Source organism: Equus asinus, unplaced genomic scaffold (assembly GCF_041296235.1).
Source record: "Equus asinus isolate D_3611 breed Donkey unplaced genomic scaffold, EquAss-T2T_v2 contig_193, whole genome shotgun sequence".
In the NCBI taxonomy this organism is placed as follows: Eukaryota; Metazoa; Chordata; class Mammalia; order Perissodactyla; family Equidae; genus Equus; species Equus asinus.
Window position 1 is genome coordinate 1,401,260 of NW_027224842.1, and position 72,089 is coordinate 1,473,348.

Below are 72,089 nucleotides of genomic sequence, written 5' to 3' on the forward strand. Positions count from 1 at the left end.
CTTTATGGCCTAGCATAGTGCCTGGCACATATTAGGCACTTAAATATGTGTTGAATTAGATTTTCCCTTATCTTACATAATTTTTCCTTTGGTCCTACCTAGGTTTGTAGTTTGTACCTCTACTATAATATTCATCATACATGTTGCATTAGGAATAACTTTGGTTACTAGTAAAAAGAAAACTTGACTAATAGTGGTTTAAACCATTACCTCAAAGCTTGGCAGCCCAAGACTGATGCAGCAACTCAAGGATGTCATCAGGGAACCCACTCCACTTCTGTACTCTCTTTGGTATAAGGCTTTTTATTCTCTTGGTGGAAAGAGGGCTGCTGTCCCCCAGGTAGTGTATCTACATCCAAGGAAGGAGAAAGGGAAATGTTAGAGGTGAAAAGTAAACAGTATGATTCTCAAAAGTCCTTCCCTTATTATTTGGGAATGAAAGCCCTTCCCAGGGACTCCCACTTATGTCTCATTACATAGAGCTGGGACACATGGCTACCTCTAGCTGCAAACATGGCTAAGAATTGGATTATGTGGCTTTTCAGCCTCTATAGCCTGGGCAGCCAGGGGAGAAAAGGTTGAAGTGGGTGTTTACGAAGCCAACCTTGTAGGTCTGCCCTACAAGTTTTTAGTTACTTGGTATAAGTTTATGTTTCCTGGCATACCATAAGCCTATGGAAAACAAAGAATGTGTTTTGGCAATCTTTGAGTTACCCATAATAACCAGCAGGAGACTACCATAGCACTTATAGTGTCTAAGACATTGTGGCTACTCAATCAATGTTGTATTTTTTTACTTTAATTCAGAAATAAGAGCCGGGCAGGAATTAGTGACTCTGGTTTCTCTGAAAATGATGGAGTCCATAGATTTCTCTTTGGTGACTCATTTCCTCTATCAACATTGGAAAATTACCTGGAGCTTTCCTGCTTCATCAAGTTGGCCCATTACAGAGGACAATTTAACAGTAATATTGCCTGGAATGTGTAAAGTATAACTCAAAAAACAGGATGGGAGAGAAATCATGAACATATGATGGTCAACAAGGGCTTTTTTAAGAGAGATAAAAAGGTAGATAAGCAATAGGATAATATATTGTAATCAAAGAAAAGATTAGCAATTGAAAGTTAAGAATAATCTAAAATATCTTAGCCATTCAGAGTTCTAAGGGGAAAAATAAGTACAATTCATTCCTTTAAATGGCTCAAATTGCTGTCTGATTCATTTATTTAAATCCCAAATTGCTATTCTATATCTATACTGTTTCTCCTTCAGAACAGATCTTGTTCCTTTTCCCTCTATCATCTTACTCTTAATTATCAATCATGGAGAATGAAGATAAGACAATTGAACATGAAGATTTGGCACCATCCACAGAGATGAATAACATAGCCTCTACGGATCAAGAAACCCAGGTAAATCTGTGATCAAGTGTAGACCGTCTCAACCATTTCCTTAAGGAAGGGACTTCCAAATCTATGATAGCAACGTGTCCTCTTTGTTCTCTGTCACTCAGTTAACAATTCTCCCATTCTTAATCCCCAAGCTTGTACAGTAGGTGTGACTACCAATTTTCCCAGTCATTTTAGCAGCTAGCCCTACATAAAACTGCAGAAATAGAGAGCCTGTGAAATGCTTTGTGTTCGCAGCCTAAACCCTAGAATGCTTCTGGTTTCTTCCCTCTCTGTTTTTATTGCTTAAATTTAAGTAGATGAATGAATGTGAATTGTTTTTCATCACAGATAGTTATTTTTTTTCTGAACCACTTTGATATATTTACCAACTATTGCTTTGAATCATATCTTAAATAGGCTAATTTTTAAACAGTATTGCAAATGTAATGACATTGTATGTGACTCAGGCATTTATAATGCTACAATAGTGGCTCAGTGGTAAACACCCCTAAGAGAGTTCTTGTTCCAAGCAGTAGCTGATTAGCTAGAAATGAAGCTGTATATTTCCCCTATGAACTGTTACCCTTAATTCTAATAATGGAAATTTTATTCGTGATGTGGTGGCTCAGTGAGTATAAAAATGGACAGCAAATATACAGTTTTAAGTATTTTTTTAATTGCTTTAAACACAGGAGGAGACAGTTATGAACCTCAAAGGTACAGAGGGAAATGAACCAACAGAAGGAAGTAACCTATTGAGTAGCAGTGAAAAAAGGCTGCAGGAAACACCAACTGAATCAACTCATTTGCAAAGACTGAGACAAACATTTGCTTGCCTCCACATGGTTTACTGGATAGAGTGATAACAAATGGTATGTAAATGGTACGGGTGAATTCAGAAAGATGGTAAAAGATGAAGTTGTCATATAATGAAAGATTTCAAATAATATGGTTTAAAGGACAAAAAGAAGTTTATTTCTCTCACACATAAAAACTACTAGGTGGGGTCAGCCAGGTGGTGTACTGGTTAAGTTCACATGCTCCCTTTCAGCAGCCCAGGGTTTCACCATTCGGATCGTGGGTGCAGACGTAGCACCCCTCATCCAGCCATGCTGAGGCAGCGTCCCACACAGCAGAACTAGAAAGATCTTCAACTAGGATATACAACTACGTACTGGGGCTTTGAGGAGGAAAAAAACAAGAAAAAAGAGGAAGATTGGCAACAGATGGTAGCTCAGGGCCAATCTTTCTCACCAAAAAAAGGATACCTTAAAACCATATTTAAAAAAAAAAGAGGGGTCGGCCCCATGGCCGAGAGGTTAAGTTGGCAAGCCCCACTTTGGTGGCCCAGGGTTTCACCAGTTCAGATCCTGGGCGCAGACATGGCACCACTCATCAAGCCACACTGAGCGGCGTCCCACATGCCACAATTAGAAGGACCTACAACTAAAAATACACAACTATGTACCAGGAGGCTTTGGGGAGAAAAAGGAAAAATAAAATCTTAAAGAAAAAAAGGGGAGAGTAGAAACGGGTGGGCTTCCCTTCTGAAAAGAAAAAAAAAAGTTACTGGGTGAACAATTCACAATGGTATGTGTCTTTATTCCACACAGTCACTAGGGGCCCAGGCTGAAAAGCTCCACCATCTTCAACATGGAGGGCTTCCAAGAGCACTGTGGTCACCACCATTCCAGCTGTCAGAAAGAGGAAAAGAGCAGAGATCAAGGACCTTTTCCTCTTCTGCGTCAGAGTAATCTCACAGGATTATGTTAGACCTCCAATGAGAAAAGTGATTGAGAAATCAGTTGTAAACAGAAAAGCATTACATAAATGTTGGTTGTTATTACTGTTAAGTAATGCAACTAAGGTTTAAGCCAACACAGCTACACTTCCAAATGTCACATCATTTTATAAGGAAGAATCCTCGTTTGCAATTCAATTTATTCCCATAGAGCTGCTATTACTTAAAACATTTGGGAGGAGTGACGTCAGCAATATGGCTGAGTGAGCTAGTCCCTTCCTCGCTCTCCCTTTTGAGTTATAACTAAATGGACACTTACTGACCAACAGAGGAAACCCACACAGCACAACAGGATGCCTGAGAGACACACGCAGCTATAAATCTGAGGGTGGGTGGACTGGCCCCCCAGGAAGTGATGGAGACAGGTGAGCACACCCTGTTCTCCCCGCTAACCCTGTGCATGCAACACGAACACTCCAACCTGGTGCAAGCACCTGGAAAGTGGGAACACGCAGCAGGGCAACCATAAGAGGAGGCGGCGGTAACCCTTAGCCTGCACTCGTGGTTGATCTCCCAGCGGAGAGAGGGAGCCCACCACACCCCTGTGCGGTAAAGGAGCAGCCATAGCCCAGGTCCCAGCAGGGAAGCCCTGACCACCAAGCTCAGCAGCCCCACGGACTGCAGATCGTAAACAGGGACCTCAGCAGATTTCCAAGCTGGGGCAAATACTTCGCAGGTGTGCATGAATGCTCACAGTGCAGCTGTGCTCCCAAAGAGGTAACCAGTCCAGGCAACGGTGGGAATAGGTGTGGCAGCTTTGAACCCACATGCACTTACTTTCCTGGCGGGGAGGGGGAGCCCACCATGCCCCAGGGCTGTCAAGGAGCAGCCATAGCTCAGGTCTCTGCCTGGAAGCCCTGCCCACCAAGCTCAGTAGCACCATGGACTGTGGATCATAAGGGACCTCAGCAGATTTTTGTGCTGGGACAAACACTTCCAGGCACACATGAGTGCTCCCAAAGAGGGAACATGTCCCAGGCAGCTGTGGGAATAGGTGAGGTAGCTTTGAGCCCACTGGTGATCACTTTCCGGTGGAGAGGGGGAGCTCAGAGTGCCCCTGAGGCACCAAAGAGTGGCCCTAGCCTAGTGAGGAAGCCCCGCCTGACAAGGACAGTCCACACAAGTGCCTGAATGCATCCCAGGCTGGGGCAAGCACCCATAATACCCCCACAGCTTCCAGCAGATGGGGTACGGCCAGAAACACTACTCCTGCTCCCCGCTAGCGGTAACAGGGGGAATCTGCATCCTAAGAATACCACAAATGCCACAACAAAAGATTAGTTCATCAAACACCATGAGAAACTGCAGCAACAATTCAGACCAGGAGGAAAATGACAATTCTCCAGAAACCAACATGGAAGATACAGAAATATACAAGCTAAATGACCGAGAATTCAAAATAGCCATCATAAGGAAACTCAACGATTTACAAGAAAACACAGAAAGACAGTTCAAGGAGCCCAGCAACAAAATGGATCTCTTCACCAAAGAGATTAAAACTATAAAAAAAATCAAGCAGAAATTCTGGATATGAAAAACACAAATAATAATCTAGAATCATTAAGAAATAGAATTGATCTTATGGAGGAAAGAATTAGTCTTCTTGAGGATAAAAATGTAAAAATTCTACAGGTGGAGGAGGAGACAGAACTAAGATTTTTTCAAAATGAAGGAATTCTTCAAGAAATATCTGACTCAATTAGGAAAAGCAACATAAGGATTATAGGTATCCCAGAGGGAGAAGGGAGGGAGAAAGAAGCAGAGAGCTTATTCAAAGAAATAATTGCTGAGAACTTCCCAAACATGGGGATGGTTTCAGATTTACAGATAAACGAAGTTAATCGTATGCGCAACTTTATCAATGTGAAAAGACCCTCTCCAAGGCATATAATAGTAAAAACGGCAAAAGTTTGGGATAAACAAAGAATATTAGGAGCAGCAAGGTACAAGAAGATAACCTACAGAGGAAACCCCGTCAGGCTTTCAGCAGATTTCTCAGCAGAAACCTCACAGGCTAGGAGAGAATGGAATAATATATTCAAAATACTGAAAGACAAAAACTTTCAGCCAAGAATACTCTATCCAGCAAAACTTTTCCTCAGATACAATAGAGAAGTGAAAGCTTTCCCGGATGAACAAAAGCTGAGGGAGTTCACTGCCACCAGACCTCCCCTACAAGAAATAATTAAAGATGCCCTCACACTGGCAACAAAAAGGCGAAGGTCTACAAAGCTCTGAGCAAGAAGGTAAATAGACAGACATGATCAGAAACCTGCAGCTCTCTACCAGAATAGGAAGGTAAAAACTCAATTACAACTTAAAAGAGAAAGGGAAAGAAAGCATCAGAAGCAATGATAAACACTTCAACTTAGCCACAAACTCAGGAAATTAAAAACAGAACATTGTGTAACAGCAATTACCCAGAAGGGGAGAGGAAATGGAAGGAACTTGCTTAGGTTAATGGCGATAAGAGGCTATGAGAAAATGGACTGTCTCATCTCCAATATCTTTCATACAATCCTCACGGTAACCACTAAACAAAAAAATCAGAGCAAAACCACAATTCACAAAGAGAGAGAACTGAGAAATCCCTCTTGGAAAACCAACAAAATGAAATGGCAGTCAGAAATGCAAAGGAAGAGAAACAGTGGAATCATAGAACAACTAGAAAACGAGATAAAATGGCAGCATTAAGCCCTCATATAACAATAATCTCTCTAAATGTAAATAGACTGAACTCTCCAATCAAAAGACATAGAGCAGCTGGATGGATTAAAAAACAAGACCCAACAATATGCTCCCTCCAGGAAACGCACCTCAGCTACAAAGACAAACATAGGCTTAGAGTGAAGGGATGGAAGACAATACTTCAAGCTAATGGCCAACAAAAGAAAGCAGGGGTTGCCATACTTTTTATCAGACAAGGCAGACTTCAAGTTAGAAAAGACAATGAGAGACAAGGAGGGGCAGTATTTAACGATAAAAGGGAAATTCCATCGAGAGGACATAACACTTATTAATATATATGCACCTAGCACAGGGTCACCAAAGTACATAAAGCGATTATTAACAGACCTACAGGGAGAAATTAAGAGCAACACAATCACAGTAGGGGACCGCAGCACCACACTTACTTCAAGGGACAGATCATCCAGACAGAAATTCAACAAGGAAATTGCAGATTTAAATGAAACACTTGACCAGATGGAGTTAATGGACATATATAGAGCATTCCATCCAAAAACAGCGGAATATACGTTCTTCTCAAGTGCCCATGGAACATTCTCAAAGATAGACCATATGTTGGATAGCAAGGCAGCCTCAATAAATTCAAGAAGATTGAAATCATCCCAACCATCTTTTCTGACCACAATGCTAGGAAGCTAGAAATCAACCACAAGAACAAAACTGGGAAAGTCGGAAATATGTGGACATGCTATTGAACAACCATTGGATCATTGAAGAAATCAAAGAGGAAATTAAAAAATAACTGGAGACAAATGAAAATGAAAATACAACATACCAATTCTTATGGGATGCAGCAAAAGCAGTCATGAGAGGGAAATTCATAGCAACACAGGCCCACTTCAACAAGCAAGAAAAATCTCAAATAAGTAATCTTAACATACAGCTAACAGAGCTAGAAAAAGAAGAACAGATAAAGCCCAAAGTCGGCAGAAGGAGGGAAATAATAAACATCAAAGCAGAAATAAATGAAATATAGACTAAAAAAGCAGTAAAAAGGATTGATGAATCTAACAGCTGGTTCTTTGAGCAGATAAACAAAATTGACAGAACCTTAGCCAGACTCAACAAGAAAAAAAGAGAGAAGGCTCAAATAAATAAAATTAGAAATGAAAGAGAAATTACAACAGATATGGCAGAAATACAAAGGATTATAAGAGACTATTGTGAAAAACTGTATGCCCACAAATTTGATAACCTAGAAGAAATGGATGGATTCCTATACTCATATAACCTCCCAAAACTGAATCAATAAGGAACAGAATCTGAACAGACCAATCACAAGTACAGAGCTTGAAAGAGTAATCATAAACTTCCCAAAAAACAAAAGTCCAAGACCAGATGGCTTCTCTGGAGAATTGTACCAAACATTCAAAGAAGATTTAGTACCTATTCTCCTCAAACTATTCTGAAAAATTGAAGAAGAGGGAACATTTCCTAACACATTCTGTGAGGCCAACATTACCCTGATACCAAAACCAGACAAAGACAACACGAAGAAGGAAAACTACATGCCAATATCACTGATGAACTTAGATGCAAAAATCCTCAACAAAATATTGGCAAACTGAATACAGCAATACATTAAAAGAATCATACACCATGATCAAGTGGGATTCATTCCAGGGACGCAGGGATGCTTCAACATCCATGAATCAATCAGTGTGATACACCACATTAACAAAATGAGGAATAAAAATCACATGATCATCTCAATAGATGCAGAGAAAGCATTTCACAAGAGCCAACATCCATTTATGATAAAAACTCTCAATAAAATGGGTATTAAAGGAAAGTACCTCAACATAATAAAGGCCATATATGACAAACCCACAGCCAACATCATACTCAATGGGGAAAAACTGAAAGACATTCCTCTGAGAACAGGAACGAGACAATGGTGCCCACTCTCACCAATCTTATTCCACATATTACTGGAGGTTTTGGCCAGAGCAGTTAGGCAAGAAAAAGAAAAGGAATCCAAATTGGAAAGGAAGAAGTGAAACTTTCACTATTTGTAGATGATGTGATTCTATATATAGAAAACCCTAAAGAATCCACCAGAAAACTCCTAGAAATAATCAACAACTACAGCAAAGTTGCAGGGTACAAAATCAATTTTAAAAAATCAGTTGCATTCCTATACGCTAACAATGAACTAGCAGGAAAAGAAATCAAGAATACAATCCCATTTACAGCTGCAAGAAAAAGAATAAAATACCTAGAAATAAACTTAACCAAGTAGGTGAAAGATGTGTACACTGAAAACTATAAGTCATTACTGAAAGAAATTGAGGAAGATGTAAAGAAATGGAAAGATTTTCCATGCACATGGGTTGGAAGAAGAAACATAGTCAAAATGTCCATACTACCTAAAGCAATCTACAGATTCAGTGCAATCCCAATCAGAATCCCAATGACATTCTTCACAAAAATAGAACAAAGAATTCAAAAATTTATATGAAACAACAAAAGACCCCAAATAGCCAAAGCAATCCTGAGAAAAAAGAACAAAGCTGGAGGTATCACAACCCTGACTTTAAAACATACTACAAAGCTACAGTAATCAAAACAGCGTGGTAGTGGCACCAAAACAAACAGATCAATGGATCAAAATTGAAAGCCCAGAAATAAAACCACACATCTATGGACAGTTAATCTTTGACAAAGGAGCAAAGAATGGAGAAAGGAAAGTCTCTTCAATAAATGGTGTTGGGAAAACTGGACAGCTACATGCAAGAGAATGAAAGTAGACCATTATCTTTCACCACACACAAAAATTAACTCCAAATGGATTAAAGATTTGAATGTAAGAACTGAAACCGTAAAACCCCTACAAGAAAAAACAGGCAGTACACTCTTTGACTTTGGTCTTAGCCACATCTTTTTGAATACCGTGTCTACTCGGGTAAGGGGAACAAAAGAAAAAGGTAACAAATGGGACTACATCAGACTAAAAAGCTTCTACAAAGCAAAGGAAACCATCAACAAAATGAAAAGACAACCCACCAACTAGGAGAAAATATTTGCAAATCATTTATCAAACAAGGGGTTGATATCCAAAGTACATAAAGAACTCACACACCTCAACAAAAAAAAAAAAACAACCCGATCAAAAAGTGGGCAGAGGATATGAACAGACATTTTCAAAGGTAGATATACAGATGGCCAACAGGCACGTGAAAAGACGCTCAACATCACTAATTGTTAGGGAAATACAAATCAAAACTACAATGAGATATCTCCTTACACCAGTCAGAATGGCTGTAATTGCCAAGACCAAAAACAACAAATGTTGGACAGGATGTAGAGAAAAGGGAACCCTCATCCACTGCTGGCGGGAATGCAAACTGGTGCAGCCACTATGCAAGACAGTATGGAGATTCCTCAAAAAACTAAAAATAGAACTACCATGTGACCCAGCTATGCCACTACTGGGTATCTACCCAAACAACTTGAAATCAACAATCCAAAGTAACATATGCACCCCTGTGTTCATTGCAGCGCTATGCACAATAGCCAAACATGGAAACAATCCAAGTGCCCAACGACCAATGACTGGATAAAGAAGATGTGGTACATATATACAATGGAATACTACTAAGCCATAAAAAGACAAAATCTTCCCATTTGCAACAACATGGATGGACCTGCAGGGTATTATTTGCTAAGCGAAATAAGCCAGACTAAGAAAGACAAACACCATATGATTTCACTTATATGCAGAACATAAACAAACACATGGACAAAGAAAATAGTTCAGTGGTTACCAGGGGAAGGGGGCTGGAGGGTGGGCACGAGATGAAGGGAAGCACTTATGTGGTGACAGACAAGAAATAATGTACAACTGAAATTTCACAATGATGCAAACTATTATGAATCTCAATTTAAAAAAAAAAATATTTGGAAGATTTTTCCTTGAGAATTTATCTCAGCACAATTTTGGATATTGTTAGAGTTGGGGTATATTTGTCTTTTAGGAATGGATTTGGTCTTTGGAGGCAGCCAAACATTAAGCTGATATCAATTTGATTAATAAATGGATGTTCAGATTCAGTAATGCTGTTTTTTGTTCAAAAAAGAAGTGTGTGAATGTACCTGTGTGTGTATGTACGCTCTGAAGCTCACGAAATGAAAATGAAAGACATTTTACCATTCTCAACTGGAACAATGGTATGTTATACTTTAGACTCTGGATATGTTTTTACTGAAATTAGTTAATTTTCTAAACTAGCATGAGAAAAAAATCTCAAACTTTATTTAAAACACATGGAGAAAACCAGGTTCCAAAATGTACACTAGTTCATAAGGCAACAGATAATTTAATACCTTTTCTGTCCTTTTTATTATTTTTTTAAACTTTTACCCTTCAAATTATGGCACATTTCTAGTTAAAACATTTACAGGAAAACTGATACAGATTGACATAGGAAAGGTGTAAATGAACGATGTGGTCTGGAGACTCACTGTTTTGAGTTCTGTAATCGTTGTCCATCAGCTGCCTGAGAAGTGGACTCACGTGTGTGAGCACCTCTTCTCTTGTTTTCTGTACTTCTGTTCCTGAGGCTCACAAGAGGGCTTTCTCCTATACTCCTTCCTGTGCCCATTCAGAATACATAAGTATTTGTCTTAAGAAGTCAATCTTACATGTGAAAAAATGATTTTCCAAAATCATAAATGAGAAGTAAATTATTAACTAAATTAAAGATGATTTAGAGAAACCTTATACACATATATTTACTGTGTATTTAGAACTGAATTTTGAGTATGGGAGAGGAAAGGAAAATTAGAGATTTTTTTTAAAAGTGGTCTTGAAGTAGAAAACTACCTTGCTGAATTTAGTATAAAATCAGGTTCATGCTGTGATACAGTAAAATTTAGTAGCTGGTAATTCCTACTTTCCCATTATACCTTCAATACTGTATAGAAATTTCAGCCCCTATAGCCAACTGGAAAATACTGAAGGCCTTAAGTTATTTATTTCATTGTAACATCATCATAAGCCTAGAAAATCAGGAAGAATTCTGTGAGGATGTAAAAACTGGGGCATTAGATTCAGTCTCTAGCAGTATGGTAGACAAGATTCAGTGAACAATTCTCTCACTTATGCCAAGATGAAAACAGTATTTTAAGTCTTTTTAAATGTACCTTTTTTCTGTGAAGAAAACAGGAAGTCATTGGACACCAAAACCAAACTGAGCAGAGGAGATAAATATGCACTCAAGCTGGCCTTCACCCTGGAGGCTTCTGCAAAACACCTGTGAGCTTGAGAGTCATTCTGAGGCCCTGAGAGCATAGGGGGCTGCGCTGGAGCTGGTCCAGGTGGGCAGAAGTCTCAGGAGCATTCATCCTCCCTCACCCACACAAAGCTGGAGCCCAGCGTGGCAGCTGCAGATGGGGCCTGCACCCACACCTATCTCAACTATGGTGCTGGCTGGGGGAGAGGAGCGTCCCACTAAAAATGTGTAACTCCATGCTGATCTGTGCTCCAAATTCACATAAAAAACACAAGCTGAAAATATATCTAAAAGTGATCCCAGATTGGAAGCTTCTAAGCACATGGTAGAAGCAAATGCAGATCCGATCCAGGAAAACTCACATTCAACCTAAGGCTCCAACAATCCCCAAAGGTAAAGTTCCAAGGAAGAGGTCACTGTCACAACAAATTTTAAAAGATCACAACATGCACAAGGAAACAGAGATTTCAAAAATTTGCATTATCAGAAAATAGAAAATATTTTTGGTATCTGTAAAGAAATTAAAGAGGAGATAGCAAATATAAGTACAAAACAAGGAACTATTTTTAAAAAATAAACAAACATTTTGCTAACGACCAAGTCGAATTTCTAGAAATGAAAGATATAGTACAGTAATTGAAATGTAAAACTCAGTGGATAGATGAAGCAGTGGGTTAAGTGACAAGAGAATTGGTGAACTAGTAAGAGATCTGAAGAGATTATCTAGAATGCAGTTCACACAAAGATGGAAAATGTGAAAATGAGGGCTAGCAACATGGAGAAGAGTATGACTGTCTGATCTTAGTTCCAGAAAAAGAGAATAGAGAATGGAGAAGAGGAAATATTTGAAGAAATGAAGACTGAGAATTTTCCAGAATTAGTGAAAAACTTAAATCCCAAGCAAACCGAAAGGAAGTCATACCTAAATACATCAAACTGAAATTGCAGAAAACCAAAGAAAAGGAAAAAATCTTAAAAACAGCCAAAGAAAAAGAATTCCCTAAAAAAGCAGAAATTAGACGTAAAAGCAGCAATGAAAGCCAGAAAGCCAAAGAGTAATATTTTCAAGGACCTGAGAGAAAGTAACTCTCAACCTAGAATTGTATATGCAGAAAAACTCTGTCTTAAGAATGAAAATGAAGATAATTTCAGACAAAACTAAGACTTTACTACCAACAGAGCCTTAAGAGAAACATAACATGCTTTGCTACAGAGAGTTTCTGTACCATCAATTAGCTCTTATGCGATGGTAAATAGGGAATTGTGTGAGTGCCAGATGGAATTTGCATTTTTGTACATAATTTTTCCTGTCACCTTAGTATTTTTCATCATCAAGCAATAGCAAGTGAATACAAAGTGAATTGAAAACAAAAATCAGATAGATGTTTTCTTACAATTAAAGATAAAGCCTTATCAACTTGAGGACCTTTTAAAAAGCTGAAATCTCTGTGAAAGTGCGTTCTTTTTGGGCAGTTAGTTGCTGGTTTAGGGGCTTCAAAGACTTTTTAAACTTCCCACAATGTTAAGCTATCTAATGAAACCACACGTGGATGAAGAAGCTGACAGTACAGGTGAAGAAGCTGCCAACACTTTTCCCTCAGTTAAAAACAAACAAACCTTTGTTTGATGAATAAGCTACAATCTGCATAAGATTTTGATGGAGCTGCTCTCTATTTAAAGCAAATGCCCTCAAGATTCTACATCTCGGGAAAAAGGAAGTGTGGTTCCAGGGTTTAAGTCTGCAAAGAAGAGACTGACTTTAGATGCGATGTCAGTAGAGATTTAACTGTGCTGATACTGTATTAGAATTGTTACTGTTTTTTAGTGCTTTGGTCACAAGTTTTGAGTTTTGAGTTTTGGGTCGTCTGCTCCAACTCTGTTTTTCCCATAAGTCTTTTTGTTTTCAGTGTCTGATTTTGTAGAACACAAGGTTTTTGAAACAGGGAAACATATTTTGCATTCTAACAGAAATGCCTCTACTAAAGCAAATACTTCAGGTAACCAGATGATTGTCCCAGAGGAAAGGTTTGAGGTGCCACAATGAATGATGGCCCCCCCAAAAAGGTAAGTATCTGAGTAATTCTAAACAAACGTCAACATAGAAGAGAAACAATGATAATGTTTAATTCAAGGCAGAGCTAAAATAGGGGAGTGTGGTTGTTCAAGTATTCTCATGCTCCTGTGAAGAGGTTAAAGATAGTGATTGTTTCTCTTTTTATTAACTACTGATATATTTATAGTAAAATTAAAAAGAATAATAAGGGAATGGTAAAAAGAAAAAAGTTCAAGGTAGTAGTTGTAGCAGTGTGGAAGGCGATGGGGGATGGGATTAAGAGGAACACAGAGGTGCCTTCAAGGCACTGGTAGTATCCTATTTCTTCAGATGGTTGGTAATTACCCAGTTGTTCATATCACTGGTGTTCTTCAAAACTTACACATGGTTGTAAATATTTGTATGTGTATTCAGTATTTATTTTTAAAAACTTTTAGATTATATCAAAACCGACATATGACAACTTATTGATAGAAGTTTTCCTGGTTTATTTCAGTTACCATCCTTGTTCTTCTGTGGGCTGTAGTGTGGTCAATTACTGGCAGTGAATGTCATCCTGGAGGAAACCTATTTGGAATTATAATCCTGTTCTATTGTGCCATCTTTGGAGGGAAACTTTTGGGGCTCATTAAGTTACCTACGTTGCCTCCACTGCCTCCTCTTCTTGGTAAGTACCAAACACTTCCTGTGTCCTTCAGAGTAAATCATATTTTTAAAATAGTAGTTTGGGAAATAAAGGAATAAACTATTTCTGTATTTGCTGTGCTGGCCCTTAAAGCTGATTGTTAAATTGTGATGAGTTTTATGAGCCAGTTGGTAAACAGCAATTTGAAAATTAAATTATATATACTTACAATTAAATAACTTGCATTAAACACAAGAGCAATACTCAAAACCAATCACTTCTTAATTATTTTACTACATTTTCCTCTTATCTCTCCTCTTGAGATTATGGAAATACTATATCACGGTGTGTCACTGCCCATCTGTTCCCAGCTCCACGTTCAATGACGTCAGGTTGGTAGGTTAACATCAGCCCTGGTAGAAGTATCTGTAATACAGAAATCAGCAAATGCTGCAGCCCAGGGCTTAATATGTTGTCAGTCACTCACATCATTGACAAACGAGTGAAGTTCCAACATGTATTACAAAACTATTCTTCCAGAGGCCATGAGAACTGTGCAGATACGACACGTAAAAATTAGTCTTAAAACTAGGTATTATATCTTTAATGTTTCTTTTAAAAATTCCATATTACAAAATTTCAGTGTACTACTTTCAGTATACCACAAAAGACATTTTGTGTCCCTTTCTCACAGATTTATAAATCATTAAGTTTTATTTAAAAACCATGTACCTTTTACACATGCATATTTGCACACATCTCCTTTTTTTATTTCAAAAGATTGGCCCTCGGCTAACATCTGTTGCCAATCTTCTTTTTATTTTTATTTCTTCTTCTCCTCAAGGCCCCCCAGTACATAGTTGTATATTCCAGTTGTCGGTTCTTCCAGTTCCTCTATGTGGGACACCACCTCAGCATGGCCTGATGAGCGGTGCTAGGTCAGTGCACAGGATGCGAACCAGTGAGACCCTGGGCTGCCAAAGCAGAGTGCATGAACTTAACCACTCAGCCACAGGGCCAGACCCCCCCCCCACACACATTTCCTAAGTAAAAATTTTTTTCTATTAGTGAGGACCTCAGGATTGGTTAACATAGACCAAAATTATTTTCTTGTGAATTTGTGGTGAGCAATTGAAACTAAATGTAAAAAGAAGTAGAATTATTTACATCTTACTCTACACTGTTTCTCAATATATTTTTCAATTTAGGTAAAATTCAAGTTATTTCACTTAATTCATATTGTTTATCATGGGTGCTTTTTGTTAAAGTTTTTAATTGAATTATTATGACAATGGGTTGTTTCTAGGCCAGCCCGGTGGTGTAGTGGTTGAGTTCCGTGCACTCTGCTTCAGTGGCCCAGGTTCGTGGGTTCCGGTCCTGGCTGTGGACTACACCCTTGTCAGCTATGCTGTGGTGGCGTCCCACATACAAAATAGGGGAAGCTTGGCACAGATGTTAGCTCAGGGCAAATCTTCCTCACCAAAAAACAAAAGGGGGGCTGTTTCTAAATATGCCTGTGTGCTATGATAAAGGGTTGGCAAACCATCTCTTCTTGTAAATAAGATCTTATTGGAGCACACTCATGCTCATTCATTTACATATTGTCTGTGGCTGCTTTTATACTACAGTGGCAGGGCTGAGAACTTATAACAGACACCATGTGGCCCACAAAGCCTGCAGTGTTTCTTGTATGGCCCTTTACAGAAAATGTTTACTAACCCCTGCATCTAAGTCAGAGCTTCTCACACTTTATTATCCAGAGAATGACCTTGGATCTTGTTAAAATGCAGACTCTAATTCAGTAGGTCTGGGGTGAGGCCTGAGATTCTGCCTTTCTAATAAGCTCAAAGACCACACTTTCCACAGAAAAATCATAAGTTTTCAAACCTGGCTGCACGTAGGAATCATCTGGGAAATTTTTTAAAAAGCTGATGCCTGGGACCCACCCCAGAGATTCTGAACTAATTGAATGGAGTAGCCCTGGGTATCAGAATTTTTAAAAGCTCCCCAGGTGATTCTAATATGCAACCTAAGTTGAGGACTACTGTTCTAGACGCCATGAAAAGGCCCTTTACACCTCATCCTTCTCTTTTCCACTCCATGCCTGTTATTGCAACAAGCAAAATACACATGTTGCAAAATGATAAATCCTTGGGCTTTGTGATTACATGAAATCTCCTGAGGTCACTGAAATCATTCTTAAAAGTCACGTACGTAATGTGTCTTACCATCCCTTTCTATAGTGGTACGCTTGTGACAGAAGTTTACTGGCTCTTAGTGTATTAGGGCCAGTATCTAAAACTGAAACATTATCTGAATCCATAAAGAAGACTTGTTAAGGCAGACATGTGTGGTGATTGCCTATTCCATATTTTTAAAAATTCATTGAAATAATTGCCAGAGATGGAGGATGAAGGAGCATTTTTTATTCCAAAAATGAATGTGAAAACAACTTTCCTAGGACACTGTTTCCTTTGCTGATGGTCTGGGTTGCTGGAAATTTTTTTCAATAATGATTTGCTTCAAAATAACTTGAGAGTAGATGAAATAAGATTGGCCATGTATTGATAATTTTTGCATGTTTTAAAAAATTTCCGTAATAGAAATTAAGGAGGAAAGAAGAATACTCCTTATCAAAGAAGGTATTCTTTTCTCCACACCCAAGGGAAAGGCCCCCCCAGGGGCTCAGAGGCCAGAGGGGGCGCCTTCCTAATCACAGTCAGGTGGCCACATCAACGGAGGCCATCGGCAAACAGAACTGTCTCAGGGAAATTGTTTGTACATTCATCTCAGAAATGAAAAATGCTCCTTCATCCCCTCCAAAACTCCAAAAGAAACTCCTACATATTTGTGAGTTCTTATTAGACTATTATTCCTTTTGATTTCAGGTAGTTGTATGCTATAATCAATTTAGGGCTGGTTTAGATTCACATTTTAAGTTTCAGTAAAGAACTGTTGACAAATTAATGAAATGTAAGGTTAGTGCAGCATTTTTGGCTGGTAATTCATTAATATCTATAAAAATGATATACACTGTACCCTGGAGCCTAACATTTCCACTGCTAAGAATTATCCTATGGATATACTTGCACAAACCTACAAATATGTAAGCTCTATGTGGACAAGGCCCATGTTGGTGTAGCTCGCCTCTGCATTACCAGGGTAGAGTAAGGGTCTGGCATGCAGTTAATAAATACTGTGCTCATTTCAGCACTGTTTGTAATGAAAAGTCTGGAAAGTTCCTTCAAGTCCCTTACTTAGTCCAAAAATTATGGTACTTCCACACAACGAGAAACTATTCCAACTATTAAAAAAAACAAGGCAAATATATATGTGCATCATTGGGAATATGTCCACGATATATTGTTAAGTGGAAAAGAAACAGATTATACAATGGTATTTAAACATGCTCTCATTTGTGTCCAGTGCAAAAGAGCACACGTACACACACACAGAGAAGCATGCTTTAATAGGTAGAGAAACTTTCTGGAAGGGCACAGAAAACTCTGGACAGTGGAAACCTTTGGGGAATGAAGCTGGAAAGTTGCACTTGGGGTAGGACATGTACTGGTCACTTTACATTGTCTGTCATGGTTTAATTTTATCATGAGCAAATATATTATTATTCTTTTAAAAACAGCTATTGTAGGCTGGTTCTTACTTTCAAAAATTCTAGAAAGATCATGACTGCAGAATTCATAACTTCTTCTAGATTAAATGGCAGCAATGAGAAATGCCTGGAAGAGATGCTTCCTTGCCTAATGGTGTCTGGAACAAGTCACAAAAAGCTATACTTGTAATTCATCTCTATTCTCATAGCTTACATATAAAACAACCCAAAGTTAGTAAATTTATTTAGTCCTTTGAAGTGTGGTCCATATAAGGACGTGGTAAGAAAAGAGTCCTGCTGGAGAAGAACGGAGTGTGGACGGCTTGCAGTCTCTGAGGAGAAATCCTTCCCCTATCTGGGCATGTGGTATCAGGGAGGGCAGGATTCTCTGACAAACTACCCGGCTTCCTCAGGCACACTCAACTACTTGCAGTTCCCAGAATGTGTCACACTTTCCCTTCATACCTTGGAAGAAACTGTTATTTCTCCCAGAAACTTCTCAACTTCTCCAGCCCCTTCTTCATTCCCCTTCCCCTTCTTTGGCCCCTGCTGACTCACCCTTCCTTGTCTCAGCTTGTATAAGGCCTCCTCATGCTTCCATAAAATTGAGGTTGCCCCCATAGACTGAAAGCTTGTTGAGGGATAGTACTGAGCCTTTGTTCATTGCAATATCTCTAATACCTACTATAGTGTCGAAAGTACCGAAGGCATTTGATAAATGTTGAATGGCTGAAGGAAAGAAGAGTCACCAGCTGACATGACAGAACAATGTCTATTTCATGATAACTCACTTCTAAGCCTTTGCAAAGCAGGTTATATGTTTTTTATTAAATTATCTGGTTTGAAAATAGGTAAAATAGAGCCCATATAGGTATTGATATTTCAAGTAATCTGGCATGGTAAATAATTTTAGAATCTTTCTGCTGTTTGCATACAAAGAGATGACTGAATTGGGCCTTGTATTAAAACATTTTATATTCAGAATTTGATCATACTTTCTACCCAAATACTACATCCTGTTTCTCTCTTTCAGGTTCAATTATTAATGAATTATTAATTATTCTAATCTTTCATTTTTATCTGCATATTAAAGCCTTTTCTTAGCTCCTGTAATTTTTTTTTTCATTAAAAGTTTGACATAATTTCATCTAAGGACTAAGCATAAAAGAAGTGGTTCCTGGGATTATAATCCTGGGATAGTCTCTTCTACATCTAAAGTACTGAAAATATTTTCTGTATTTGAAAACTAAAGATTTGTTTGATTTCTCCATCCCAGGCATGCTGCTTGCTGGGTTTCTCATCAGAAATATCCCTGTCATCAATGATAACGTACAGATCAAGCAGAAGTGGTCTTCCGCTTTGAGAAGCATAGCACTATCTGTCATATTGGTTCGTGCTGGCCTTGGGCTTGATCCACAGGTGTTGAAGTATAAATTTCTAATTATTGACTTGGAATTTTGTTCTTCCAATATTGCAAGTATTTAGAATGACTGAGCTTTAGGAAATGGATGTGGACACTTTGCACAGCATTCAGAACGACAGAATGAAATTTATTTCATACAGGACTGTCCCCAAAAGATGTTCCCATACTCTCTCTTGGAGAAAGGTGGAGTTACTGTCTATCTAGGGACAGCACCAAGAATAAAGGCTCCCCTTTTCTCTGACAGAGATACAGGCCATAGTTATAAATAAGGGTTGTGAGAGAGAAGACATCATATTTTTGGTGTGGAAAGCCCTATACGAGTGTTTAGGACTAACTATGCTGGCTCAGAAAACTGCCTAGCATACAGAATGAGTCTCAAAGTGTGCTTTTTTCGTGTTTGCTTTTGAAAGCAGGAATGAATGTTCTTGAGGATTGCCTTTACATCAGGTTCATTCTGGGGCCACAAATTATACATATGGCCAACACTGAGACGGTTAGATCAGCTAGTGTGGAGGTTATGAGCACAGACTCTGAAAGCAGCCTGGCCGAGCTCAAACCAAGCTCCACCACTCACTAATTTCATGATCTTGGAGAACAGCTTTAACTTGTGCCTTTTTGGATGAGAAAATCTAAACAATGATGATAATATTATCCCCTGTGTCATAGGTTGCTATGAGGACTAATAAGCCAACTCTAAAACACTTAGAACACTGAAATGTTTGTTAAATAAAACTCATTACCTGGAAAATTCATGATGGATGATCCAGACAGTCTGAACACTGAAGAAAAAGCATTTAATGTCATTCTCTCTGTGTGTCTTTAGAGGGTTATTTTGTATGTCTATTTTTATATTTCAGGCCCTGAGGAAGCTGAAGGGTGTCTGTGTAAGATTAGCCATGGGTCCCTGTCTTGTGGAGGCATGCTCATCTGCTCTTCTTGCCCACTTCCTAATGGGTTTGCCGTGGCAATGGGGATTTATACTGGGGTAATGATTTTTCTTTGTCGTATGAAAATACACACGGACATTTAGGACTTTCTCTGACGCTATACAAGTGAATGCATAATATTTTCATAAGGACATCAGAAAATACAATACAGATATTCCAGCATAATATTATGACTATTAATATACCAGCATATAAACATTATAACTTCAAAATATAGTGTATGTCTTTGTAGGTGCTAACTTTGACAGTTTTATAATAATTTAAACTATTGAGGAAGTAATAGACTTTTATTATGCCTGATTCCATGCCAGTGAGAGATGCCAGATCTCTCCTCAAAGTCCATACAAAGGATAACGAATGCTCAACGGTGATCCACACCTAGCACAGGCCTCCTCCTCCTTTCACCAGGCTCTTATGATTATCTGTTCTGCTGTATTTTCCTCCTGCTGTTAGTTCTTTCTTCTTCTTCTTCTTCTTCTTTTTTTTTTTGGTGAGGAAGATTGGCCCTGAGCTAACATCTGTTCCCAAGCTTCCTCTTTTCTTTTTTTTTCTCCCCAAAGGCCCAGTATATAGTTGTATATCCTAGTTGTAAATCCTTCTAGTTCTTCTATGTGGGATGCCACCACAGCATGGCTTGATGAGCAGTATATAGGTCCACACCAGGATCTGAACCAGCAAACTCTGGGCCGCCGAAGCAGAGCACATGAACTTAACCACTATGCCACTGGGACAGGCCCCGGTTCCTACTTCTAAGATTTAAGAGCCATAAGAAGTAAATAAATATGAAAGTACTTGGTAAGAATTTGGTGTTGGGGCCAGCCCCACGGCTCATGTTGAGGTGGCATTGGCGTCCCATATAGCACAGCCTGAGGCACTCACAACTACAGTCTACAACTATGTACTGGGGGGTTTTGGGGAGAAAAAAGAAAAGATTGGCAACAGATGTTAGCACAGGTGCCAATCTTTAAAAAAAATAATAATAATTTGGTGCTGATAAGTAGGCAAGAAGTAAGAACTACTTACTTCTCATGGTTAACACTCTCGAGCTATACTGCCTAGATTCAAATCTCGGCTCTGACTTTCCAGTATGTGATCTTCGGCAAATTACCTAATCTCTTTGTGCCTCCATTTCCTCATTTGCAAAACAAAGATAATGATTGTAGCTACCTCATAGGGTGGTTGTGAGGATTAAATTAGTTAATATATGTGAAGTGCTTAAAATGGTGTTAGGTACATAGTGAGCTTCATAAATGCTTTCTGCTATCCTACTGCTGCCGTTATCAGTGTCACTGTTACTGTCACTATGGCCTTCCTCTTCTAATCTGTTGTCTGATTTTTACATGCCAGGTCCTGATAGAAGGCCTCGCATCACTGGATTCCAATCCAAAAAGTCCATGGCCGTGTTTTTCAAACCTCATGCCGTGGATGTTTTGTTTAGATAGAAGGCAGATTCCTGGGGCCTCACCCCATTAGGTCTCCCAGACCAGCCGTAAACACAGATTTCAGACAGGCTGCGTAGTCCCAACGCAAGTTGTCCATGGCCACGCTCAGAAGAAGTGTTCTGTAGAACTTGTAGCTGTGCGTGTGTTTCTGTTTGGGACTTCACTGCCTTTGAAAGACTGTAATTGTCTAAAGTGTAACCTCTGAAAGAGTGGAGGTTATTATAATTTCACTAATAATAGTAATAATGAAGAAGATGCTATCATAAATATTTAAAGTGCTGCCTGCTTAGTTTTGTCTTAGGTGCTGTGTCTCCAGCTGTGGTGGTGCCTTCAATGCTCCTTTTGCAGGAAGGGGGCTATGGTGTTGAAAAAGGTGTCCCGACCTTACTCATGGCTGCTGGCAGCTTTGATGACATTCTGGCCACCACTGGCTTCAACACGTGCTTGGGCATGGCCTTTTCCACAGGTAAACTGATCAGTTCATGTGTGCTGTTCTCTTATGCTCTAGCGACATAGATATGATGTTGTGAGTGTGGCATATTTCCTTGATAATTGATTAAGGCAAATTAAAACAGAAAAAGCAACTCCAAGAGTTAGTTCTATACCTAAGGAGAAACCAGTGGCTTCTTGTCTTTACTCCCTTCACCCTCTAAATATAAAATGCTCAAGTACTGTGGTAGGTGCGTGAGGGGGCTTCAAAAGAGCAAAGTCGAAAGAAGGAGAACAGCTTCTGCATGCAGCCACCCGGGAGGGTCAGCCTTCGAGACTGCGCACAGAGGGTGAGCAGGTGTTTCAGTGAGCACAAAGGACAAAGTAGTCCAAGTGGGAGGGACAGTTTCTGTTCTCTCGTCTTTAACATTTTAGGGGAAATAATTATTTTAATGTGTATCTTATTAATACTTAATAACTGTCTGATACAGACATATTTTGTTTTAAGTAGTAATAAAACAGGAACTTAAGGCATTTTTTCCCTACTGTTATTCAACACCTTTATTATCCTTTGGGACAGCACACATTTAAGTTCACTTTTTAATCTGTTTCCAAGACTGGAAGATAAGATTTGCAATTTCATATTATTGACAAAATGTAATTGTGGGCTAAGTTTAGCTTCAGATTATTTAGTGGGAACACACCTTAGAAAGTCTTGTGTTCTCAGTCTCTCTGCCCCATGGTTATCCTCCCATTTTATGACTATATTTGACGTATGCCAATTACCTAGTACTTCACCTCTTCCCACACCCTGAAGTTGCCTTATGTCTAGTCCCCACCGTGTATCACTGGTGAATTAATCTTCTCAAAGCATTGTTTTGATAGTCTTACTTTCTTGTTCAAGCACCAGCAAGGATTCTCTATTACCAATTAGGTCGAATCTACACCCTTGTCTCTATTTTAACTCTACTGTACCTGTCCAATCGTACATTCTCCCTGCTTCCTGGTATACACCTTTAAAACAATAGTTCTCAGCCTCAGCTGCACACTATAATTACCTGGGAACTTTTTAAAAATACTCATATGTGGGCCCTACCTTAGGCCACTTAAATCATAATCTTTGGGAATGGAAACCACAGCTTTAGAGCAACAGAGTTTGCATTAAAATCACACAGGAGCAGGGTAGGGAGGGCCGTGGGGAGCGGCTGCTGGGGTTTTCATAATCTGAGGGGTGGGGGTGGGGGTGGGGCTAGCCTGAAGAACCTTCCTACTTGACAATACTCTGTACCCTCTGCCCTGCCCTACTAAATGCAGTCCTTAGACCATCTGGATAGGAGCTACCTGGAGCCTCTTTAAAATGTGGATCCCAGGCCCGGCCAGACTTACTGCATCAGAATTTTCAGAGGTGGGGCCCAAGAAGTCTTTTTTTCTTTTAAACAATCTTACTATACGGGAGACTGAAAGTGGTTAGTTACTTTCTACACATTTATAGTAAATTATTTACTGTAATATCTTGCAACGTATACTATTATCACAGATAAATGTTTTTGACAGTCACACTATTACCTAATAGAGAGCTGTCCTAGCTAAATAAAACTACTACAGAGGTAATCATTTTTTTAAATACAAAAGATAATTGAAACTGTAGGGGAGGAAAAACCGTTTCCCACACCAGGTTCGTTGACTGGGGCCCTGTAATCAGACTGACAAGAGACAGACTAACAAGAGAAAAACAGTTTATTAACGTGTGCATTGTGCTTACACAAGACCTCAAAGATGAGTAAGTCAAAGGAGCGGTCAGAATTTGGGCTTGTTCAGCATTTTAGCAAAGAACAATAATTATGTGGAGAAGCACAAGATAAAGGAGCTTTGAGCTTCTAGAGGCAGCAAATTGTGGGAAAAGAAACATATGGGGACCTAACGGTAGATAAGGGCTTGTTTTAGCAAAGTTTGTGATGTGAATTCCTCTGGTGCTGTCTTGGGGCTGATAAGGGCCCATAAGTGTCCCAAGTTGTCTCAGTGATTAACTTCTGTCCTTCCTGGTAAAAAGGAGAGGGGACACCTTTATGAATGTATGTCCTGCTTTTGGGCAAATAGTGAGAGGGCAGAGAGCTTTTCTTATATCTGCTTCTTCTCAATTGCCTTCAACTCAGAATAATCCTTATGCCCCAGTGGCATATTTGGGGTGACATATTGTGTACTCTAAACCACAATGACAAAAACCCACAATAACTAGTTAGTACATTTTTTCTTAGAATAGTGTGTGAAGAAGGGCTTTATGTGTTGAACAACTTTTTTTTTTTTTTTGAGGAAGATTAGCCCTGAGCTAACATCTGCTGCCAATCCCCTTTTTTGCTGAGGAAGGCTGGCCCTGAGCTAACATCCTTGCCCATCTTCCTCTACTTTATATGTGGGACGCCTACCACAGCATGGCTTGCCAAGTGGTGCCATGTCTGCACCCGGGATCCAAACTGCCAAACCCTAGCCGCCAAAGCGTAATGTGTGAACTTAACCATTGCACCACTGGGCCGGCCCCTTTGAGCAACTTTAATATAATTTTCTGCACAATGTGTTCACAAAGTTTTTTTAATTAAAGTTTCCTAAGTTCTGTATGATATGGGGGAAAATATTGGTTCTACTTACCTCTCTATTATTTCAAAGAAGCTGAGTAAGAAATAAAGATTCTTCTAAGAGCAATTTCAAAAATAATTTGTTTTCAGTTTGCTTTTAGAATAAACATTCAAGAAGGAATGAGTCCTTTACACTCATCATAGTAAGAAAAGATTCTTGATTTTAATTCTCAAATTAAGTTCCTGTATTCTATACATATCAAACCTACTAAAATCAGTGTACATTTGTTATTTTAAAATCAGGCTCGTAGGGCCAGCCCTGTGGGGTAATGGTTTAAGTTTGTGTGCTCTGCCTTAGTGGCCCAGGATTCGTGGGTTCAGATCCCAGGCACGGACATAGCGCTGCTCTTCAAGCCATGCTGTGGCGGTGTCCCACATAAAATAGAGGAAGACTGGCACAGATGTTAGCTCGGCGACAATCTTCCTCAAGTAAAAAGAGGAAGATTGGCAACGGATGTTAGGTCAGGGTCAACCTTCCTCACACAAAAAAAAATCAGGCTATTAAATGGCTGTTTGAAAACTAGATCAGTCTACTCACCCAGCCTATGCATATCATACCAATTAGCTCTGAATCATGAATTTTATCTTTCATATTTTCTTAGGCCCTTTAGGTAAAGTTTTTTGAAGTAAATGTACAAAAAAGTGCACAAATCATAGTTTATGCCTATTTTGAAGTTTATCTCTAATAATGCATACCTTTCTTATAAGATAGGCCCATTTTATTAGACACTTTAAGTCACATATATTTAAGACTGTGGAGAGCAGGAAATATCTGTAAACTTTTCCTTCTGTGTAATCAGATGCTTTGTGTGATGATTGAAGTAAAGTCTTTGTATTTATGGATTTAGAGTTCTGACTGAAGATTTTTTTTTATGTGTGTCTAAGGTTCCACGGTTTTTAATGTCCTCAGAGGCATTTTGGAGGTAGTAATTGGTGTGGCAGCTGGGGCTCTTCTTGGATTTTTTATTCAGTACTTCCCAAGCAGTGACCAGGTAAAGGAAACCATCTGTGGGAAAGTCGTGCTCTAAAATGTCACGGGAAAACATTCTGGAACACTCCCTCAGAGCCATGTGAAGGACGTGATTTAGCAAATGACCCCCATTTTAAAACTGCTTGCTGCTCTGTCAGTGCTGTCTGTGAGGCTTAGGAAGACAGCTAAACCTTGAAGATGTTAATGCAGTCCTGGGATTTTCTTCTCCTATTTATATTCTGTACACTTCAGCTTGCACTGTAAAACAAATAACATGAATTCCAAACTAATAGGATATGCAAGTCTTATTTTTATTTTCATTTTTTTGAGGAAAGATTAGCCCTGAGCTAACATCTGCTGCCAATCCTCCTCTTTTTGCTGAGGAACACTGGCCCTGAGCTAACATCCGTACCCATCTTCCTCTACTTTATATGTGGGACGCCTGCCACAGCATGGCTGGACAAGCAGTGCATAGGTTGCACCTGGGATCCGAACTGGCCAACCATGGGCCGCCGAAGTGGAACGTGCGAGCTTAACCACTGCGCCACCCAGCCAGCCCCGCAAGTCTTATTTTTTTAATTAATTTATTTTTTATTTTTATTATTATTCATAATACTCAACTAAATCAAGATATAAAATGGTTCTTTGGGCCCACGGTTTTAGTGTCAAAATACCTTAGATTCTAATACTATCAAATAGATAGACCTTAACATTTCATTAAAATATAGTCTCTTTCTCACCGAGTAGATTGAAGTTCTTTACTGTACATAGTGATTCTTAATGAGAAACAAAGGCTTGTTTGTTTTCCTTTACCCTCTTTAGTCTCTTCTGATAGGTAAACATATAAAAATCTTTTCTTTTCTAAAAGAATTGGTGTTATTTTGAGATTTCAGAGCATTTTGAATGGAATTCAAATCTTAACTGAAGTAAAACTTTAATTAAGAAAATTAATGTTTGCATTATCAGAATGTATGTTGATTTGAATTTTTATTGTGCTGCAAAAAAACTCCAAGTAAAATAGTCTGTAAAAGATTTTATGAATGCATAAAAGAAAATTCAAGGATTTTCTAATTATGCAACAAAGTGCAAAGAAAAATGATGGCTTACATTTTGTTGCTTACTGTGTATAAAATGACAGGTGAGTTGAGTAAAGTCCCGCTGTGCTCATCAGGGCAGCGACTATCTACATGCAGCTCCAGCAGACACAGGACATTTCCAGAGACAGTACAGACATAGAAATTTCCAGCATCACTGATCGTTCTGTTGGGAAGCGCTGATCTAGTGCAATCCACACAATAACCCATGAAGAGAATACCTTTAATATGACCATTTCACTGCTGAGGCTCAGGGAGAGATGACTTAAACAAGGTCACGTAGCTAGAACGCCGTAGAGCTGGGTATGAACTCAGTTCATCCACTGCCAGGGCCTGTGCGCTTCCAGTCGAACCCTTCTAAGGACCTGCTGCCTTCTAAAGCAATCAAGAAGTTTAAAGGCTGAACAGGGACAAGTAACGAAAGAGAGGAGCACATTGCTTAGATTTTAAAAATCAACACCACAGACTCCTCTCAGTCTACAGCCACCTAGAGTTTCTTGGTATTCAAAGATTTAGAAAGAAGAACTGGAGAGCATCACATTAAAGAGTAAATAGAGAACCTAAAAATAATAGAGATATCATATCTTTAAGCTTCACAAAAACCCCATGATGTAACTGCTTTCAAGGAGGAGGAAACAAAGCTTGGAGAGGCTAAGTAATATGGCCACTGCATAGCCAATGGTGGGAAAGAGCTTGCATTTTAACCCTAATTTGTCCACTTCCAAAGCCCACACACTCTTTTCTGCTGCTCCGTTCAGCCCTGCGGACTTCTGCGTCAATGACTTCAGAGGAGGCTCACTGAGGTTCCTGAACGGGGAAGCTGCGTTTGTACACATGCTAACTCTACTTTTGTTAAGGAAAAGAAAGTAAATGTTATGTCATGCATTTATGTGCACAGATACAGACATTTTTATTTTCTACTAAGTCCTGAATATGGAAAAATCAATAATTAAAAATCAGTTCTATGAAATAATTGAGCTAACCCACGTTTTTTCTCCTCAAGGACAAACTTGTATGGAAGCGGGCGTGCCTTGTTTTGGGGCTGTCTGTGCTGTCGGTGTTCAGCAGTGTGTATCTTGGTTTCCCTGGGTCAGGAGGACTGTGTACGTTGCTCATGGCTTTCCTTGCAGGCATGGGATGGAGCAGTGAAAAGGTGAATTTCATTTTAAGTTCTTCTTCTCATGACTACTTTCTGATTAGATTAGTTTTTTTCCAGATACTTTCATAATATCAAGTTAATAAAATTAATCATAAGAGCTATTTTCTGTACATATACAAACGTATGCCCAAATGCACACATACACTTCCTTTTTTCCTGTTACATACCAATCTATAACTTGATGTTTTTACTTAAAATGTATCATGGTCATATTTCCATGATGCCTCCCTTATTCTTTGTAAGGGTTGCAGAGTATTGCATTGTATAGCTGTACTGTACTTTATTTAACCAGTTTCCTGCCTAAATTTAATTTAACAGACATTTAAATTGTTTCTAATTTTCTGCCAAGACAAAAAGTGCATCAATAAAATATCCTTGCATATACCACTAAGACACTATCAAGTCTAAGAAGCACCATTATTTTACATGCCACCAAGAGAGAAAAAGAATGCTGCCAATTAAACTATGACATCACTTCCTAATTTCAGAAATGAAAAAGTGTGTTTCTTAAAATCAACAAAATATAGCATATCTTTGAGTGTATCTATAGGATTAATTTCTAGAAATAGGATTTCTCTATGAAAGAGTATGCACATTGATACTTTTGATAGTATCAATTTGCCCTTTTTTTAACGTATGCTTTTTAAAAATTTTTTGGTGAGGAAGATTGGCCCTGAGCTAACAGCTATTGCCAATCTTCCTCTTTTTTTCCTCCCCAAAGCCCCAGTACGTAGTTGTATATCCTAGTTGTAGGTCATTCTAGTTCTTCTATGTGGGACGCCGCCACAACATGGCCTGACAAGCGGTGTGTAGTAGGTCTGTGCCCAGGATCCAAACTGGTGAACCCAGGCCGCCAAAGCAGAGTGCACGAACTTAACCACTCAGCCGTGCAGCCAGCCCCTTGAGTTGCCCTCTTAAACAGCAGTACCAATTTATATTCCCACCAACAGTTTGTGAAAGGATCTGTTTTTCTGATCTGTGTACTTTCAATCTTTAGATATTTTGCTAATCTGACAGGTGAAAAATGTTTCTCATTATTGATCTGATTTGTATTTCTTTACAAGTGGAGCTAATCATCTTGTCATATATTTACTAGCCAGTTTATTCAAAAGCCTGTGCCCATTTTTTATGATTGTCTGTTTTTCTTACTGACTTTCAAGATCATTAAAATTATTCATTTCCTTTATGTGTATTATGGAAATTAGCTGGTTGCCATTTATTTAATTTCAAGGTACATTTTTATGGATTTGAACTTGAGAGGATCATATACTATTCTGCTTCATGAAGAAATTAGATGTGGGTGACCTAAACTAAATACACATATATCATTTGGGAAAACCAAAGACAACTGTTGAAAATAATTCAGCTTAAAATAATACTACATGAAAAATATATGTTGATTATCAGTCCTGAGGTTGGGTGTGCAGTGCCCTGCAGGTGAGCGGTCTCTGCAGAGGTCTGTAGAGGCAGGGCTTCACTGTGGGCACATGGCACTCCGTTGGAGGCTTTCACTCTCGGGAGGCAAGACATGTGCAGTTGGGCATCCCTTTGCTGTAGAGGAGGGTGAATTGGTGGGGCTGCCTGGAGCCTTGTGTAGATAAGGGACTGAGGCCCCAGGAAAGCAGGCCGCAGTGGATTGGGCTTTGCAGGCAAGGAGCAAGGCTCTGCAGAGCCCTGCTGCAGGCACTGCATGGGCCCAGGGCTGCTGCGTCCTCCTGGGGAGGCTTGGCTGTAAGGCTTATTTCAGGTCTACTTTTTTTTCCTTAGCAGCACCCGTATTATTAAATTCTCCTTTGTGATTTCACGTAACTTAACATCTGACAAGAGGAAAGCTAAAACATAAACTTCCCAGTATAAATTGGGTCCTCTTATCATCCCTCATCTCTTGTAAACATTTGCTCTTGTCAAAATTTGCTTTTCCGTGGCTTCACTTTCCTTGCAGGCCGAGGCAGGTGATCACACATTGCTGTTCAGTCTCGGGTCTGATCTCAGCTCCCTGGCTCCTCGCTGAGCGCTCACTGCTGAGTGCCTTCCATCCTGCCTGGGCTGCTGACCAGCGCACTACTCTCGGAGCACTCTGGCCCCCTTGTCCGGGACAGAGCTCGCAGTCTTCACTCCGTGAAGGCATGCCACTGTGTGTGCACTGTGACCCTTGTCGAGCATCTGGGAGCTTGCCTGACATTAGCATTTTACAAACTGTCCCTTCACTTTTGAATGGTAACCTTTTTTAGCATTTAAAAAAATAAATTACCAAAGAGAATATTGTTTAGAATAAAGTTTATTTGATTTCTGAGTATGAAAGCGGTATATGCTTATTGTAGAACTTTGAAAAATTTTTTAAAAGTCAGATAAAAGGAAAGAAAAAATGATTTGTAATTTCTCCACCTAAAGCCAACAGCTCTGTAAACTATTTTGGTTTATTTCCTTTCATTTATTCAACAGGAAAATTCTCAAATATGTTTGTAGTAAGTTTCTTCAAATTGAATTTTATAGGTAAATGCTTTCTGTTGTCACTTGTTTAAAAGTCTTCAAAAATTACAACCAACTCATTATATTATACTGTCATGGGTGAAAAGAGGGAAGAGAATTAATCAATTTTTATTGCCACTCCGTATGGCCCTGTGCTAGCCAGTGAGGGGATATTCTCATTTATTCTCATCAAAAAAACCTTTGAAAAAATATTACCATTTACATTTTATAGAGACTGTAAGTCAGAAGGACTTAAATAACATGTCCAAGGTCACAAAATTAGAAAGTGGCACTGGGATTTAACTCAGGTTTATCGACTCCAAAGTGACCAGAATATACCATCATTGTGCAGGGCACGTTTTTATGTTTCGACATCTATTCGAATAACATATAGCAAGTGTATTAAAAACATTATACTTCCAAACTTTGCAATTTCAGATTGTTTGTAAATTAATAAATGATAGGATAAAAAATAAACAGTGAAAAGGAACCATATCATTTGGAATAGAACATAAAAGAGTAGTTTTAGCAACAGACGTCGAGGGGAAGACGGGTGCCCACCGCAAGTGGACGTGAGCCACTCGCGCAGAAGACAAGGGAGGGGGCCCGGCCAGTTCCGGTTACACGATTCTTCAGAAAACGAGGATGTGAGTCATGTAGAAAAGACCGTTATAAACCAAACAAATCATCTGTTTTTCTGCATTTGCCATAACTTTGCCTGAATTGCCAGCAGCCTGGCTGATTACATAGAAGATCAATGTAATCCCAAAACCCGGAGAGAGAACTGACAGCTTTTTTTTTCATATTTACCTCTGGTTAATCTCCTATGTATGTCTCTTTACACACACACACACACACACACACACACACACACACGTGGATGCACCATAAGCTTTTTAAAACCAGTCTCTGCTATTTTAAATTATGCTGAAATCCAATATCGTTTCCTTAGGGCAGATTCTTAATGCTAAATTTTTTGGGTCAAATAACATGAACATTTTTAGGTTTTTGACACGTATTACCAAACTGGTTGCTTTCTAGAGTTGTATCCATTTACTTTTCCACCAGTAATATGTGAGGTACCTATATCATTACATCGTCATCAGCTTAGAATAATGTTTATCCAACTTTAGCACCACCTGGAAGTCTTGTTAAATTGGACTTGTGGACCCCACTCCCGAATTTCTGATTTAGTTAGACTACGGTGGGGCCTGAGAATGTGTACTTCTGATCAGTTACCAGGTGATGCTGATGCTGCTTCCCTGGGGACCACACTTTGTGAAACACTGCCTTAGAATATTATTGTTTTTAATTTTTATCCTTACTGATAGTCAAAAGTGGTATCTTTTTTTGTTTTATGCCTCCTTGCTTAACAATAAAATTGAATGCTTTTTCATATATTTAGCTATTTGTATTTTTTCTTTTTCTTTGATAGGTTTTTTGTCCATTATCTCCTAAAGTTGAATGTACTGATTATATATATGATATTAGCCCTTTGTGCCTTTTTTTATTGTTCATTTTTAACACACAAATATCTTATAGTTTCACGTGGTCCGATCTATCAATCTCTTATTATGACCTTTCCTCAGTTTATTTTTTCTTAAAGATTCCTTTCCTAGTGAAATCTTACCTATGTTATCTCATTTATTCTTTGCAATAACCTTGAGAGGTAGATACGAGACCCATTTTACAAATGAGGATACCAAGGCCTAGAGATAGTAGATAGAGTGCCTAAGGTCACCAAGCTAATAAGTGGCAGAGCCAGGATGAAAACACACTGTTTGAGTATATGAAAATGATTTCCTAAAGACAGGGTAAAAAAACCTTCATTGAATCACTTATGTGGCAGACACTCTCCATATCTTTTCTAATTTAGTACTCAGGCAAGTCCCTACTTCTGGAGGCACCAAACCAATGAGTCCAGGTTTTGGACTGCTTTTCCTCCTTGTTCCATGGTGTAGCATAGGGTCTGAGCACTCAGACTTCCTGGGTTAAGCTCAGCCCTACACCTGAGTAGCTGTATGCCCATGTACAAAGTATCTGACTTCTCAGTCTTCGATTTCCATATCTCTCAAGTGGGGAATGATAATAGCAACAACTTCATAGAGTGGAGGATTAAGTGAAATAATCTATATAAGGCAAAGTGCTTAGAACACACTAATAATTTTTATGACTATCTCTGAGCAGCACAATGTAATAAAAAGAGCATAAAATTTAATCTATGGAAATTGGGATTCCAGTCCCAGAGATTCTACTGTCTAGATGTGTAATCCCAAGCAAGTCACTTACCTTCTCTAATACTCAGTTTCCTCAACTGTACACTGAGAAAAATAATAATAATCACTAAAGAATTATTGTGGCTATTATGTGGGAAAATGGAAATAAAACACTTGTAAACTCACTGCTGTAGCTATATTGTTGTTGAATTATGCTTTGACAAGCTACAATATTTTATAAAATTTTGTTTGCGCCTGTAGTTTTCTGACATTATCTCATACTTTCCTGCTTGGTTTTCCTTGTAATCTTGCCATTATTGTATTCAAATGCACTCACTTTTTTAAGGCCTTTTTCATCTATATTTTTCATCTGTTTTCAAATGCAGTGCTTCTTCTGATGACTTTAACAGCTACAGGATGTTTTTCTTGATATATTTTCAATCTTCTGAATCTTGAAATCTTCTCTCTAAGAAGAGAAGTGTCAGCTTAAGTAGATATTTAACTCATGATGAAACTTCTGTTTCTCTTAACTTTCTCTTTTTGTCCATAATGGAAAGTGATTTCCATTGTTGAAGATTCTTACTAATGGTGCATACAGATAGGTAAAGTGGCCTTAACTTTCAGTGGACACCACAGTCTTCATTCCTCTGAACTCATGTCTTCTTTTGTACTTAGCCTATTTGATGACTCCTTTTTCTTTCTTTTTTTTTTCCTGAGGAAGATTCACCCTGAGCTAATATCCATTGCCAATCTTCTTCTTTTTATTTTTGCTTGGGGAAGATTGTCACTGAGCTAACATCTGCACCAGTCTTCCTCTACTTTGTATGTGGGTCACCACCACAGCATGGCTGATGAATGGTGTAGGTCCACGCCTGGGATCTGAACCTGCAAACCTGGGCCACCAAAGTGGAGTGTGCCAAACTTAACTACCACACCACGGGGCCAGCCCCTCTATTTTCTTTATAAACAGATTCATTTTAGTTTTGAAGTTACAAAAAAACCCACAAGAAGGTACATTGTGGCTTCTCTCTCATCTTTAAGTTTTACAATATATAGGGCCATGTCTGATATTAAATTAGTCTACAGTATTACAATCAAAAACCAAATCGTGGGGCCAGCCCTGGTGGTCTAGTGATTAAGTTCAGCATGCTCCGCTTTGGTGGTCTGGGTTCAGTTCCCAGGCGCAGATGTACACCACTTGTCTATCAGTGGCCATGCTGTGACAGCAGCTCACATACAAAATAGAGGAAGACTGGCAACTGATGTTGGCTCAGGGCGAATCTTCCTCAGCGAGAAAAAAAAAAAAAACCAAATTGTGGCCTTTGTCCAAGTTTAGAAATAAAAACAATTTGATAGAGAAAACTCAATATGCCTCTGCTTTCATTGGAGTTCTCAGTACATGAAATACTTTCGAGGACTTCTGTTAAGCCATTAGTCATGGCAACAGAAGGCTAAGTAACCTAAAATTAATAGAGTTGATTTTTGTTCTTTACAACTATGGATATCAGCTAAAGTCTGAACTTTAGCTATGATATACTCTAAAAACTAAATTAAAAAGTAAAATTTAAAGATATGTAGAAGGGTGGCATCTGGACCTTAGTTTGGCAGACGATTCACTGTCATTAAGTGATAAAGGATCTTGGACGTTATCTAATGTAAACCTCTCATTTTACAAATGAGGAAAATTAGGTGCTGAGAGGCGAGTGGCTTGCAGTTGGTGTGTGGCAGAATTTGAACCTCAGTCATGATCTGATTCCTTACGATGTGAAAACATAACTTTATAATGATATAGGAATAGAACTATATAAATAAATCAACCAACCCCTCATATACGGTGTCTTTAAACATTTATAAACTAAGAGGAAATAGAATCTTCACCTTAATAAACATACCAGAAATAACAAAAATTAAGAAAATAGGGAAACGAGGTAATCCTCCTTTGTCAAACTGCTGAGTACGTAAATGAAAGTATAGATCCTTAGATGTGTAAAAATGGTAAAAAAATGTTAAAATGTCGTTCAAAAACATAGATTCTTATTAGTTGATTGAAAAAATCTGTTAAATGTAAATTCTTAGACACTGTTAAGGGTACTGCTAAATTGCCCTACAAAAAAAGCATTATCAATTTGCTCTCCTACCAATTGCTGAGTTTCCTTACAGTCTTATAAATACTAGACATTATTAAAACTTTTTAGTGTTTTTTTCCAATATGATGGCTTCCCCCCCCAAAAAAATATATGGTATATCATTTTAATTTGTGTTTCTCTGATTACTGAGTTTTAGTATCTCATGTTTTTTGGCCCTTGTGTTTCTTCTGGTACAAATTACTTGTGCGTATGCCTTGCCCATTTTTCGATTAGGTTCTATGTCTGTTTCTTATTGATTGGATATTGCTCCTTATTCTGTTACACATAGTACAGATATTTTCCCCTGGTTTGTCACCTATCCTTTTTTATGGTTTCTTTTGCCACAAAATATTTTCGTTTTATTCTAGTCAATTATGTCAATCTTTTCCAAGGGTTTTTGTATTGTGTGTTATAAAGTTAGTACTTATATCAATTAGGGTCTTAGAAGGAATAAGAAACCATATAGTAACTGGAATAGGGAAAGCTTATTATTAACCATACTGGGGATTGTCTTGTAAGATGTAAAGAGGCCCCTAAAGAATATAGGAATAGCAGCTATAAACCCCTAGGGCTGAGATGCAGCATCCGCTTCCACCTCCCCACCCCACCCCACCTACTTTGGCACCCAGGGCTGAGAACCCAAGCCTTGTTAGAGCCTTGGTTCACTGGATGGCAGAGAAGTCACCATGGTACCCTGCCTGCAGAAGTTGCTGGAAATCTACCCTCTAAAGGTGTATGGGGTGGTATGTTGCCCAGGGCAGTTGGCTATGAAATCACCCGAGGAGGAGGCTGGGGGCAGCTGCTGACCGCTGAGTGTTGCTGGCCGCCATACACCCTAGGAGCCTGGCTCTGGAGAAGCCACCCGGGCCGCAGGACCCGGTGCGGAAGCATCCTGCTAGGAGGAGCCACCGAACCAGACGAGCGCCTTCCTCTTGGAGTAGCTCTTGGGCGCCCTCTAGTGGCAAAATTTAATATGGTCCAGCTAGCAAAGGGGAAAGACTTAAAAGGGTCCAGCTCCATTTTTTGAGATTTTATTTTTCCCAAGCCCCCCGGTACATAGTTGTGTGTTTTTAGTTGTGGGTCCTTCCAGTTGTGGCATGCGGGATGCCACCCCAGCATGGCTTGTTGAGCAGCGCCACGTCCACATCCAGAAATCGAACTGGCGAAACCCGCGGCCGCCAAAGCAGAGCGCGCGAACTTAACTACTCGGCCACTGGGCCAGCCCCTGGCTCCATCTTCTGCAGAGCAACAATTGAAAGGAGGATTTGGAGCCGAGGGGCAGTAAGTTAATAACTGGCACAGCACTTCACTATACCGGAATTTTATTTTTGTGCATGATTTGAGATAGTCATAAACAGTATTCTTTTATAATAAAATAAAATTGGAAACAACTTAAAGGTCTATTAATAAAGAAATGGTTGAATAAACTATGGTACTTCCATATCATACATTATTATGCAGCAATAAGGTGCATTTCTAGATATATGTATAAATATTACAAGATCTTTTAATCATATTGTTGAGTGAAAATTAACTATAAAGTAATACTAAGTATTATGGACACACACATCATGTATTCAGAAGTCGAAGTCCTCCTGAGATGACTTGATGAGATTCTTTATAGTTAACATCCTTTTGCAAACCAACACCAACGCACCTTATGTAATACCTTAACTGTTAGAAGTATCTTTATGCAATTTTTTGCTGTATTCTAGCTACCTTCTTATTTATAGATGCCACATAGATAAAGCCTATCTCAGGTCAAATTGACTCAGATTTCAAATTAGTAAAATTCTTAGATCTTCTAACTTCACATAATAAAAATCCCTGTATGTGTATGTGTGTTTCTTTTAGGCAGAGGTTGAAAAGATTATTGCAGTGGCCTGGGATATCTTCCAGCCCCTTCTCTTTGGACTGATTGGAGCAGAGGTATCTATTGCATCTCTCAGACCAGAAACTGTGGGTGAGAATTTCAAAGTAGTGTTTTTGCTAAAATCAACTTTTTATATTCAGTTGTAGTATCTGTAGTAGGTTTATATTTGGTGGTTCCCATTGTCACAATTATATAAAAAGTTAATACTGATCTTTTAAGCAGTTGGTTAGAAAAGAATGTTTGTCAATCTAAGACAGTAAATTTTATGCCTTAAATATTGTTGCTTGTAAAGAAAAGTGTCGCTCTTAACTACTATCAAGAAAATGCAGGCCTTAAAATTTTTTTCCAACGATAAGAATGTTCATCTAGGCTTGTCCTGATCAAGGGCCAGAATTTTAAAGATAATTAGGCAGTTCTATAATATGTATCCATGGGATAGAAATGTTTGTTCATTCATTCTTTTATTCATTCATACATTCAAAAGCCATCATATTAAAACTGTTGACTTTTAGTACCATACTCAAAAATTAATTTGTACACGTATACAGATGGTCCCCGACTGACGATGGTTTGACTTAGGATTTTTTGACTTTACCATGGTATGAAAGTGATATGCAGTCATTAGAAACCATACTTCGAATTTTGAATTTTGATCTTTTCCCCGGCTAGCGATATGCCATATGATCCTTTCTCGAGATGCTGGGCAGCCGCCAGTGAGCTGCAGCTCTAATCACCACAGGATCATGAGGGCAAACGACCCATACACTTCTACCCTTTCTGTTTCTCAGTTTCAGTAAGTAGTCAAGAAATTACATAAGATAGTGAACATTTTATTATCAAATAGGCTTTGTATTGGATGATTGCCTAACTGTAGGCTAATGTAAGTGTTCCTAGTACATTTAAGGTAGGCTAGGCTAAGGTATGATATTTGGTAGGTTAGGTGTATTAAATGCATTTTTTTCTTTTTCTTTCTTTCTTTCTTTCTTTTGGTGAGGAAGATTGGCCCTGAGCTAACATCTGTTGCCAATCTTCCTCTTTTTGCTTGAGGAAGATTGTTGCTGAGCTAACACCTGTGCCAGTCTTCTTCTAATTTGTATGTGGGATACCGCCACGGCATGACTTGAGAGCGGTGCTAGGTCCACACCTGGGATCCAAGCCTGGGAACCCTGGGCTGCTGAAGCGGCAGGTGCGAACTTAACCACTATGCCACCAGGCCAGCCCAAAGTGTATTTTTGACTTACAATATTTTGACTTAAAGTTGACTTTCAACTTATGATTGGTTTATCAGGATGTAACCCCATCGTACATCAAGAAAGACCTGTACTCATTATTTCCTTCTTTTCTTGCATCACAGTATTATTCCGTCCATACTAGGGATCCCATCCCTGCCACCTCCTTCTAGATCTCACACAGAGTCTCCCCTTTTTCTGACACATCTTCAGATATCCTTGTCACAGCTTTCTCTTCTGCAGAATTGAAACAGATTTTAATCTCTCCTATCTTAAAATAGTATCTTTCTATTCTGACGCATGTGACAACATAGATGAACCTGAGGACATTACACTGGGTAAGATAAGCCAGTTACAGAAAGACAAATCCCGCATGATCCCACTCCTGTGAGGCATCCAGAGGAGTCAAATTCATAAGGACAGAAAGGAGAGCGGTGGCTGCCAGGGTTTAGGCGGGGAAATGGGGACTTGCTGTTTAATGGGTGTAGAGTTTCAGCTTTGCAAGATGAAAATGTTCTGGAGATTGGTTGCACAAAAATGTGAGTGTTTAACTTAATGCTGCTGAACTGTACACTTAAAAATTGTTAAGATGGTAAATTTTACGTGTATTTTACCACAGTCAAAATTTGAATAAATATATATACATATATATATATATCCCTTCTTCATTTCACTTCCCCCCTCACCTACCACTCTCTCTCTCTCTTCCTCTTTTCAAACTTTTCTAAAGAGGTAACTGTGTCCCCCTTTTCCATTTCAACTCTCATGCCCTCCCTCAGAACATTTCAGCCCAGCTTCTGCCCCATTCCACAACCAGCCCCGCCCTCACCACGGTCGTATTGCTGGATACACGAAATACGTGTTAGTCTTGACTTGACTTGATCTCTCAGCAGCATTGGACGCTATTGACCTCTTTACAACACTTTTTACGTTGAATTTTTACATTTTCCAGTGCCCTCTGAGTCTTCCTTTACACTATATATGGCTTAAGTGCTGCTCTTCCTCCAAGTTCTTTCAAAAGATTTCTACACTTCACGCTGGGTATCATTTCTCTGAGCTCAGCTACACTCAGTGGCTTCGATTATAAACTATGTAATTGCAAAATCTTTATCTCGAATTCAACATAGCCAGTTGCTGCTTGGACATCACCACTTGTAAATCCCACAAAACTTGAGGCTCAGTGTGTCCAAGGCTTCCTCATCATCCTCCCCAGACTGCTCCCTCCTGGGAATGGGATCGTCCCTTTTGTATCTTGTACTTAAGGCAACAAATACTTTTGAAAATCTACCACGCTGGGAAAAATACCCTCCAATAAAGAGCCACAGAACCTTTTCATAAAGAAACCATGTTGCAGATTCACAATAGAGCATCAAGCAATGTCTGTCTGGTGTTTTACCAGCCTCTTGAACTTGAGAAAGTTATTTATCCTTTCTGATCTTCATTTTTTTTCAACTGTAAAGTGAGAATAATTACTCCACAGGTTGTAAAGATTAAGTAAAGAGATGCATTTAAAGCTTAATACAGAACCTAGCACAGAGCAAGAACTCAACAAATGTTACTTTTTCAAAAACCACCCTATTACCTAGTACTCACCTTAGCTTTGCCTTTCTCAGGTCCGGTAGCTTGCCTTGCCCTAGTCACAATCTCTTATTTTGCAAATCAGAATGAACTTACCTTTATCAGCAAAGGATTCTGAAGGACTGAACGAAGTAGCTGTACACATCAGCCAGGGTGATGGGCAGTCAGTGCACACACCAGTATGGGGAAACAGGTGTAGAAGCCAGTGTCTATTCTGACTGGTCAGTGCCCAGCCAGCTCTCTTCTGACTGCCTGATTGCCTCCATACTTGCTGATAAATATTTTGAATATCACCTCTGGTCTTATCGTCTGTAAAGAATTCTCAACCACTTTGATGAAAATATTAAGTTTTTTCTCTTCTGCGCCCTCTTACCGGTATATTTACACTGCACTCACCTTTTGGTTCTTTATGTTTCTGTCTTCCTCTGACTTTGGAGTTCATGGAGGCAAAGTCTGTACGTTATGCGTGTTTGGGTATCAGAACCTAGTCCAAATTCTGTTATGCGTAGTTATAGTTTAATAAATTCTTGTTAAATAAACACATGGGAAAAAGTGTGGTTCTTGCTATAAAGCATAAGATAAATAACATTCAAATCTCCTTTGTGGAAATTCAAATATATTTAGTTAATTTCTGGCTTTAATTTAGGGCAAATACCTTCTTTTAAACAAATGGTCTGATTGATCCTTAATATTGATGTTTTGACAAATTATGCCTAATCATTTTTGTCTTTTTAATTTTTTAATGTTTTTAGATTATTTCTGTTGATAGAATTTTGAATCAATAATCAGGAGATTCCATTTCTTCCCCAGTATTTCGTTATGTCTAAAAATTGAGTATTTCTTACAGGCCTTTGTGTTGCCACCCTGGGTATTGCAGTACTGATACGAATTTTGACTACATTTCTGATGGTGTGTTTTGCTGGTTTTAACATAAAGGAAAAGATATTTATTTCATTTGCATGGCTTCCAAAGGCCACAGTCCAGGTAATGATGGATCTTAACTCCTATTTCAATATGATCCCTTAAAATTTTGAATAAGAGGGCTTGTCCAAATTTGGTGAACAAAAGTAACTAAAGTTTGATTTATGAAAAGAATTTTTACTAATCTACTCTAAAAGTTTTATTTTTGGTATGCTGATTCCTTTAATATGATGGCTCATTTAAATTTCTTTAGATCTCCAGGGTACAACTGAAAATCCAATAAATCCCTATGTTACTAGAAAGCAGTAGTAGAGGGAGGGAAGAGTTTGAATTTTCATCAGTCAGAGCTCTCTGAATCACCTAGAGATTTTTCGTTTTGATGTCTTCTAAGAAGAGAGTGAAACAGAAATAGCGCGGCCCATGTTAGTGTTTGGAAATACTTCACTGTCAATATGATTGATGATCAGTTATGCTCAACCTCGGTCTTTATATATAATGGAGAAAGATTTATTGAGAAACAACTCAGAAAATGCTTTATTGATTTCCTAGATTATTAGTTAATATTAAATTTTTCAAACTAGCTGTACTTCCTGTCAGTTGTCTCAATCACATGACCCAAAATTTGTGCACTCTAACAAGGCACTAACAGGTGCTTGAAATTATTGACCATGCATTTGGTAGAATACCTATAATTGCTAATTAAATTAGAACTGTATAGATTATCATTTGTTGCAAATAGCCCTGATTGTATTGTATATTTTCAGACTAATTATAGCAAACAAGATTTAACTGTTGCATCCTTGATTATTTTGCAATTATTTAAATATGTAAATTTCTATTTCATGAGATGAAAATCAGATATTTTTAATTTAGGAAACTTTGAGGGTTGTGTATGCTCTGTAACTATATGCCAGATTTGGTGTGGCTATAGGTTTGGGCATTATCCCAGAGAAGTTTTTTTTTCATCAGACTTTGAAAGATGTCTGGGACATAATGGCTAAGAATACTGTGAGGTTTATATGGTACAATAAGTGGAATAGTTTCTCCCTCAGTGTCTCCAGCTTCTACACTACTTCTGGTAACTTTATTAGGTAACTATCAAAATAATTACTCTAGTAGCTTTGGTTTGAAAGATTTGTTTCTAAAGGTTAAAATTTGAAAGACAGCACTTTCCTGCTGTCAAAGCAAATTTATAATAAGGAGAAATTATCTTGGATGTGGTGAATAATGTATGTACTGTGAAGCAAGTATTGTATGGAATTTTCTTTTTTCTTCTTTTGCCACTGCCTAAGAAACAAGACTTTCTTGTATGTTTTTTTCCATATTAGTGTTCTTCAAACTTTTTGGTCCATGACCTGCTGTAAGAAATATATTTTAAATCACAATATATTTTAAATCAGCATACCTACAAACCTCAAAACATACACACACAACGGAGAACTGAAAGAGAAATATACATTGTAATGAGTGCAGTTCTTGCCAAGAATTCTTGAAATGTTGAATTAGTTATGGTACAAGGAACCTGAAATAACAAAGAGCCCTCACATACAGGGACTAAGTGAGATAGATTTTTCCTTCTCTCCCACCAGCAGTCCAGCATGGACACTCCAGAGCTGGCAGGGTGACACTGTCCTCAGCATGTGCCTTCCATCAGTTCACCATTTCTCATCAGGGGGAAGGGGAAAAAGAATGATGTGCAAGTGTCCATTTCTCTTCAGGGAACAATCCAAAAGTAGCATTTATCACTTCTGCTCACCTCTCAGTGGCCAGAACTTAGATATATAGCTTCATCTAGTTGCAAAGAAGGATGAAAAAAAGTCTTGGTTTGGACAGCAATGTGACCAGCTAACACTCAGGAGTTCTAGTTTAGAAGGGAAAAGGGGCATTCAGATATTTGTGGGCAATTAGTAGTCTCTGCCATTGTGTCTCATCCACACCAGCATTCTCTCTTCTGATTCATTGTCCTAGAGGACAACATTGTTGTGTTTTGTGGAATAAGGGAATAACCAGATTGATTAATATATTATTTTCCCAAGTGCACTAATATGGCATTTTGCCTCTAAAAGAAAATGAAGGTTTTCATAATACTTCCCAGTAGACAAATTTTAAATAAAACATTTCACCAAGACCTAAGGCAAAGAGTTCACCAAATACCTAATAAGATTACCTTCAAGTTTTGACAGTGCCTACCACTTTCAGGTTTCTTTATGTTTAACAATTAGTTTAGCTCTATAGCAATACATATTCTTATGTTTTTTCATTTAAAACTTTGCCATCTTCCAGTAAGTATCACTACACTTTTTTTAAAAGATTGGTATCTGAGCTAACATCTGCTGCCAATCTTCTTTTTTCTTCTTCTTCTTCTCCCCAAAGCCCCTCAGTACACAGTTGTGCATTCTAGTTGTGAGTGCCACTGGTTGCGCTATGTGGGACGCCGCCTCAGCATGGCCTGATGAGCGGTACCATGTCCACCCCCAAACTAGCAAAACTCTCAGCCGCTGAAGTGGAATATGCAAACTTAACCACTCGGCCACAGGGCTCACTGCACTTTTTCATCTTGTTCTTTTTTAATTCCAGATTCCTGAAGATAAAAGAGTGAGATGACCAGTGACTTTCTTTACTCATAAGGAATTTAGTATACAGAATCGTCTTATAGTCAATTATATCATGAGGCTGTATTTACCTTGTGTTTTGAAATATATTTGCCTGATATTTTTGTAACCCTGCCTTCTGCAACTAAGTACATATGAATCACCATCCCTTCCCCATGCCAGGGCAGGAGAATTTTCAGAATACCAAAACCAATTGCAGTACACTTTGAAAGAAAGAACTTTCTTAGTTGAACAAAAGAACAAGCAGTTTGTTTTTGCAAATGATAAAATAATTCACCTTTTTTCTATGTGCCTGTCTTATATGCCTGTGTCCAACTTTACCATTAAACTTTTACAGGCTGCAATAGGATCCGTGGCCTTGGACACAGCAAGGTCACATGGAGAGAAACAATTAGAAGAATATGGAATGGATGTGTTGACAGTGGCATTTTTGTCCATCCTCATCACAGCCCCAATTGGAAGTCTCCTCATTGGTTTGCTGGGCCCCAGGCTTCTCCAGAAAGCTGCACATCAAAATAATGATGGAGAAGTTCGAGGAGAGCCCTCTGAAGAAGTTTAGAGGTGAAAAGAGAGAATGCTAAATATATGATTAGAAAGCTGTACCAGAGGCTGCTTTTATCAAGATAGATATTGAAATATATAATATTTAAGCTTAAAATGTAACAGAACTTAAAGTGTGGTTATTTCTTTAAACAGCATTTTCAGCCATTACCCTTTCCATGTAGGTGGTAATGTTCTACATTTCTAGCCTGATTTCTCTATCTTCTTCTTTTTGCTTCAAACACTCCATCATTATCTTAATCTGTGTGGGGAGAAATACTCTTTAATGTACTACCACGATATCAGATTAACAGGGGAAAGACCGAGTTCGGTGTGGCGTTCTGCTGGCCAACAGCTCGCTCTGAGTGACTGTTGCCGCCACAGTTTTATGATGCGTGGCCACCTAGCCTCTCATGCCTTGAGTTGTTTTTGGATCCTCTTTTCTTTTTAAATACATTGTAATCTCTCATCAGTTTCTCCCCTCGCTTTCCCTGTTAATCTGCCTCTTCTCCATTTCTGCCCCTCTTACTACCTTTCTGTGAAGTATTGTAACTGATTGGCCCCACCAAAATTTTTATGTACACAAAGTATCTTCATTGGCTCTTCCTCTTGCACCTATTTGGATGACAAAAGCCCTCATTCAACTTCCTGCCTGGCTCCACAGAGTCCCCCACTTCAGTGGCCCCTCTGAGTTTGCCTCCCGCTAAGACGTGCCCTGGTCTAGCCCTTTCTTAGTTGTTTCTTGTGACCCACGTCTTCAGGCTCTTCCTGTTCTCTAGGTGACAGAGAGCCAATTTTCAAATCTATGCCACTCTCAAGAATATCATATTAATCAGGGTAAGTTAAGCTGCTATAATGAAGAAACAAGAAATACAGTACTTAAAAGAAAATGGAAATTTATTTACCTCTCATGAAACTGGCTGCCTGGTCGATGCTGACAGGGTTACTCTGCTCATGAGGTCTACTGAGATTTGTGTCCTTTTTTTTTTCGGAGGAAGATTAGCTAACATCTGCTGCCAATCCTACTCTTTTTGCTGAGGAAGGCTGGCCCTGAGCTAACATCTGTGCCCATCTTCCTCTACTTTATATGTGGGACGCCTGCCACAGCATGGCTTGCCAAGTGGTGCCATGTCCGCACCCAGGATCCGAACCAGCGAACCCTGGGGCCGCCAAAGTGGAATGTGCGAACTTAACCGCTGCGTCACCAGGCCAGCCCCGATTTGTGTCCTTCTGTCTTGATGTTCCGCCACGCCCTAGCTTAGGACACAGGTTGGAAGTAGATCTCTCCCATGTCTCTTTTCTAGCCTTCAGGAAGAAGGAAAAAAGAAAGTCCAAGGCAAGCAATTTATTTTTAAGAAAGTTGTGAGGAAGTTAGACACATCTCTTCTCTTACCTTCTATTGGTGATAACCACACCCAGCTATGAGGAAGCTGAGAAGTGTCTGTCAATAAACATTCACATTCCTATGAAGATGGAAAGATCAGATTTGGGAGTCAGAGGTACCATTGTATTGGGTGTTACCATCACTTAGTAGCATGTTCTTGCATGTTAACAAGGGCTTTCTAAAGATAGTACCTTTGACCAAAAAACTGACTTCTGTGGCAGGAATTTCAGACGTTGTGACATGACAACAGAGATGATATTAGAAGAAAGGCTTATCTGCATAGGTCGTATTTTATCCCACTTATTCAACAGACCATCTTGGCTTTTGTGTATCACCCGTAAGTTTCTCTTTAGTCTAGGTCAACTCCTGCCTAGTTGCTAGAATAATCATGTTTAAATACAGTTTACACCTTTTATCATGCTGTATACCTGCAGCGTTTATTACTTATCACTTCCCATCTAAACTCTTTAATCTAGAACTTGAAGTTGAAGCTAATCTTGAAGGAGATATTAAATACGTATTAAATGAATGAATTAGAATCTTCTGATCCCACCAAGCTGATCTGCATATAGCCTGTCCACTCCTCTCGTCATTAGACTACCATTCCAGCCACTGCCACCATGACTTTCACCCCTGTCCAAAACTAGCTTAATTCTTATTAAGCTAACACAATATGAAGCCTTAACAGGCTTAATTTTTATGTCAGCCTGACACTGGTTACTCCATGGTAATATATTCCCTTAGTGTTTGTGCTGTCAGTTTGGACTGGGTTAATTCATGCCGAAGTTCAGACAGATGTTTCAAACTGCACTTCGTTGGTTAGGTGCCCCTTGGTGGTACCATAAACCGAATGCTCATCTGGTCCTCCACTTTCACAGACTCTGAAACTAGATCCATTCAACAAATACTTACTAAAGGGCTTTGGTGACCCAGGCACATTATTAAGACTAATATTGTTCGTGTCCTTAAGGATCTGACAGTCTGATAGAAGAGAGAGACAATTAAACAAGAGATTGAAGAATGGTGTGATAAGTGCTGTGAGGCAAGAAGTACAGGAGTGCTAGGGAGCTTGCAGCAGGAGCCCCCAGCTAATCCAGGGGGTGGCCTCGGCTGGGACATGGGGGACGATGAGGACCTGGACAGCAAAGGGCACGTGAGACCGAAGGGCGCAGCAGTTAGCGCTCGTTCCCACCTTCACCAGTAGTTTAAGTACCAGGCTTTGAATACTTACTAACTTATACAAAGTACAGTTAGTATAAGTAAATGAGAATGTTATTATAAATATCCAAGTCCCCAAAGAAGTATCAGAAATGGAACTTCAGTGTGAAGAAATAGTTGAAGAGCCCACTAAGCCCCTGCCGATAGCGTGTTCCATTTTGCACAGCAGGCAGCAAGCTCTTTCCTCCCTCTCCTCGGTGGATGGCCACTGTCTAAATCTCTGTGACTCTGTCCAGTACTGGCCTCTGCAGGGCTCACCGTGTGAAGTCTCAGGTTCATCACCACATCCTAAGTCACAGCTCTTGACTTGGTTGGTGAACTCAGAGTTAACTTGATACAGAGTGTTGACTCCCACCAAGCTAATTTACTCCACCCCAACCACAGATAGAAAGGGTTACTTTAACCTCTGGGTGCCTGAAAGAAGGCTGTATGTACCCTACACACACTTCTGTCAGAGGACTTAGAACCTTTTTTCAGTTTTTTTTTTTTTTTTACAGGTTTGTCTCCTATTAAATCAGCCCCTTAGGGGTGGGAGCCTTGCCTTGGTCATCTTTGAATCCTCAGCACTTTGCACAGGGCATGGAACACAGTAGGCATTTAATAAATGTTTGTTGACCAAATCAGGAGATCCTCTTCCAGTATCAGAAAACTCCTTGCCACTTAAGAGTTCAGATCTTAGACTGCTTCATCTGTCTCAGTCAGCGCGGGCTACTACAGCAAAACACCATAGACGGAGGGGCTTAAACAGCAGACGTTGACTTTCTCACAGTTCTAGACACTTGAAGTCCAACAGGAGGGTGCCAGCACGATTAAGCTCTGATGAGGGCTCTCTTCCTGGCTTGCCGATAGCCTCCTCTCCCTGTGTCCTCACATGGTGGGGAAATAGAGGGGTTTGGGGCAGAGTGTGCAGCCTCTCTGGTCTCTTCTTATAAGACACTAATCCCATCATGAGAGCCCCACCCTCAAGACTCGTCTAAACCTAGTCACCTCCCAAAGGCCCTACCTCTAAATACCATCACACTGGAGGTTAGAATTTGCTGCGACACAATTCAGTCCACAGCAGGGGTGTCAGAGTTCCAAGGATGGTGCTAGATAAACAGAATAAATTCTTGTTCTTCAGTGCCCTTTTCTCCTAGGGCTGGTGTCATCCATCTTCCCTCTGAGAAGCTCTTTTTTTTTTTAAGCAGACTAAGTTTCAGCTCTTTAAGTATTAACTCCAAATAACCCTGATGAGATTTGAGTGTCCTCAAAATTTCCTCAGCCATAGATTTGCAAATGATCTCATCCATTACATTCTTTAAAAATAATATTATTTTTTCTGATTACAAAATAATATATTTCCATTGCAGAAAATTTAGAACACAGAAAAGTGCAAAGAAGAAAACTGAAACTACTCTTAATGTAAACACCCATTTTATGATTCTTTTAAATTTTGCTCTTACAGTTTTGGGAGGTGTCTTATTTTCAGAAAGATATATCATCCACTGAATTAGTTGGGTGAAAGGTAACATAAATACTTTATATTTGAGTTCCGTGAAGATATATAGATTGAAGAATTTTTGTTGTCTATAATGAATGCTAAGCTTTCCAAAAAAATCATTTATTCACCTGGTAATATTCAAATATTCACTTTGCAATGAATAAAACAGACAAATCCCTGCCTTCATGGAGCTTATGTTTTAAAATCCATTCATTCACTCACTCGAAATATTCTCATAACATGCCTACTATGTGCCAGGCATTATGGTTGCTGGGGAATACAGTGATGAACATGATAGTCAAGGGCTCTGTGTGGTGGAACTTGTATTCTAGTTGGGAGATTGACCCTGTGGGGAATACAAATATGAATGAGACATGATACTTGCCTCCAAGAACCTTACAAGAAAATAAAATATGTACAAATAGCTGTAATCCAAAGGAAGGATTCAGAGTCTGAGTGAGGGGAACTTCTTAAAGGAGATGACACTTGAATTGGACCTTCAAGGGTGGCTATGGTTTGCATTGGTGGGTTAATATTAGGGAGTAAGGTGAAGAAAGGATTAAGTAGGTGGAGGGCCAGTATATTAGCAAAGTTTAAAAACAGTAAAGCTTAGGATATAGTAAATGATTGACACTTAAGGTTGATAGAATTAGTGAGAGGTAAGACTGGAAGAGAAGATTGGCACTTAATTCATACCAAATATATCATTAGCCAAATTTCTATTTTTATTGAAGTGCTTTCAGAAGTACAGAACCATTTATATAGAAGATATTTTAAAAACTATTTTTGGGGCCGGCCCCGTGGCTGAGTGGTTAAGTTTGCGTGCTCTGCTGCGGTGGCCCAGGGTTTCGCTGGTTTGGATCCTGGGCGCAGACATGGCACTGCTCGTCAGGCCACATTGAGACGGCGTCTCAAACTCCACAACTAGAAGGACCTGCAACTAAGATATACACCTATGTACCAGGGGGGATTTGGGGAGATAAAGCAGGGGGAAAAAAAAAAAAAGATCGGCAACAGTTGTTAGCTCAGGTGCCAATCTTTAAAAATAAAACTATTTTCATCATATTAAATTTATTGAAAACTGCTGTCATGAATAAGGTTCTCCTTGTTCCTCAGAAGTTGTTTGCTTTCAGTGGCATTGATGCTAATATAAACAATTTAATTATTTTTAAGTTGCTGTTAATTTTTTACGAGAAAAAATATCAGATGTTTCTTTAGATGTTGTTTAATCCATTATTAGATGTTCATCACATTGTCCTTAAATAAATGAAGGACATTATTTTTTAAACATTTCTGAACGTATTTCTATATGAATAATTTCTGTAGTTCTCCGTAGCAGGTGGGAATTGCTTCATGCCATTTTGGGAGCAAGTAACATCACAAGTGTTAGTTGACTAACTCAAATCTGGCCTGAGCCCTCTGACCTGGTGAGAATTCCAAAACGCCATTTGTTGATGTGCCCTTCACTTCTTTAGATGGACCCGGAAGCACTTCACCTCCAGCAGTCCACTGCATCTGAGGCACAGAGCCGTGCCCTGGAGGTCATCGGACTTCTCTCAAAGGTCCTTCCTCCCAGTATCCTTGGGGATCTACCTGCTTTCCCTTTCCCTACCATGAGAACAAAGCGTTTAACCCTATAAGCACAAAAGACTTTGTCTACTCTTCTAAAACAAGGAGGAAAATAACTTTCCATCTTTGCTGAGATGTCTACACCATGCTGAAGGTGGGAGGGGGTTACAATGAAAAGAGAATTTCTCATTGTCACCCAAGAAAGAGTTGTAATCTGAATCAGATCTTAAGTGATAAATAGGAAAAGGAGAAAGAGAACACTGCCGATAGACAAACTAGAAAAAACACAGAGGCAAAAAGGAGTACTGTCTGCAGGAGGAAAAGTTCGGATTATCACAAGAAAAATTAGATACAAAAGAGCAGTTTGTCCTTCTAAGAAGTTTGGATATTCTCCCATAATAGTTGTTTTTGTCTATATTTTAGGAAGCTTGGAGATTCCATTAGAGGAACCTTATAGACAACCTTTGGGATTGAGAAATCAAGGCTTCTGGGCCCACCTTCAACCAGAGCAGTTCTGCTTTCATTTGTTTCCTATGAAGGTTATTTTGTGAGGGGGGAAAAGCCAAAGGTTCTATACTGATAACAGGATATTGTGTTTACTTTGTACCAAGCCCTATTCCAGACACTTGCCAGGTATCAATTCATTTATTCTCACCACCACATCCTTTACAGTGAGAAAACCGAAGCTCAAAGAGATCATGTAATTGCCGGTGGTCCCATAGCTAAAAAGTGGCAGCGCTGAACTTTGAACCCTGACGGTCATGACCCCACAGACTATGCCCTTTTACGATTGCACTATACTTAAGCTGATTTAAGGGGAAATACGATCTGAGTTTTGATAAATTACTTCTGGCACGTGCAGCCCCTGGCGCTGTTTTTTGGCTAACGGGCTCTGTGACGTCAACTCTGTCCCTGGACTTGTATAACCCAGTAGGTCAATAGTCAGAAAAGACTGAAAACACATCAGGCGGTCCCAGGTGATCCTGGAACCCAGGCCTCCGCAAGCCGAGGCGGCCGCCAAGCCACTGGAAGGCGCCGCCGCCGCCAGCCCCGCCCCGCCCCCACCGGCCTGCACCCTCAGGCTCCGCCCCCGACCCCCGACCCCCGACCCCTGCCCCCTGCCCCGCCGGCCGGCCCGCCCGCTCAGGCCCCGCCCCCGCCCCGCCGCCGCCACCCGCCCCGCCCCGCCGCCCCCGCCGCGCCCGCGGCCTTCAGCCTGGCCCCGTGACCCTCCCAGAGGTCCGCTCCTGGCGGCTTCTGCCAGAGCGGCGCGCGGTCTCCGCGGCGGTTGCTGGGTGCCAGGGCCGCTCCTGGGGCGGCGGGGGATGCTAAAGGAATTGTAGGTAGGGTCCATTTTTCTCGACACTGCCCCTTTCCAGGCCCCGGGGCACCAGCGCCTCGTCCCCCGCGCTGGTCCCTTCCGGCGGCCGCGGGAACGCCGCTCCCCCTCCATTCGAGGGAGCGCCCGTCTTCTCCCCACGACGCAGGGCACAGCCGCGGACCCCTCCTCTCCCCCGACTCGGTCCTTCACGCCCTCGCGTCCCTCGCATCGCTGCTCCTGTTCGCTGCCTCCTCTCTCTCGTCTTACAGGTACTCACAAGTAAGAAAAAAGCGGGTCTGTCAGTCCAGACCGCACAATCCATTTTATTCAGCGCAGCCTGTTGTACAAATAGTGAATACCTGCACAGGAGCCTTCACGCGCGCCTGTGACTGGAGACGTGGCCCAGGATTGGCTGCTGATGCAGGGAGAGCGCTCCTCCGTGCTCCTTCACCCTGCCCCGCTCCCGGTGTTGGCTTTCTCACAGTGGACCGCGCTGTAGCTCAGTGCGTTTAGAGGATGGGACAGCTGTTGCACATGCACCGTGTGTCAGGCGCATCATTTAGGAGGCCGCCCAAGAGCTCTGCAGGCCCACGCCAGGCCCCTGACGCCCTCCAAGTGTGCCCTGTAGTCTGTGACAGATCAGACGCAGTGATGGAGAGGGCGATTGGCCCGGTGGCACTGAGGGAGGCCACACCCTACTCCCTGGTTTTTCGCAGGGAGGTAAATAGAACTGTTATTTGTGCAATACAAATGCAGAAAATTAACAGATTACTATCACATCTAAAACATTAATGCGCCAAACGTCTTAGTCGTTTGGCACATTATGAAAACCTATGAAATGCTATTCATATTTGTTACTTTCTATGAGTACCAGAATTTATACTTGTGTTTCTGTCAGTTGATTCTCTCTTGTCATAAGCTCCTGCCCATTACCAGACAAAAAGAAAGAGGCAGGTGCAGGGATAGTAATATATAAGGTAACATTTTGATAGCAGTCCTCTTTTTGTGCATAATTTTCATACTCATCCTGTTTATACACTCTGTGAGATAGAGTTAGTTAACAAAACTCCATTTTACTGAAGAGGGAACTACATAATGACATTGAACAGGACCTGGAACATAGTAAAATATGCATTCAGTATATATTTGTTGAAGAGATAAATGGATAAGATTCTCAAGGAGCCATGCCTTATTCACCTTTGTAATCCCGACACCCAGAGCTAAGTCTAGCAATAGTAGCCCCACAAATATGAGTCAGAGAAGTTGAGTGACTTGCTCAGAGATGGGCATATGTCACATCTTTTTAAGGAATCTACTGCTTTGCCAAGCGTTGTGAATACAACGGTAAGGAAGACTGGTAAGATTCCTGTTCTCATGGAGGTTAAATTCTGGTGAACAAAGATAGAAAATAAACAGGTAATATATGAACAAGGAAGTGTTGATAATGGTGAGTGCAGTGAAGAAGTAAAACCGTGTGAAGTGAGAAAGACTAGGGGAGGGGTTACTTTAGATTGATTGGTTAGGGAAGGCCTCTCTGAGGAGCTGACATTTGTGCTGGCCTCAGTGATATAAAAAAGCCAGCCACAGGGGCTGGCCCCGTGGCCGAGTGGTTAAGTTCGCGCACTCCGCAGCAGGCGGCCCAGTGTTTCGTTAGTTCGAATCCTGGGCGTGGACATGGCACTGCTCATCAGACCACGCTGAGGCAGCGTCCCACATGCCACAACTAGAAGAACCCACAACGAAGAATACACAACTATGTACCGGGGGGCTTTGGGGAGAAAAAGGAAAAAATTAAAAAATCTTTAAAAAAAGCCAGCCACAGAAATATTTGGGGCCAGAGGATTTCAGGTAAAGGGAACTTCAATTGCAAAAGCCGTAAGGTATGAAAGAGCTTGACTCTTTCAAGGAACATCATAAAGACCGCTGTAGCTGGAATGTAGAGACAGCGGTACAGGATAAGCATGAAGAGATAGGGAGGGGCGAAATCAGGTAGTGCTCTGAATCAGCCATGGCAATATACCCATGGTATACATTTGGAATGTATGTAAAGTGTGATGAGAAACTAGTACAGAGTGTTTCGGAAGGGAGTAATCTGATTACTTTATGAAAAGGTTTGTTCCACCTGTCATGTGGTGAATGGGTCATAGGGATGGGGAGCAGATTAGTAGCAGAAGACACTTGCAGTAATCCAGGAAGGAAGGAAGGACAGTAGCTTGGGCTAAAGTGGTAGGAAGTAGATGACTGTGAGATAGATTTGGAGGCAGAGCCTACAGACTTGATGATGTTTTAAATATAGAGGTGAGAAAAAAAAGGGGAGCTCCTGATTTTCATCTTGAGCTTGAGTGGATGGTTGTGCCCTTTACCAAATGGAAAAGACTAGGGAAGAAATAGTGTGTGTGTGTGTGGGGGGGGGTATATTCTTGTTTTGCTCACCTTAAGTTTGATGTGCTTATTAGAAATCTAAAGTAATTTGGGAGTCGAGTTCTGTGTAAGGGACGAAAGATAAAAGTTGAGAGTCATCAGCATGTAGGAAAAACTACCTAGAGAAAGTGTGTTTGTAGAGTATTCCAATGATCAGAGGTAACGCCGAGGAAAAGAAGCAACCAAAGGAGATGGAGAAGGAGTATCTGGTGAAGAAAACCTGAAGAGTATGATGACTTAAAAGCCAAGACAACAAAGCATGGCCAATGGTATTGAAACATGCTGAAGAGTCACGTAAATAAAGAGATCTGACCATTGGATTTTGGCAACATATGGTGATGTGCTCTGACAAGCACAATGAAGACGAAACGTGACGTGAAGAAATGGACATAGCACAGACTTCTCAAGATACTTTACTATGAAGAGTTGAGAAACGGAGGTAACAGAGGAATATGTGGGGTCAAATTAGGGTCTTAAAGATGGGGATAAAAAGGCTGATGGGAACGATCCAGTAGAGAGGGGGAAAAATTATAGTATAACAGAGAATGTGTATATTAGAGGAGTAAAGTCTTTGAGGAAACAAGAAGGAATAGGATCCAAAGAACTTGTATGAAGTATTGGCTTAGAAATATGAACATAAAATTTACAGTAATAGGAAGAAAGGTAATGAGTATAAGTAGAGATGCAGGTGGATGGGTAGATTCAGTGATTAGAAGGTGAGAGAGTTTCTGCCTGATATTGATTCACTTTTTCTCAATGAATTATGAGCATGATCAGTAAGAGGAGACTAGGGATGTTTGGGTAGGCAGTTTAAGGGGCAAAGGGAAAGTAGAAAATAATCATTGGGAGGACAGAAGGCAATCATACTTGTCTTAGTCTGGGACGCTGTTATAAAAATACCATAGGCTTATAAAACAACAGAAATTTAAGAATTTTTTTTTCTCTAAGTATACTTTTTTGGTGAGGAAGATTGGTCCTGAGCTAACATCTGTTGCCAGTCTTCCTCCTTTTATCTTTTTTCCTCCCCACAGCCCCAGGACATAGTTGTATATGCTAGTCGTAGGTCATTCTAGTTCTTCTATGTGGGATGCTGCCACAGCACGGCCTGATCATAGGTCCACACCCCGGATCCAAACTGGCAAACCCCAGGCCACTGAAGTGGAGCACACGAACCGAACCACTCAACCCTGGGGCTGGCCCCTAAACAACAGAAATTTATTTCTCACAGTTCGAAAGGCTAGGAAGTCCAAGATCAAGGTGCCAGCCTATTTGCTGTCTGCTGAGGGCCCAATTCCTGGTCCATGGATGGCCAAAAGGGGCAAGGGAGCTCTCAGGGTCTCTTTTAATAAGAGCCTTAATCCCATTCGTGAGGGCTCTGCCCTCATCACATAATCACCTCCCAAAGGCCCCACCTTCTAACACCATCACGTTGGGGGTTAGGATTTCAGCCTAAGGATTTTGAGAAGACACAAACATTCAGTATATAGTAATACTAGAGGAGCATGGTAGCATCGCTGGGCTCGATGGAGTGGCCATTTGATATTTGTGGCCTTCTGAGTGTGTGGCTGAGATAGGGTGGAAAAAAAGATGATAGGAGCCAAGGAGATCAGGAGCTGAAAGACCAGAGTGTGGGGTGGGTAGACTGCCTGGGGATTAGTGGTTAGGTTCGTAGCTAAACTAGTTCTTGAACCCAATCTCCTGACTTTGCAGCTCAGTGGGTTACCATTTTACTGAGAAGTGATTCAGATCATTACTCTTTTGTGCCACTTACCCTTCTAGTTAATATAAAAATAAAAAAGTAATTGTGGCCTGATTTTTTTTGGTCCATATATCCAAATTCTAGACTTCATAGGCTGGTGCTTCTGTCTCTCTTGTCCCTTTAATATTTACTTGTTAAATTTTTTGGCTTGGTTTTCCTGGTGTTGTGGGGTGTTTTTTTTTTAACCATTTCCATCAATATGTGTTTATTAAAGTACAGAAGCCTACCTCTTAAATGATAAAGGGAAGGTGAAGGATGAGATTTGGAAATCTCGTTGCCTGTAGAGCTGGGATGACCAGTGACAGGGAGGCCTGATCTGTGTTCACTCTAATAACAATCGTAATAATGGCATTTGGATAGCCCTTTACATTTTGTGCTATGCTTTTATTTTCTCATATCTCATTTGACTTTGTAACTAACTTTTTCAGATGAGGAAACTGAGGCTCAGAGGGGTTAAGGCTCTTGGCCATGGACACAGCCTAGTAAGCGGCAGCATTATTACACTGTTCTGATACTGAGGCTCACGTTTTTCACTGCAGAAATTTGCCTAAGTGTTTACACTCCATTATATCCAAAGTGATATCAAAGAAAAACTCTGCTAGGTAGAAAGTAATGGCTGGGTGCAGTCCTCTTACAATGCAAAAATTGTTTGTATATGTTTAAAATCCAACAGTTAATGAGATTAGATATTTATCTACCATCCACTGTGTTAGGTAATTCAAAGAACTCGGAAATGATTATGAAATTTAAACTGGTAGGGAAATAGATGGAAATGCAAGTCATTAAGAGACATTTCTTGGACCGTCTCCCACATACCTTATGTGCTTACACAATACCCTGAATTGACTAAATTCTATATGCAGAGGAGAATGCAGTACCAGTGACATAGCGGACTCTCAGTGAATATTTGTCAAATAAAAGAATGATAATAGTTAAACAAGCAATTACAGTAGTAAGGTGGATGCTGTGAGAAGGGGTAGATGCTATGATAAGGATGCATCCTGGGGGCCGGCCAGGTGGCATAATGCTTAAGTTTGCACACTCCCCTTCGGTGGCCTGGGGTTCACAAGTTCGGATCCCAGGCATGGACCTATACACTGCTCATCAAACCATGGTGTGGCAGCATCCCAGATACAAAATACAGGAAGACTGGCACAGATGTTAGCTCAGTGGCAATCTTCTTCAAGCAAAAAGAGGAAGATTGGCAACAGATATTGGCTCAGGGCCAATCTTCCTCACCCCCCAAAAGAAAAAAAAAAAAAGAATGCAAAGTGAAGAGAGCTTCCACAAGAAGGACTTCTTACACTGACATAGAGTTTGCTGAGCAAAAAGCAGGGGTGTGGGGTTAGAAGGCAGCATACAGAATGTAAAGTCTCAGAGATGTGATGCATGGCAAGTTTGAAGAACTGAAATTTCATATGCCTGAAGTTTAGAATGTTAAGTGAAGAATGAAGAGATAGGCAGGGACAAGGTTAGCCCTTATTACAGAGGGCTCTGTAAGCTATGTTTAAGGAATTTGGACATTTTTCTTCTATGGGAAGCCATTGATGAATATTAAGCAGGAAGTTCTCATAATTGCCCTACATTTTAGAAGATTACTCTGGATTGTGGAAATTCCACTGGGGAGGACCAAGACTGGAGGCCCTTATGGTGTTTTGGGGGAAAGGTGCTTATGGCCTGGACTGAAATAATGGCAATTTATATGGAGAGAGATGGACAAAGTTTTTAAATATTTAGGAGCCTGATTTAACATGATCGAGTAACTCAGTGGATGTCAGCAAGGAGGGGTAGTGCATAGAAGGAATGACTCCTCAGTTTCTAGTTTGAGCAACTAGGTAGATGGTGGCTCCAATCTCTAAGACAGGAAATTCTCTGAAGAAGGAATAGGTTTGGTGGGGAAAGGTCTTGAATTCAGTTGTGCGTATGTTGAGCTTAAGATACTTGTAAAGACAATCAGGTAGAGATATCCAATGAATAGTTAAATATGCTAGTCAGAATCTCAAGAGAGCTTCTCTAGGCCAGGCTCATTAGCATACTGGTCACCATTAGAGCCACAGGAGTGAAATACATTGCTTAAGAAATGTATGGAGAGCAAGAAGAGAAGAGGGCATAGGGCAGAATGCCGAGGAAGTCTAACATTTCAGTGCGCATTGAGGAATGGACAGAGGAAAAGAAGCCTGTAAAGAAGACCAAGAAGGCACAAGCAGAGGGAGAAGGAAGACAGAGCAAGTGACAAAATGATGTAAGAATTCCAAAGGGGAAGACGACTGCCAGTTTGGTGGTACACCTGCAGGAAGCTTTCCTTGGAGTGACCCTCAAGCGATAGACAGATATCATTTACAAAGAAGAGATGCGGTGGGAAGGTATTCCGAGCAAATAAAAGAAAACAAATAATGCGTGGGAGAACATGTAACAGTTTAATTGACTGAAATGCAGGGTCCAGAGAACTCAAGAGAAAGCTGACAAGATAGTTTGTGCCATGTTGTGGAAAACAGATTCTGGGTAAGTTGTTGGCAACTGTTCTATAGGTGAGAAAAACCAATGTGTTTGGTGCTAAGGGAAAGAGAATAATATAAAGCATACTCTGAACCGTGGAATGCCATTTTATTGTGGAAACAAGATCTAGGCACTTGAAAAGAATATAAATTCAAGATAATATCTGATTATTGAGAACAAACACCAAATACTATAGGAATTTTAACAGTAGCAAAGTCTATTTGAATTGGAATAGTAGTTTTGCCCAGAGTTGTATTTTTCTGATTGAACCTTAATGCCAGCTAGTCATTATCTTAAAAAAGAAAAAATAGATCTAGTTTGAATGCTCTTTATAAAGAATATTCTGTTTGTGGGTATGACTCTCAAATTCATTTGTTAAAAGATTTATACTGTAGTTGTTTTTAGTTGATGACCTTTGATGTAAACTCAGACTTGTCTGAAAGACAGCAACAGTTCCAAAGACTTCAAAGGAATACAGCCTCACAAACACAGAATTGATGCACATTGATTTGATTTTGGAATGCTGATACAACCTTGCATACCTGAATAAATTTCCTCTTTGTCCTGGTGTATGATTGTTTTACATTGTTGGCTTCAGTTTTCTAATATTTGTAGAAGACAGTAATTGCTCATTTCTGAGACTTGCTGTTCTCAAGTTTTCCCTACTTTTAAACTCTAGTTTTGCTTTTAGGGTACTGCTGGGCTCATAAGATGAGTTGGAAAGTGTTGTCTCTGGTTATATTTTCTGGAACAGATTGTTGGGAGCACTAGGTTTCTGGAGGGAGACCTGGCTGAGGCCCTAAAAGCTGCATCCCACAGCTTTCCCCTTGGATAGGCAACAAGCAGGAAATGGTATTCGGAGTCAGGGACCAGAAGCCCAGGGGGATCCAGTCTAGGTCAGAGGTGAACAGGGAGCCCCTAGTGGGCCCGAGAAGGAAGAGTCCTGCCTGCCCATGGTCCATGTCCACAGGACCTTCCTCTGGCCTCGTCCTCTCTATGTGCACGTTTTGAGCTTTTGACGGTATTTTCCCCACTTAGAGCTGAAGCCATTGCGGAGACTGAATCAGAAAACAAGGTCCTAATCTATGTGCAAGAGAAACCGGGAAAATGTTCCCTCTTCCGGCAGAGTGTCGAAAGGCAGCCACTGTCCTGGGCAGGACGTGTGCTAGGGACAGGCACGTGCTAGTTTGACAGACACGCCCAGCTTAGTGGTTGTGGCTCTGCCTGAGAAAACGCCTCCAACCGCTTAGTCCCAAGAGGTCGGAGGGGCCCTCTCTGCTCCCGGACAGGGTGAACCACACTGCAATGATCCTGTCCTCGGAGGGAGGGGCACTTGGGCACGTCCTTCAGTAGCCAGGGAGGGGACTGGAACTTCTCCCTTCTCCACATAAACTGAGCCGCTCACTGTGGGAGATTTCTAAATTCGAGGAGGAATGTGAGTTTCTGGATCTGGTTTCCATGAGCGCTGCGAGCGAAAGACTCACACCTCCACTCCCAGGATTAGAAGGAAGCAACAATTTAATATAATACTCAAACGGAGCATTTACCATTGACAACAAAATATGGCCCCGCCAAATAGGGAAATAGGTGCTGGGCAAAAGGGGGGAGGGGGAAGAGGGGTTGGTGCCTTCCCTCGTGGCCAACAGGGGACCCCAAGAAACGGATCACAAAGTTCTCCTCATCAGAATCAGGGGAGGTGGCCCTGTGCACCCTGAGTATCAACGCTGTGTCCCCGCTGTAGCTCAGCTGGTCTCAGGAGGGTCATCGACCACCACCACTGGGCCCTTGGTTGGGGGTCTGGTGTCTGGAGAAAGAGAGGCATTTCCTGAGCGGCCTGCCCTGGAACCACAGTGCACACCGCATCCCGGCCCCCACTGCGCTCTGTGCTCCAGCCCTGTGCTCAGTGCTCAGTCAGCCAACAGCACCCCATCTGTCCCTGACACAGGGGCTGATATTTAGCGTCACCCACTTCACAGAGGAGGAAACCAGTCCCAGAAACGTGAGTGCAATCGCCCAGGACGGGACTGCTCAGCAGTGGAGCTGGAACCCAGGGCCAGCTGTCTGCCTCCCCAGGCCCACGCTCAGCCTGAATGTTTCCTGAGCCCATGGTTTCAGCCATTGCCGGTCTGGACACTCACTCTGGCCTGAGCGGTTCTTCTTGCCTTTGAAGAAGAGTCGAATCTTTCTGACCCAGTGGTATCGGGGCTCCAGCTGGCAGGACAGGCTGTAGCTACGCGACAGAGTGGAGCTGGGAGCTCTCAGGAGCCACACATCACATGTGCGTCCTGGAGCCTGCCAGCAGCTGGGGTCGAAGGGCCCCAGGGGTCGCCATGCAGTCAGATCAGGGGCTGACCATGGAGCAACGGCCATGGGCTCTGGAGCTGGTCAGCAGAGAGAGGTTGCCCTGCCCTCCCCCAACTCCTGACCCGACTCACCTCTCCTCCTTGCTCAGGGGCTCCACGGCCTGGAACCAGGCCCCAAAGTGCTCGTCGGGCTGCACGGTGTACAGATTTGCAGCCTCCTGGAGCAGCTCGATCTCGTCCATCAGTTTGAATTGCTAGGACAGAGCAAGCACAGGATGCCCACAGGGCCTGAGTGGGGGACCCTGCAGGGCTCGTGGAGGGGGTGAGGAAGGGGGCAAGGGGCCAGTCTGGGGCCTTTGCCCACTTGGGAGCCCTCCCTCCCTGCGATTCCAGTCAGGGCTTGCCTGCTCTCACACTTGGCCCAAAATAGCTCCTCCTCCAGGAAGGAGTCTTTGATGCCAGCCCTTCCCCCACCCGCCAATGCCATAGGATCCCTAGCTCTGTATATCGAAGTGGGCAAATAAATGTTCCACCCTGGGGATTGGGCCAGAGGGGGTCCTGCCCACTGCGGGGGGGGGTCTCTGATTTCCAACCCCCACCCTCCCCACCGGGAGGCCGCAGCCGCTTACCTCATTCCATTTCCGACAGTTGAGCACATTGCCCTGGAAAGCAGACAGCCGCAGTCCATCAGAAACAGCCCCCTGGGGCCAGCACTAGGCCCCGTCCACACCTCTTGCAATGTTGCACTACTGCCAGTGGGCAGGCCCATCCAGAGCCCGGACTTGGACCTGGGCCAGTCTCTGGGCTCCAGAGCAGGGGGCGCAGAGCAACTGAGGCAACAGACCTTGTGACCCAACCCTCTCTGATGACACGTGGGGAGACTCAGGCCTCAGGCAGGAAGGGACAGCTCAGCGTCTGATGTGCTTCCTGACTGGGAGGGGCCCGACTTCTCTTCCCTCACTGGCAGGGCCAGAGGGAGACGCTGAGTCCAGCTCAGACACCACCTCCTGCGGCCACACAGTCAGGCAGCTCTGAGCCTCATCAGCCCAGGGAACCTGGACGGTGGCTTATGCAGAGCCTGCATCACCCACTGGGGAGATGGGCCTGACACCCCAACTCCCACACGAGGCTGGAGGCCCTGCTGAGAGGACCTTTGCCAAACGCAGAGAGCTCAGGGCTCAGGACAGGACTCTCTCCTCCCCACCCTCAGGAGCCTGAGCCCCCGGACCCACCTCCGGGCTCACTCACCTCCACATAATCCTCCATCGTAGCGTCCAGCAGCTCCAGGGAATGGAAGAACGTCACCAGGGAGGGGACGACACCCTGTGCCGCCATCGGGATGGGCATGGCGATGAGCTCCCGCTCTCAGGTGCCCCCATGAACCTTCCCCTGAAACCCCTCAGCCCAGCCTCCTGCCCACCCCACGCTCCCACACAGAGCAGCCTACGATCGTCGGGACACCCCAACACACACAATTCCCTCCCCCGCTCCCCGCCAGGAACACCAAACTCCATCAGTCAAGTCCCAGGGCTGGCTGTTGGCCCCTCCCAGGGGTAGTGGCCCCTGCCCTTCCCCACCCCAAATCTGCCCTGCTGCCAGCCCTTCCAGGCCTCCTCCTGCTCACTGCCACTGCAGGCCCGTCATGCTTGGCAGCCACAGCAGATTCGCCTGAGGAGGAAGGCCCCTCTCCTGAGGGAGGTCTCCAGCTGGGAGGGGGAGCCCCCTCTCCTCTGACTCCTAGGCCCCTCCCCCACAGTCACCCTCACCTGCTGCCGCTGCCTCTCCTGGGCTCCCTGGCGGGCCCTCTCTGCAGTCTTTAACACGGAGGTCGCCTCCTGTCGGGGCCGAGGACAGGGTCAGTGCGCCCATACTCCCCTCCGCATGTCCCCCAAGGCCCCTGATCTCAGACCCTGGCCATCGGCTCCAGTCCCCTGCTGCCTCTGCTGCTCCCACCTCCAGGGTGCTCTGATTCTAGACCAGTCCCAGCTCCAGGACTCAGCCCTGTGTGACCTTGGGCCTGCCCAGGCCTCCCTGGCCCTCTTTCCTCAGCTGAAAAGTGTGAGGAGAACGTCACCTGCTTCCAGGAGTCTCCTGAGGACTCAGAGTCATCTGCGTGTCATCACTGCTCTCCCCTCACCTCTCGAGGAGGAGCCGGCACAAATCTCCTTGCGTTCCTGTCCTCCCTTGGATGGTAGCACCTCGCTGGGGGGCCTGCACCACTGATCAGTTCCCTCCACTTCCCAGAGGAGGAGATGGAGGCCCCCAGAGGGGCAGTGACTGGCTCAAGGACCCACTGGGAGAGGCTGCTCCCCGTGCCAGCTACAGGCCCTGTCCCCGCTGCCTTCACCCCAGCCCTGGCTCCAAATCTGACCAAGGCCCCGACCTCTGGACTCCAGGGGTGCGTCCAGACCCCAGCTGAACAGACAGGGAGGGGGAGGGCAGGGTGTCTTGGGGGACCTGGCCGAGTGGCCCCGGCCTGCCCCACCCTCACAGGGCTCTCTGACCCCCAGCCTGGGCCAAGCCTTGCCATAGCCTCACCTCCTAGGATCCCCTCAGGATGCTCCCCTCCCCTCTCCTTCTGGCCTCCTTCCAGATCTCCAGCCTCCAGGTTACCTGCACTAGCAGCTCCCTGCTCACGCGTTTCTCTCTCCTGACCCACTTCTTCCAGGTTCGAGAACTCTCCCTGCGGGGTGGGGAAAGAAAGAAAGCAAGCAAGCAAGAAAAACTGTGGGATGCTTGAAGGCAAATCCCATTTGTTTGAGAACCCAGCAGATCCAAACTGCCTGGGGCCTGGATGAGGGATTTCACTGGGGTGTTCTGAGCTCTAAGGTCCCCATGGGACTGCAGAGGGGCCTCTCCTCTTGTCCCTTGGGGCCTCCATTCCCAGATGTCCCAAACAGATCTCTTTGGAACAGTGTTGGTTTCAGCTGCATAGAGGCTTCTGTTGCTGCAAAGGAAACACCTGAGAATCTCCACCTGGGCTCAAGCCATGATCTGGTCTGGAAGGAAATGAATCCCTGGGACGGAACTGCTGGCTTAAGGGCGCTGAGAGACTCAGAGACCCAGCACCCAGGTCAGTCCCTGTGCCCGGCGTTCGCTGTCTCCCAGGTGGTCTCAGCTGACTTTGGGGGACATGCCGGCCCAAATCAGGCTGCCTGGGCCACCTCACCCTCATGGTGCTTGGCTGGAGAGCAGACCACCCACTACCCACCTGGAAACTTGTCCCCAGGTGTCTTGGAGATGGGCAATGGCAGGGCTCTGCAGGGCAGAAAGGATTGTGTGGAGGGAACAGAAGTTCCCGAGGCCTCGACACTCCTGGGGAAGCGAAGAGTTGGAGCCGTGAGGGGGAGCTGAAGCTCTGCTGCCTCTGGTTTCTGTCCCCTCACGGACTTCCCCTGTCCTGGAGGAGACACATGCCCAGGGAAGCCAGGGAGGGCACACCTGCCACCCGATGAGTAACATTGCCAGGCACAAGGATTTGTAGCTCAACACAAGGGAGGAAGTGAGCTTGTCCCCACTGGGACCTCAAGTCAAGGTCAACGTGGCCCTGGCATGAGGGTCAAGGGACAGTCCAGTGACTAAGACCCCAGACTTCAATCCTGAGAGCTGAGAAACAAGAGGCAATTCCCACGCATCCAGACAGAGCGTGCCAAGGCTTACCTCAGCCACCCTGATCCACAGCTCAACCACCCTGGCCCTGTCCCGCGCTGTCATGCTGGGGTCCCCAAGGCAGGTGACGAGGATGCAATTGGCCACGGTGTTGTCGTGCATCACACTGTCACGGACAGTGGGTGCCAGGTAATCTCGTTCCCTGTTGTCGCACTTGGACCAGATGGAGCCGAGGCAGTGGGCGGGCACCAACTTCTTGAACAGCTCCTGCAGAAGATTCGGAGTGTCACCCGGTCCTGCCGCACCCCAGCTCGGCGTCCACAGTCCCCCATAGGCCCAGCAGGGTGAGATCAGAACTGGAGCTCAGGAAGCAGAGCATGTGGCCTGAGGCTTGTGGGAGTCCCTGGGTTTTGTCTGTGTCCACTGAATGCACCCAGTCCAGGATGACCCCGGACACAGTACTGTGGGGAAGGGAGGGGACATTTGCTCCCAGCCCCGTCTCACTTCCTCCAAGCTCCAGAAGGCAGCCCACACATGCCCACCAGAAGGGCCATCATCCACCCATCCCAGTGCCCCTCGAGTCCCACTCCCCATTCCCATGCACATTCCCCCTGAGGCAGGGACAACCCCCGGCTTTGTTTGACTGTCTCCACTGGAGTCAATACACATCACCTTCCTGCTAAGTGCTGAGGCTGTCCGGGCCACCTGCACAGATGGGGGATCCACCCAAGGACCTGGCAGCACTTCAGTGAGTGCCCATCCCCCACCAAAGGGCCAGACTCTGCCCACCTTCCACTCTCTCCCACCTCATTCACCGGCACAGCCACCCTGTACAGCAGGTGCTCTGAGTGTCCATCTCTACTGTCCCCTGTTCTCTAGGGGACAGCGAAGGCTTGGGGAGAAAGAAAGCTGCCCAGGTCACAGTGTTGATAAGGGAGGGAGCAGGGATTTGGACCCAGATCATCGGAATCCCGAGCAGGGAATGGCAGGTGTGGGGTGGCTCATGGCACCGGGAAGGCAGGGGCCACCCGCCCCGTGAGCTCCTCTGCTCACCGCAGCCATCCTCGTCAGCTGCTCTGCCACCAGCTGGGGAGGGAAGTCCAAGATGTTCAGCTTCTCCTCCCGCAGCTGGTCCTCGGTGGTCACGGCCCGGGGGCAGCTGGGCTCTGGGGCTGCCTCTAATGGTGGCCCTTGCTCTGGTCCTGGAGTGGCCGACTCAGGGGCTGCTGGCTCCAGCTCTACCACACGTGGTGAGACTGGAGGTGCAGCTGGCTCCAGCCCGGGGGCTGGCACTGGCTCTGGCTCTGGAAGTGGCAGGAGCTTTGGAGCTGGCTCTGGAGCAGGATAAAGAGAAAGTTGCACCCACACACCTGACAGTTTCTGTGCCTTTCCAAAGATAGGAAGGGCTCTACTGCCTCTAAGGGAACGCTAGCCCATGAACCTCAACACAGACAGTCTTCCCAGACTCCAGTCCCCTCACCTTTCCGTTCGGCCTCAATGGCCTTGAGATGCTCCAGGTGGCCTGGCAGAAGGTAGGCATGGCCCTCCACGTGGGAGCCACCAAAGCTGACGTGCAGAGTGGCCAGCTGCAGGGTCCAAGAGGGAAACCGCAGGGGCTCCCTGCAATCCTGCCCTTGGCCCAGCCAAGTTCCCAGCAGGAAATAGATAGCACTGCGTGGAGGCAGATGGGCCAGAGAGTCAGTGGCCTGGCCTTTCCTTAAACACCGTCCTCCCAAGGCACTCTTGTTAGCATCTGCGCCCCTTTGCCAGACCCTCCCCCTCCAGAGGAGGGCCCCATCCCAGCCCTGAGCCCTGGCTGGCTGTCCTGGCTGTGGCAGGCCTGCTCATCCAGCAGGCTGAACACAGAGTCTGTGAGAGTCTCTTGTTCCCACCGATACTCTCCTCCCCAAGGGTCTGGACAGAGCCCACCCAAGCCCTGCATGAATGTGGGCCACTGGAATGAAGACTCCAGCAGATTTGGGAGCAGCTTGCTCACACACCTCCTACTATGGACCTGGCGGTGGTGCTCACAAGGTGTGGATGTGGAGAAAGGGAGGCAGGAGGGGCTGGGACTCTGCTGGGAGTGGGTCTCTTGGGGACAACGCAGCCCAGCCTCCCTTCCAATTCTCAAGGGGCCTGGGACCCATGCACAGCTCTCTTTGAGTCCAGTCCTGCCGGAGTGGAAGCCACCAGAACTCAGCCCTCCCATGGGGATCAAAAGATGGGTGAGATGCAGGGTTCTCCCAGGCCTGACCCGGCCACAGCCTCCATCCTCTCCCCACACCCTGTTTGCTAGAGACAGGAGGCCCTCCTTCTCGACCCAAAGACCACTCACTTTGGGAGGTGGTCCTGTCCTCCAGCATCCCGCACGCAATGGGCCAAGCTGCCTCCATGTGTCCCAAAGGGGATGAGGGCATCGCCCGGGATGGAGGGTAGATGGGACCTGTGAATGATGTCAAGTGTGACTGTCTGACTCTCAGATTAGAGGGGAGGGCCAGGGAGGCTGTCTGCTTCAGTCACTGAGTGACACTTAGTGTGTCCAGAAGTCCTGCTCAGAGTAGGTCCTTCATAGACATTGTTGAATGACCTCCAACCAGAACCACCCCGGGTGTCTGAGTGGGCCTGTGGCCCCTCTGTGGCCCTAGAGATCCCTAAGTGGCTACACCAAAGACAAGCACCAGGACCAGCTGGATGGCATCTCAAACTCCTTGACAGGGTGCTCTCCAGGTGCTTTTCCAAACTCAAAAAGCCACAAGCCAGTGAAGGGAGAGGAAGACTACTTTCCGTGGGGGACAGAGAAATAATCACCACCAGCAACCACAGCATGGCCCACCACCCTCTCTGCAGAGCCGGGCACCAGGGCAGCACCTGGAGGGCTGATCCCATTCATCCCTGGGAGAAGCCTAGCAAGTTCATCCTCTGCCACCCCACCTTTCATAGGAGCCAACTCAGGCTCAGAGAGATGCGGTGACATTCCCAAGGCAAGACACACAGCTGGCAGTGGGCAGAGTCACCACTGTGCTGAGGAGGAGGCGGGCAGTCACCTGGGAAACAGCTGGTCCAGCACCTGGTGGGCTGTGCTGGAGCCTGAGTAGCTGCAGAGGGAGGTGATGACACTGCGGAGGACTCTGCTGGGGAAGGCTGGCAGCACAGTCTCTGAGAGCCTCTGCATCATGCCTGCCCGGAGGGCACGCATCCTGCAGGCCTCAGTGACAGACAGAGTGGACTCATCTTCACTCTGGGTGGGACGAGGAGGGACACAGAGTCAGGGTCACCACTGCCAACCACCAGCGTTATCAGGGTCTGCAGCTGACCCAGGAACTCCTAGCCCCTCCCAGACGTGTGCGACAGGAGAGACAGGGGTCCCAACTCAGCAAAGTTCTGGGCTCTCAAAGCACAATCTGACTTTGGTCCTGCGAAGGATTCCACATTGATCTCCCTCAAGGCCATTTGCTCGCTGAGGGACAACAGACCTCCGTCTGTGCAGGGCACCAGCCCAGTGAATCCTCAACAGACACCCCTCTCTAGAGAGGAGAACAGAGGCTTAGGCATGCCAAGTGGCTTCTCTAGGTCCTGTGGCTCAGAACTGAGAACCGCCCAAAGTGAGGGCTGAGGGACATCCCCTGTAACTGCCTGAGGCTTCATCAGACCCTGACCTGGAGGGAAATGTTATGTGGCCACCTCACCCCTCCCAGGTCTGGAAACAGTGTACAGGGCAGTGACACGTTCTGAGAATCCCTTTGACTTTCAAACACGCTGATGGTTATTTCTTTTACATTAAAGGGAGTTTGGAGACCCTTGTTATCGAGGTTTCATTTTCCAAAAAAGGCAAAATTCAAAGATACTCAGGGCCTATTGGGAAGTGACAACGACATCAACGTTTAATCTTCCTAGGAAAATGCAAAGAGTGCCCTCCTACCCTCCTATGCAGCTGGTGGGGAGGAGCGGAAGTCCAGATTCCTTTGGGAATGGGACTGTGGGACACTCATGGGGGACAGCCCTGTTAGGGTCCCAGGAGAACGGCAGTTTGAGGTTGGATTCTGGGCCGGCCCTGGTCATCTCAGGGGCCTGGGTGGGAAGAACCCTCTGTGCCCACTCTCACCTCAGAGCAGCCCTGGTTATTGATGGTGGCGCGGTGCAGCTGGTCCCTGTCCAGGGAGATGGAGTACCCGAAGCCATCCATCAGCTCTTCCACCACCTCCTGCGTGCAGCTCTGCAAAGACAGTGCCCGAGAGCCGGGCCGGGAGGTCTGAGGGGCATGCCTCGACTTGGCCACAGGAGGAAACCCCAGCACAGATCAGGTACCGAGCAGCATCTGCATAGACCTCCAGCCAGGGAGGGAATGAGATGACACCTGGATGGCTCGGGACTAACCTATGGGTAGAGGAGCTTGGTTCCCAGCACCCACTCTCCCATCCTGCTAGCCACCACCTAGGCTGGGGACACGACACACTGCCAGGCTTCCAACACCGAGCAAATGGCTCCTGCCCAGGGTGGGTCCCCGCTCAGCACCGCCGTCCATCTCTCACTCCCCTCCGACACACAAGGAGGCTCAAAGGGGTGTGCGGGTGGCATCCAGTTGTGGCCTAACCCGGTTGGCTTTCCCTGTGTTACCTGAGTGCTCCTCCTGCCAGTTGGACAGAGGCGGTGCAGGTGAGGGCCAAGCCAGTGTCTATAGTGACTGAAAAGGCTCTTTTTCTTGGCTTTCCTGAAGCCAGAGCCTCCACAACTCGGGAGACAGCAGGAGAACATCCTCTTGTCTTCAGTGTCGCCACTCAAGTGGGCTCAATAGGATGCTATGTCTAGAATGTGGGCGCCTGGAGACCTGTGTGCTAAGTTCTGTTGGGGTCTGTCTCCAAGGAAGTGAGGTCACTTCCTCAAGTTTCCCTTACCTGGGCGCCTTCTTCAATCACACCCACCGAAAACCTCTCTGGGATCTTGGCTGCTCACCCTCCTTGCCCATGTCACCTCCAGAACTGTACACAAATAGCCAGCACAGATCCCAACACAGGACCTTGAGATGGAACCAGGGTTCCAGCTTGAGGACATGCAGCTGAGTTCCGACCTCTTTTTTCCTACAAGCTCTGTGTCCTGGAAATGCCAATGGGCCTCCCAGGGCCTCCTCAATCACCCAACCTGCACAATGGGGACGAGGCCAGAAATATCTCCCTCGGGACGTCCTCAGGTGTAGAAGAGATAATAGCAACAACACCTGTGGTCTGGTTTGCATGTGTCTGATGCACACACTTAGAGATGAAAGAATGACAAGAAGGGGTGGGATGTAGTGTGGAGTACCCCTCAAAACAGGACTGGGTTCCAGCTCTGTGACCTTGAGAAAGTCACTGCCCCTCTGGGCCTCATTTCCAGGTCTGCACCTTTAAGAGGTGGAAATTAGGGGAAATTCAGATACTTCCATTCACTGGCATGAAACCTTGCAAGGTCTCCTGTTTGACTTAGAATCAGACCCAAGTGCCTCGTGTCGGCCTATGTAGTGGGCAGCCTCCACTATGGCTCCTGGTGCTCACTGTCTTCTGCTGTGCACGTCCTTGTGGAACCACAAGTGGTCAGGAGCTGCCTTCTGAATAGAATGCAGCCAAGGTGATGGGATGGCCTGCAACCCAGGGTTAAGAACAAAAAGCCTGGCCCTTCCTTCTTACTCATTGGCTTTAGTCCCCTCCGTCTTTCCCTCCTTCTGTTTCCATCTCTCTCTCTCTCTGCATCTTATATCTCTGGAACTGGGGGAGCAAGTGTGCATGTTTTCAGTTGTCCTATGAAGATGTTCCATAGGAGAGAACGGAGGGAATGATTGGCCAACAGACAGGCAGGAACTCAGACTTTCAGTCCAAACAAACCCCGTCAGCATGCATGTGAGTGAACTTGGGAGCAAACCCTCCACAAGTCGAGCCGCAATATAGCCGCAGCCCCTGCTTCACAGAGACCTTGAGGCGGAGGCACCCAGCTAAGCTGTGCCCCATTCCTGGCACACAGAATGTGTGAGATGTTAAGGATTTGTATTTTCTAGGTGCAATGTCTTAGAGCAGTGTCATCAGAGAGCGACGGGAAAAGCACAGTCTGCCAGTTCCTGCCCTCTGGCCCTGCCTGTCCCCATCTACCCTCCTCTCTCTTCTCAGGCTCCTTCCAGCTACACTGCCCTCTTTCAGACATTGTCTGGTCAGACCCACTTCTTCCTGTGAGCCTCTGCGCCAGCAGTGCCTTCTCCCTGACACTCAAACTGTTCCCAGACACAAGCAGGCGTGCCTATCATCTGGCACCCTGCTGACAGCAAATGTCACCCCTATGATGCCTTTCAGAGCCTCCCAGGCACAGGCTCCACTGTCACAGGTCTCCCACCTGCAAGGGCATCTCATGATGTCCTCCTTCTTGGTCTCATCTGGATAAAGTGAGTCCATGAAGGAGGGCTTTCTGCTTGGCGGACGAGGAGGCAGCTTCTTCTGGTTTCCTCAGGATCATGACTGTCTCTTCTGGGCTGAATGTTTCCCCTCCCAAGTCCATCGTGAAAGGAAATTCTCATTCCCTTGCTTTCAAGGGTCTGGTTTCCCCAAGAACACAGGGAGACTGGCCTCTCCCTGGAATGCGGCACCAGCCCCTACACCCAAAGCCAGAAAATTAGCACCCAGCTTGAAACACCACCAGATCCTGAAGTCAATTCCTGCTGAGGTCCCCCATCCATTTTGTAACCCCATAGTATCTCCTGATCTCACCTTTCCGCTAAGACACAGCTCCCAGCCTGCCCTTGGCTTCTTACAGGAACAGTGGGATTTCCCAGAAGCACTCCCAGCCTGGGCAAGAAATGTTTTGAAATGTTCTCTATGTATTTTCCAGGACATGGGATATGGGGAGAAGTCATTTTGGTTGTGTATGTGCAACAGTTTTGATGCGAATAGCATCTTTTTCAGACAGAGATCAAAGAGTGGGGCTACCGGGTGTAACAAGAAAATGGATACACTGAGCCAACGTCTTCATGGTGTGAAGTCATAGGGAGCAAAGAACATGGTTAAGAGCAGAGAATATGGAGCCACAGCTTATGTGCAAATTCCACCTCAATCACTTCCTAGATATTGGTAGAGGGCAAAGTACTTACCTCATTGGTGCCTCAGTTTCTTCATCTGTTGTTGGCAAGAAGGATAAGCGTACCTAATTTGTGAGGATATGGAGACTGCTAAAGGAGTTAATGTTTCAGAACACTTGCAACATCCAGCACATTGCATGCCCTGTACGCATACATTACAAATGAAATGTAAATGTTCTTCTGACGTTGTCTGTTTGCTCCAGACGGGAGACTAGGGGCTGGAAGGATGTAGACAGCACTCCCTGAGACAGGATGAATCGATGAATGAACAACCCTGTTGAAGGCATTACCAATGGCAAATCCGCCTCCCTATGGACATTCCCAAGCACAATCACACCCAAGCATCCCTCCTCCGTCCTGCATCGTCTTCTGGGATTCTATCCAGGAATCACGGGGGCTTCTTGAACCCTGGGACCCACACCCACCACAGGTTCTCTTCTGTCTGACAGCAAACCCCAGGCCTTGTCCTAATGGCTGCAGCCCACAGGCTCTGAACTCAGATCCTTTTCTTCACTTGAGGGAGACGTGTCATTCCCAGAGCTGGGCACACAGAGTGTCAGCCTTGGAGGAAATGCCTCCCTGGCCAGTGGCAGGTGGAAGAGCGCCGTGATGGAGTAGGATTTGTGGAGAGTCCTCCAGGTGTGGTCAGAAGGGGCCCAGCCAGGGCATTTGTCAGCAAGGTCTGGTTGGTGGACCTTGGTGGCAAAAGAGTGGTGGGGACAGCATGTTTTAGAGTTCCTGGCATGAGACAATCCACAGGATGGTCATGAAGTCAGAATCAGCCTAATGAGGTCCAGCTCAATCCACTGTCATCTGTTCCCTGACTGGCTCACTAATCCAGGAGTGATTTACAAGGGCGATATTCGTGTTCTACCATCTTTTCGTTGATTGGCAGGAGCTAGTATTCTTTACGAAACTTGTGTACTTTTACATAGGAAAGGATAGGTGAGTTCTGTAACAACGCTTCTTGCAAAGTTCTCGCTAATGTATTGAGTCTCTAACAGAATCCACTGCTGGGAACTTCACCAAAGATCCTGACCTTTACTCTCTGGTTTTAGATCTTCCTGGTTGGTAAATTTTCTTGACTCCTGGCTCCTTTCCTGAGGTTCATCCACTTAGAGCAATGTAGGACTGCAAGCTCTTGCCACTTGAGAAGTAGTGGTTCAACTCTATGATGATGTTGGTCTTGCTTTCTAAGTGTGTGTGTGTGTATGTATGTGTGTATGAGACTGTTGTCTGCATCTTGCCACGTGGGTCAGATTGACTCCTTTCCTTGGAAAAGTTGTCCCTAACCACTTTCTCTGGGCTTTATTTTCACGTCTTGAACAGTGCTGTCCAACAGTAGAATTTCACACTCTATCTAATGAAATTTAAACTTTTTTTAAATACTGACATTTAAAAAAGTAAAAATAAACAAGTGAAACTAATTTTTAATGGGATATTTAAACCCATTATAACCAAGATATTACCATTTGTCCAGGCAATCTATATAAAAATTAATAGTGAGATAGTTCACATTTTTTTTTATTGGGATCAACAAATCCATTTACATAGTCTCCGTTTGTAAGTTGAAACTTTTTACATATGCGGTTTCTGTGTCCCCCACTCAGAACCTGGGCTGACGTGTTAGAGATGAAATAAAGCAGAACAGGCATAAGTAACGATCACTGTCAATCCAGCTCAGCACGAACACTCACCACCGACAAAAAGGCTGTCCCTGAGCAGGGAGTAGAGGCCCCTCGGGGTGACAGGGTGGATCAGCTGGTTCCGCACCCAGGAATGCTGCTCTCTGTCACATGGGGTCTCTGTCACACTCTCCATCATGAGCCATGGGGTCAGGGTGGTAGGTGCAGACAGCTTCCATGCTGGAGGCTGCCCCTTCCTCCGCAGGCCCGGGGAGAGAGGAATGTGGGGACTCTAGAGAGATGTCCCAAATCCTCTGATAATGGGGGCCAGAGGGAGGGAGGAGCAAATTGGCAGTCAGTGGGAAGAGTGAAAACTGGGGTGGTCACCGAAAGTGTTCATGACTCTCAAATGCTCAGAAAAGGGACTTCCCTGAGGGAGATCAGTCTACAGCCCAAGACAAGGGGCCCAGGCTGCTCTTCTTGAACAAGGATCCAAGCAGGGGAGGAGGCAGGAGAAGGACGAGCAGGAGAGACAGCAGGTGGGGTGCGGCTGGCTGGGACTCATCCTGCCGGGAGCTGCTGGCACCAGGGTCTCATCAGGTGCTGCAGGACTCTCTCAGTGGAGTTCAATGTGGCTGAGCTCTTGCTCATGTCTGTCAAATACTGGATGTTGGAGATGGTGGAGTTGAGTGT

General features: G+C 43.2%; 1 protein-coding gene and 1 pseudogene across 1 annotated transcript; one reads left to right on the forward strand and one right to left on the reverse strand.

The window, feature by feature from the left end:
• The first annotated feature begins 1,188 nt into the window (after nucleotides 1–1,188).
• On the forward strand, nucleotides 1,189–43,249 carry LOC139043188 (sodium/hydrogen exchanger 9B2-like; annotated as a pseudogene).
• A 15,020-nt stretch (nucleotides 43,250–58,269) lies between these two features.
• LOC139043201 (ral guanine nucleotide dissociation stimulator-like) lies at nucleotides 58,270–60,024 on the reverse strand. Its single transcript, XM_070503491.1, has 4 exons — nucleotides 59,702–60,024; nucleotides 59,205–59,326; nucleotides 58,908–58,999; nucleotides 58,270–58,573 (listed from the first exon to the last, which is right to left on the reverse strand). The coding sequence occupies exons 2-4, from the start codon at nucleotides 59,312–59,314 to the stop codon at nucleotides 58,512–58,514; spliced, it is 264 nt and encodes an 87-aa protein (XP_070359592.1). The 5' UTR covers nucleotides 59,315–59,326; nucleotides 59,702–60,024; the 3' UTR covers nucleotides 58,270–58,511.
• Between the last annotated feature and the right edge of the window lie 12,065 nt (nucleotides 60,025–72,089).

What these genes read in the sequence shown, in the direction of transcription:
- LOC139043201 (XM_070503491.1), bottom strand. Translation starts at nt 59,314, where the DNA reads ATGGACGAGATCGAGCTGCTCCAGGAGGCTGCAAATCTGTACACCGTG. An exon ending in CCCCTGAGCAAGGAGGAGAG is followed by an intron (nt 59,000 to 59,204) that starts GTGAGTCGGGTC and finishes TCTGTCGCGTAG; the next exon opens with CTACAGCCTGTCCTGCCAGC. An exon ending in GAAGAACCGCTCAGGCCAGA is followed by an intron (nt 58,574 to 58,907) that starts GTGAGTGTCCAG and finishes CTCTTTCTCCAG; the next exon opens with ACACCAGACCCCCAACCAAG.